The sequence below is a fragment of the Schistocerca gregaria genome, chromosome 8, assembly GCF_023897955.1.
Source record: "Schistocerca gregaria isolate iqSchGreg1 chromosome 8, iqSchGreg1.2, whole genome shotgun sequence".
Lineage (NCBI taxonomy): Eukaryota > Metazoa > Arthropoda > Insecta > Orthoptera > Acrididae > Schistocerca > Schistocerca gregaria.
In genome coordinates this window covers 85,821,965-85,894,053 of record NC_064927.1, presented here as the reverse complement: position 1 = coordinate 85,894,053, position 72,089 = coordinate 85,821,965, and positions in this window count along the sequence as shown.

Genomic DNA, 72,089 nt, shown 5'->3' with positions numbered 1-72,089 from the left:
AACACGTGGGGCGTGAGGTACATCGATGTTGTCGCCAGTGGTCGGCGGAAGGTGCACGTGCCCGTCGACCTGGGACCGGACCGCAGCGACGCACGGATGCACGCCAAGACCGTTGGATCCTACGCAGTGCCGTAGGGGACCGCACCGCCACTTCCCAGCAAATTAGGGACACTGTTGCTCCTGGGGTATCGGTGAGGACCATTCGGTACCGTCTGGGCTACGGTCCCGCACACCGTTAAGCCGTCTTCCGCTCACGCCCCAACATCGTGCAGCCCGCCTCCAGTGGTGTCGCGACAGGCGTGAATGGAGGGACGAATGGAGACGTGTCGTCTTCAGCGATGAGAGTCGCTTCTGCCTTGGTGCCAATGATGGTCGTGTGCGTGTTTGGCGCCGTGCAGGTGAGCGCCACAATCAGGACTGCATACGACCGAGGCACACAGTGCCAACACCCGGCATCATGGTGTGGGGAGCGATCTCCTACACTGGCCGTACACCTCTGGTGATCGTCGAGGGGACACTGAATAGTGCACGGTACATCCAAACCGTCATCGAACCCATCGTTCTACCATTCCTAGACCGGCAAGGGAACTTGCTGTTCCAACAGAACAATGCACGTCCACATGTATCCCGTGACACCCAACGTGCTCTAGAAGGTGTAAGTCAACTACCCTGGCCAGCAAGATCTCCGGATCTGTCCCCCGTTGAGCACGTTTGGGACTGGATGAAGCGTCGTCTCACGCGGTCTGCACGTCCAGCACGAACGCTGGTCCAACTGAGGCGCCAGGTGGAAATGGCATGCAAGCCGTTCCACAGGACTACATCCAGCATCTCTACGATCGTCTCCATGGGAGAATAGCAGCCTGCATTGCTGCGAAAGGTGGATATACACTGTACTAGTGCCGACATTGTGCATGCTCTGTTGCCTGTGTCTATGTGCCTGTGGTTCTGTCAGTGTGATCATGTGATGTATCTGACTCCAGGAATGTGTCAATAAAGTTTCCCCTTCCTGGGACAATGAATTCACGGTTTTCTCATTTCAATTTCCAGGAGTATATATGGGTAGGTTAATGGCATTCTAAGACTTCAGTTAGTTTTTGACTGCTCAGTAATATAGAAAATTACGAGAATGGGACTGCAGCTCATATAGTCTTCCCCTCCAGTGTAGAGTCAGACTTCTGGTTAATATTTTCATGTGTCCAATGGGGCACTAATACGATATATCATAGAACGAGTCACTTTCAAACTAATTAAATTGAGTAACATTTAAATGAAGCTGTCTCTTGACCAGTTGAAAACTATAAAGCAGGAATAAAATATTAAAGCTATTAACAGAAGTTTGTTCAGTATGTAATCTTCAGAGTAATTCTCTGATAAGCAGTTTGCAGGTAATGTATTTTCGGATGGGATTCAGATTTAGTTTCATTATTCGTCAGCTTTTTAATCTTTTACGTGATCAAACACTTTCATATTGCCAATGTGAATGAACGTTACATTTAATGCAGTATAATAAAATTAATTAATATTCTATTAATACTGTAATACAGGAGTCATTATTCCTCATGAAACGTAACAGAGTTTGTACAATGAATTACGTGAGAGAATGTAAGGTGAAGCGGCATTTGAAATGTATAGCTCCTTGTACAAGGTGGTTGTTAATAATATAATTCGAATAGGACTGCCTTGTACAAATAGAAACATACACTATCTTGCTGGGTGTTGTGAAATTAGTTACTAAAGCAATGTGCTTTTATTAAGCTTGTGATTTTAATGTGTGCACTGACATGTAACTAACCAGAAGCCTAAATATTTTCTTTGTCAAACGGAAACCACGGCCGTTAAGTTACTGCATCTGAGGAAGCAATACAACAACTGTGTTTTACTGTCACCAATAAAGTAATACAGTCAAAAAGGGAAACTGGATAACATTTCCTCAAGCATTGTACAGAAAAATTGGCATATTTAGCAGGTTTTATTTTGAATGGGCTTCCAGTAGAACTGAAAAAGTGTGACTGACGCAAAGTCTTCGAATTTCTAATGAACTGCATCTACATGTGCATCTACGTCTATATGGATACTCTGCATATCATGCCTGGCAGAGTCGCCATTGAACCACCTTCACAATTCTCTACTGTCGCTATCTCCTACAGCGCGCGGAAAGAACTAACACCTATATCTTCCCGTACGAGCTCCGGTTTCCCTTATTTTCTCATGGTGATAGCTTCTCTCTATGTAGGTCGGTGTCAACAAAGTATTTTTGTAATTGGAGGAGAATGTTGGTGATTTTAGTTTCGTGAGAAGATTCCACCGCAACGAAAAACGCCTTTCTTTAAATGATGTCCATCCCAAATTCTGTTGCATTTCACATTTCAGTGACACTCTCTCCCCTATTTCGCGATAATTCAAAACGCGTTGCCCTTCTTTGAACTTTTTCGATGTATTCTGTCAATCCCATCTGGATCCGACACCGCGCGGCAGTATTCTAAAAGAGGACTGACAAGCGTAGTAAAGGCAGTCTCTTCAGTAGATGTTTTACATTTTCCAAGTATCCTGCCAATAAAACGCAGTCTTTGCTTAGCTTTCCCCACAAAATTTTCTGTGTATTCCATCCATTTTAAGTTGTTCGTAATTGTAATTCCTAGGTATTTACTTGAATTTCCGGCCTTTAGATTTGACTGACTTATCGTGTAACCGAATTTTAACAAACATCTTTTAGAGCTCATGTGGATGACCTCACTTTTCGTTATTTACAGTCAGGTGCCTATTTTGACACCAAACAGATATGTGTTCTAAATCGTTTTGCAATTTGTTTTGATCTTCTGATACCGATTGTCTTCTAAATCGTTTGCATAGATGAGGTACAGCAAAGGGCCTATAACACTACCTTGGGGAACGCCAGCTGCGAAACCTGGCATTGTCTGGCTATTTGTTTGTAGCTGATCTGTTCCCAAGACTTCATACATGTGAAATTTATCTTCGACTTATAAAGCCTCTTTCTGCATAACGTTTGAAGTAGCGTCATTAGGGACATGAATGAAGAGCCTGATTGCTTCACTATCATGAGAGGCAGCCACAGTGTTGGACTTGCGAAAAACAACTGCCAGTAAAATATGCGCTCGCAGCACACGGTGTGGTGGAGTGTAGTGGGCTCTGGTTACTTCACTCTGCAGAAACACCAAATGCAACAGCGAGTTAACTGATGCCCTACTCCCCCCCCCCCCCCTTACAACCACATCACAATGCCTGGGTTTGGGACTGGTGTGTCGTGGGTGAGTACTCACTTGTATATTCACCGCAACCACCCACAAGCAGAATTTCCTCTCATCGCTGAAGACTTCAGAGGCACTCAACTGTGCAGTTGACTCATTCACGACACCTGAGTAGCCGTGTTTGCTGGTGTAATGGTGTGAGTGGTAGCCATGGTAGCGCGACCAGAGACACACGAGGGCATGTCTGCCACAAGCAAATGACACTACAGATGCAACATAAACCGGGATTTCGCCACTAAATGTTGTTCGGTGCATCTATCTTGACATGCGTTTTTACTTCGAGAAAGTCCAGAATCACTACTGAAAGCAGTGACACACGTGCAGTACGTTATATACCCAATACAGAGTAATCCGTCCATACGTCCACGCCCCCTTCCATCAGACCCACAATGGGACCCCATTTAAATGGCTGAAGCACATACTCATCGGTGGGTTGTGGTTATATCCTAGAACGAATGAGGCGCAGTCTGAGAAAGCACAGTTATTGCCTGCAAAATCAAACCAGAGGCCAAACATACAGGACAAACCTGTAGAACGCAATCTAATCGCTGATGACTGCGAGAAATTTAATATGATGACTTCAACTTCTGAATATGCACATATTGTAGATTGATGCCACCGAACACAGCCCTTGAAGGTGTTCCATTTTTTCCGGCAATGTGTATAAAAATCAACGGAGGTCGAAGTTCTCATTCACACATATTATTCACGATTGGAAGAGGGAAGACTGAGAACTTAGGTGGACCACGAAGTAGACTCCGTCACATATTGTGAGGTGGCTTGCAGGGTAGAACTGTAGGCGTAGACATAGAAGTAGCTGTAGATCTACCACTAAAACACGGAGACAGTGGTATAGTGTTAGCAGCTTAAAACACTCCTCTCGCTTTAGATCAGTCTCTGTACTAGACCAACTGAACACGGCGACGTCATCTTTAGAGATATAAAAGTCCGTCAGATCTCGACGTTTTTGACGAGAAATCTACTAACCTGCTTCTTGCACCTGATTTCCCTTTTGTTGCAGTGGAAACGCTGGTCATGTGCTCGTCCGGTCTCGATGCAGAGGTACGCCTGCAGTGGTGCCCACATCTCGTGGTCGTGCGGTAGCGTTCTCGCTTCCCACGCCCGGGTTCCCGGGTTCGATTCCCGGCGGGGTCAGGGATTTTCTCTGCATCGTGATGGCTGGGTGTTGTGTGATGTCCTTAGGTTAGTTAGGTTTAAGTAGTTGTAAGTTCTAGGGGACTGTGTGGTGGTGGTGGTGGTTAGTGTTTAACGTCCCGTCGACAACGACGTCATTAGAAACGGAGCGCAAGCTCGGGTTAGGGAAAGATTGGGAAGGAAATCGGCCGTGCCCTTTCAAAGGAACCATCCCGGCATTTTCCTGAAACGATTTAGGGAAATCACGGAAAAGGATGGCCGGAGACGGGATTGAACCATCGTCCTCCCGAATGCGAGTCGATTGTGCTAACTACTGCGCCAACTCGCTCGGTAGAGGGGACTGATGACCATAGATGTTAAGTCCCATAGTGGTCAGAGCCATTTGAACCATTTGAACCTGCAGTGGTGAACTGTGAAGGGAATCCTCAACTACTGCTTTTGGCAGTGAAGAGGGTACAACAATTTAAAAAGGAGGGACATATAATTATGACGTCACATACACTGCACTTCACACTTTATTCGTTACATATTAGTGTCCCGTTTAGCAACTGTAGATAGTTTACACAGAAGACACTTTACATATATGTGATCTCACGACTAATAACCACAGCAGTTGAGTCCCATAGTGCTCAGAGCCATTTGTGATCTCACAATAGCAGACTGCGAATATACAAATATAAGCACTAAGATTAACTGCACTTAACGAATGCCACTTCCAATCTGTGACTAAGCAAAACCACTAGTACCAATTCTACTTTTCATGCAAGAAATTCGAAAATTAATGTGATAAACAGAAGGTACAACAGACATATGTCTGCTCCTAACGGCCCTCTCTTCTGTAACTTTGTTGCCAGCACTGGCATTCAAGCTGCGACACGACGTAGGAATCTGCTGCCATGTTCTTCAGACAATCAGCGCCCCTGTAATTTTATTTCATTTTATACAGGGTGATTGTAATTAAAGTTAAACTTTCGAACCGCTGTATAAATAACACCCATGGTCAGAATGACGTCAAATTGCAAAGGAATGTTATCGGAGAAGGGGGAAAACGTAGGGCAGGAGGAAAATAAATATTTACAAAATGTAGCAATAGATCGCGCTATAAGAACCATAATTTGATACTGGTCGACTATAAAACTACAAATGAATCACACAACAATTCCTAAGGTGTACATTTGACGTTAAACAAACTGTACTACTCACTGTGCATGGGTGTACAGGTGTGATACTGTTAGCTACGTAAGCCCATCCACCACGACAAGGTCACATCACATCGGATGGAAAAATAGGTTTTTAATCATCCTGAGACCGAAAACCGCATAAAAAGCATCACTCACGTCGGTTTTTAACTGCCATGAGGCCAAAAAGCGCATAAAAAGCATAAGTCACATCGGGTTTTAATTGTCCTGAGGCCAAAAATCGCATAAAATCCATTAATCAAAATGAAATCGGATTTTTAATTTCATTGTGACTGGCACAAAATATGTTCAATATGCTGTCCTCCGTTTTCTGCAACAAGTTGAAATCGAGAAACAGCATGTTCCACAACTGATCGAAGTGTTACCAGTGTCACATTTAGAATGTGTTACCCAATGTGTGTCTTAAATGTAGCTAAGTTTGCAATCAGAGCACTAAATACAACATCTTTCAGATAGCCCCACAGTCAGAAGTCACAGTGATTGTGCTCAGGTGATCGGGATGGCTAGGCTGTAGGAAAATGGCCGCTGATAATTCTAGTGTTTCCGAAATGGCATTTCAGAAGCTGCTTAACTGGATTTGCAATGTGCGGAGGTGCGCCATTTTGCGTAACAATGATTCCATCCACACATTCACGCTGTTGGAGAGTTGGAATGACGTAGTTGCGCAAAAGACACTCATAGTACTTACCAGTGACGGTACAGGTAACAGGACAGAAGACATCTGTCTCTTCGAAAACATATGGTCCTGTGATAAATGATGCCGTTAACCCGCACCACACAGTGACCTTTTCAGGATGAAGTAGTGCTGGTTGATTTTCGTGTGGATTTTCCGTTGCCTGTATTCGACAATTTTGTGTATTGGCATATCCTGTCAGATGGAAGTGGGCTTCGTCTGTCGACAATATCTTCCACGGCCAATCATTGTTCACTTCCATGCCAGCAAGAAATTCTAAAGGAAAGTTATCTCTTGCTGGCAGGTCAACAGGAAGCAACTCGTACAAATAAGTAATTTTGAATGGATAGCAAAGAAGGATGTTTCACGCTCCGTGCTCACGGGTATGTCCAATGTACGGCAATTCCCCGTGCACTACACGTTTCCACACCACCACACGTCTCTTCCTGCACTGCTGTGACCACTGCGTGCACTGACATCGAATCAATTCGTGACCTCCCTCTGCCAGGTCGCACACCAAAAAAACCCGGATCATTTTCTCCAGACCCACGGCAGTCATCGGACCAACGCATTTTGTCAAACCCTTCAGCGCCTAGAACGTCTGCAGAGCGGCCAGTACACAGTCACAATTCTTCTAATACAGCTTTACAAGCACAGCGCGATCCTCCATTGAGAGAACCACAGCGAACGTCGCAGACGCGAAAGCAGGAAGAGCCATGTACCCGGCTTGTTTACACCAAGTTCAATGGGCTGTGCTAATGACAGGTGTTTTCACTTACGTATTCTGACACATACAGCGCCATCTATTCATCAATTTTCACTTTTTTTTCTTTTGCGATATGTTTTCCCCCTTCTCCGATAATGTTCCGTTGCAAATTGACGTCATTCTCACAAGTGGTATTATTTATACAGCGTTTTGAAAGTTTAAATTTATTATAATCACCCTGCATATATTGCTGCCTCGCTCACCCAATAACGTTCTCGTACGTGGCTGACGACAAGCCACGTGACCCAGGTGCCAAGCTGGAAATGCCACATCATCCAGCGCCATCTTCCCACTGTTTCACGCAGTAGGCTGGTGCCGTATTGCAAGACATTACAAAATAGTAGGCACCCATTATCTGACGTCGGTGTCTCCGTCAGATGAGTGCGGGCTGCGTCAGAACAGGTGGGCGAGGCGGTAGCAGAGCGGCGGCTGCACAGGGAGACGCCAGGCGGCGTGCAGAGTCGCGACGCATTGTGTGGGCGTCGCTGCCTGCGCCTGATAAGGACCGACGCCCCGACGGCACGTCGTACCTCCCTGGCGTCGAAGTAGGCCGCCGCCAGCCCTCTGATAGCCAGCGTCACCAGCAAGATGACATTCGTAATATTGAGCGTTTTTGAGTGGTGGTCAGCTGACACCAAAGAAAGTCGAGAAAATGACGAAAAGTATGAGGCCGTCCTGTAGGGGGGGGGGGGGGGGGGGGAGGGCTGTAAGCCCAGAGAACCCTCAACAGAAATTCCCAGGTGCCACAAGCTGCAACCTGGGGCGCCAAGCTCAGAGAGGCATGTAGACACACAAGTGAATAATACGAAGAGATGCCTGTGTGAGAAATTTATACATACTGTGCCAGCGTAAGCTGTCGCCAGCACCCACGTCGGCCAAGATGTAGCGCGAACGTCGAAGGTAGGCGCTGGATCAGGGGCACCTATCACGAGAGTGGCCAGAGACACACCGACAAGCGACATGCCGCCAACGCCCTCTCGACAGCGTGTATTTAGGCCGTCCCGGCTTACCGGAGGGCCTCACTGACTCATACTCCAGTGTGTCATCGGTCACTTCAATCGCAGAGTGGGCTCAGTTCATGTCACAGGCTACAGTAGTACACAGCGGCCATATTAGTGACTATAGTGGGACTAAAGTTTCTAATAGCAAGATTACTGACATTGTCTGCAAAAGGACTATTACTGATGAGCTTGTACTACAGCACGTGGACTCTATTCAAGATAAGTAAATATACATGCAAATAAAGAACCTTATTAACTCACATGTGCATTTTGTTGTAGAAAGAGGATACCGACATCCTGTAACAACACATATCCCTTGCTTCCTATGGTACAAGACTACAGTGGCGACATGGAAACTAAACATACAGTATATCATAATTAGCAAAAAGACAATTGTGAAATTACAATGTAATAAGAGCTTAAAACTACTGTAAGCTACCATATACTGACATAAGTATGGGTAGACTAAAGATGTTTTCGTTGTGGTGTTCAAATAGTTCAAATGGCTCTGAGCACTATGGGGCTTAACATTTGAGGTCAGCAGTCCCCTAGATCTTAGAACTACTTACACCTAACTAGCCTAAGTACATCACAAACATCCATGCCCGAGGCAGCATTCGCAACCGTAGCAATGGCGCGGTTCCGGACTGAAGCGTCTAGAACCGCGATGTCACACCGGCCGGCTCGTTGTGGTGTTGGTCAGTTAAGACGAAAACCGCTTTATCTCTACATTAGATTTGTAGCATATCTGTCGCGTATTATCTTACTTCGATTCTTTAATTTTTGTGTGAAGTCACTGCCTTACCAGACTGGCCTAGAAACCGAAATTGGTGAATCATCTCCAAACTGAGTGAGAATATATGAAGGGCCATGTAACCTATGGAACATTTTTGTTCTATGTATTTAGCCTCCTGTCTGTTACTTAAAATAAATAGCATTTATAGCAAAATTGAAACTGTCAAGTTTGAGTTAAAGTTTTATTCGAAAATTATTGATCTGGAAGGTGAAACAGAGGGGTGTCTTAGCAAAATATAAAAAAAATAAAAATCACAGATTTACCACATAGTGCTACAAATCTCTGAGAGAGGCAAAATAAAAAAGGCGAAACACGTAAAACATCTTTATGTTATTCATAAACAACGTTCACTTTTATTAATAATAACATAGTGCACAGAGACATTTTATTAATAATAACAGAAAGGTCATGCGTGTGAGCATTATGAAGTATGTTCCAAATGTTATACACAATTTAACCTAAACTATCTTAAGGACGAACACACACACCCATGCCCGAGGGAGGACTCGAACCTCCGCCAGAACCAGCCGCACTGCAGCGAAAAATAATGGTTCAAATGGCTCTGAGCACTATGGTCATCACTCCCCTAGAACTTAGAACTACTTAAACCTAACTAACCTAAGGACATCACACAACACCCAGCCATCACGAGGCAGAGAAAATCCCTGACCCCGCCGGGAATCGAACCCGGGAACCCGGGCGTGGGAAGCAAGATCGCTACCGCACGACCACGAGATGAGGGCGAGTGCAACGCCCGACACCGCTCGGCTAAACCCGCGCGGCGAAGTATGTTCCACTGGGTATATATTAAAATGGCTCTGAGCACTATGGCACTACATCTGAGGTCACTAGTCCCCTAGAATTAGAACTACTTACACCTAACTAACCTAAGGACATCACACACATCCATGCACGAGACAGGATTCGAACCAGCGACCGTAGCAGCAGCAGCGCGGTTCCTGACTAATGTGCCTAGAACCGCTCGGCCACAACGGCCGGCAAATATAGGTCTTAAATGTTTGTGCATGTATACTTTACTTGTGTCAAAAGTAATTCTTTTGGTCACATAAAAGTGCAAAAGTTATGTGGTCAACTAATTTTTATTGCTTACAGAATACAATAACATTTTGCAAGGATGTAAAATACACACTGAGAAATGTGTGGTTCTCATTATGTGCAGAACAAACAAATAGAGAACAAAGAAGTCGCTGGCTCGGTGTTCCACTCACATATTCCTTTATATTTCATTTCGTACCCGGGCTACCTATACTATCGGCAATTCTGTCACTTACTACATAATTTGTTTACTGTGTCAAAACTGCGGAATCGTGGTTTAGGTAGAGTGAAACAGTAATTACAACAGAAGCATAAACGTTTCGGAAAGCATGGCATCGGAAAGGAGCCGTTTGCGAGATAACTGCTCATGCGTCATTACCCTCAGTATACACTGTCCTATTTCCCTGGTTAGTGTAAATATATTTGAACTCTTAGATTAGTGATTATCTAGTTAGGTTGAAATTCCTCCCAAGGTTTATCTTAACAGTAAATACAATGCTACAGAGGTGTGCAAAACTTAAGCATGAAAGTAACTTTCACATGACGTGTCACTGCCGAGCAAATCTCGATGAAACTTGGACCATACGGTGGAAAAAAGAACTGCTACAGTGTAGAACACAAGGTAATTGAAAGAAAATACTTAAAGAGATAAGGAGAAATGACATTTTCGTTCAAAGACAGTAATTGCACTGAAATCACATCGAACTCTATGATACCGCTGGCCGAGCGGTTATAGGCGCTACAGTCTGGAACCGCGCGACCGTTATGGTCGCAGGTTCGAATTCTGCCTCGGGCTTGGATGTGTGTGATGTCCTTAGGTTAGTTAGGTTTAAGTAGTTCTAAGTTCTAGGGGACTGATGACCTCAGAAGTTGAGTCCCATGGTGCTCAGAGCCGTTTGAACCATTTATGATACCGCTCTCGACAATACACGAATCAAGACATGGTTCTTAATAGGGTGTGTAATAACACGAACAGCAATGCAAGCTCTGCAACTTGCTCCCATGCTGCCTTCAATGGTGGTAAGAAGTTCTTGTGTCAGGGCTTTTGATTTCTCCACCAGCGCAAACGCCGACTGGTAGATAGTCGTTGGTGCGCGCGAACGTGTAATATATCTCCCAAACGCATTCTTCACACACTCGATGGGAATGGGCAGGCGAGTCCAGTCGTAGAGTAGCCTGTCTTTCGTAGGTCTCCTCCGCCTGCGCTGTTCGATAAGGTCACGTATTGTCATCCATAAAATGGAGTTGAGGACGAATGAATGCATCTGTCAAAAGACGCAGATCTGGAACGAGTAAATTCTCACAAGAACATCCACTGGTGAGTGTACTGCGTGCAAAGATTTGGAGGTTTGCTTTGAACTTTCTGTTCCCATACCACGAAAACGATCCTGTTAGACGTTGTTTCTGGGTGCACAACCTGTTCACATCTCTCGCCTCATCAGAGTACGTCCAGAATCACAACTCAGACTGAGTCCAGTCCTTAGGCTCTTGGTACCATCCCCAACGGTGCTATCTGCGTGCGGACGTCTACGGAAGTATCTGTTCGTGCGATCGAAATACATCGCCAGTTCTACGTTTGTGAGATTTCTTGCGAAAGTCCTTGGAGAATATCATTACGGTACTCAAGTATTAGTGACGCCACGACCTTCTTTTTAGCGTCGAAAGCACATACTTTTGTGTAAACCAGTAGCGGATGAAGTGACGCTGACCTCCTCTTAGAACCTGCAGGGGGGTTCTCACTCCAGTGTATCTCATGGTCCAGAATTACTCCCAAATTCTCTGTAGAAGAAGAATAGGTTATTTCTTTGTCGTTAAGGATTAATGGTGGGAGAGACACTCTGAACTGCGTGGTAATAAGTCTATTGTGAGTGACTGCTTGCCTTTTAGATGGGTTAAGTTTCGAACCTATGCTCTGTACCCTCTCAGATAGGGCAAGTAAATCAACATTCACATGCCGGATGGCTGTGCGCAGGTTTTATACTTTCACTTAGATATAACTGAAGGTCGCGCGCGTATAGGTGATATTTGTAGCGGGAGAGAATGGCTGACCAATGATTAACATATAATGAAAAAGTAATGTGGCCAGTGCTGATCCCTGTGGGACACCTGATACTACGTCTCTCTATTATGACCCTTTAGTTCCAAACATTACACACAGTTGTAAGGTACGGGTTGGACCACTGTGCAGCGCAAGAAGAAAAATTTTGTCTCGTGAGTTTAGCAAGTTCTAATGACACTCCCTTGGCCACTAGAAAAATTATTAAGTATTCCTAATAAGAGCAAAAAACAAGAAACAGGCAGACAGCCTGGAAACTTCCCGTTGCAGAATTGATTGTACCTGCTGTTCTCTACTCTCATCAGGTCCTCTGTCCTTTGATGTTACTTTTGAATATGAAAATGGAAATTGACTTTTCATCAAAATTGAAATATTTAGTGTTGTGAATCTTAATTACAGTCTTCTTGGCTGGAAAAGAGTAAATAATTGATTTTGCAGTAATGCGTGGCTTCTCCGGAGTGCAATCGAACGCACCCAATGTTAAAGTTCTTCTTAGTAGCCAGTGTAAGAGTCAGCTTTTCAAGATCTGCGTAGTACTGTAGCTCTGAAAAATTATTTACTGTTATTGAAGAGCAATTCCGACGGATACGATTCTTAACAACTATAATAGTTTGTGTCGGTAGAGCAAGTTTCACAATTTTTCGCTTTTCACAAAAGAGAATCTGCTCATTCCAAAAGACCGTGTTACTAAACAGAAATCGCACAGTACTACCTAGCATTCAAAATCTGAGGTGTTTTGCTTGCTTGCACTTTGTATCGTAATTACTAGGAGAGGAAAGATGAGCATAATATTGACTTCAGAAATGAGAAAAATTTTACCTTTTAAGATAACGATTATTATTTCATCAAAACGTTCTTCTCAGTGCTCAACGATTACAGTATATATTCAGTTTCTTACAAGAGCGCATGTTGACAAAAATTAATATTATAGTCGCCTGCTCTTTGGCCATAGCTCGTTTCGCTTCGCCAGTCTCTTTAGTAAGAGCGGTTGTCGTGCTGCGATTTTACTGGAAACCCGTCTAGTATTCATCTAAAAGGATGTTTGACGTTAAATAATTGGTACGTCGCTCGTCGAATATTTATTCTAATGCCTTGAATAACGCTGGAATTATGATAATGGGTGTGCAGTCGGAAGGCTGTTTCCTTCTCGCGTAACGCTTTTATGACTCCCTACTTCCAGGCTGCTGGGAAGATGCTGGAGATCAGAGAACGGCTGAAAATGCCCATACATGTTCCTATTACTTGTCATCTTCCATAAGTAAATAACGAAAGATTTATTGCAATCTTTATAGATAAACGAATAATAAATGTCTAGTAGCTCGCGCCTTGGAGCACGTATTTTGATGTGTGCCGCGGACTTCAGCTTCACCCATTAGCATGAACGACCAGCGCTATGCAGCAAGAACGTAACCTCACAAGAACCATTCAAGGTATCAGTGGAGTACTGCCCTCTATAAGCTTCCGATAGAACTGACATTGCTTGCGCATGTTGTTCGTAACAGGCTGAAGAACTTGCTGTTCGACGAATATGCATTTTCCGAAGTATGTATGTGGTGAGTGCTTATTGAAGAATCTTCTTGCACGATTACATCTCCTCAACTTCTACTGAAGGAACAATTATTTCTCTGGGTCCTTAGTAAGCTTTCTGTTTGTAGTGTGCTACCATATACGGTGGGATATTTCTTCCAATTAAGATAACGCCTGTTCCGAAACATTCCCCTGTATCCTACGCCATGCGACACAGAACACCTGTGCTTAGAGGACAGAATGATATGCTATTCAGGCCATCCCTGTTTGTCAGAATGTGTCCAGCCGATATCACTGTTACCCTAACGGAGCAACATCCTGGCTAAAAAGCGGATGTAGAAAATGCCCAGGAGGCAACTGGTGCTACTCACCGACAAACTAGAGAGTGGATGGCTGGTAGAGTCAGTGCGACTACAATGTGAACTTTAGGGAAACGTTCAAAATGATCTTTGTCAATCCATGTAGAAGCATGGTGTATCTTTCGACAGGGAGTGGTCTTTTATCATTCATCTTCAACGACTAGAACTCAAGTAAAGCGGCGTCGCGAGACTTCAAGTCAAAAAGTTCTGTTTCAACCTGTGTTTTACACTGTTATAAGAGACAACATAGGACGGTGTTCGATTAGTGACCTATTGAAAATCTCTCGGGCAAGGTGCTAGTAGACTACGGGCATATGAGTCACCGCCGACTGTGCAGTCTGCCAGAGGTGTAAAACAGGCACTACAGTGAGTACAAATTGGTTGTATATCTATCTGTCCTAAACTTGTGATATACACTGACGCTCCAAAGAAACTGGTACACATGCCTAGTGTCGTGTAGAGCCCCAACGAGCACGCAGAAGTGACGGAATACGAAGTGGCATCGATTCGACTAATGTCTGAAGTAGTGCTGGAGGAAACTGGCACCATGAATCCTGAAGAGTACGAGGAGGATGATATCTGTTCTGAACAGCACGGTGAAAGGCATCCCAGATATGCTCAATAATGTTCATATCTGGGGAGTTTGGAAGTGTTAAACTCAGAAGAGTGTTCCTGGAGCCACTCTGTAGCAATTATGGACGTGTGGGGCGTCGAATTGTCCTGCTGAAATCGCCCAAGTCCGTCGGAGTGCACAATGGACATGGATGGAGGTGGGTGATCAGACAGGATGCTTTCGTACGTGTCACCGGTCGCATCTAGCCGTATCAGTGGTCCCATATCACTCCAACTGCACTCGACCCATACCATTACAGAACCTCCACCAGCCTTGAACAGTCCCCTGCTGGCATGCAGGGTCCATGGATTCGTGAAGTTGTCTCCATACCAGTACACGTTCATCCTCTCGATAAAAATTTTTTGAAGCTAATCTCTTCCGACCAGGCAACAAGTTTCCACTTGTCGACAGTCCAACGTCGGTATTGACTGGCCCACGCGAGGAGTAAATCTTTGTGTCGTGCAGTCATCCAGGATACACTAGTGGGCATTCGGCTCCGAAACTCCATATCGATAATGGTTCGCACGCTGACATTTGTTGATGGCCCAGCCTTGAGATATGCAGCAATTTGCGGAAGATTCTCTGCAGTCGTCGTTGGCCCAGCTCTTGCAGGATCTTTTTCCGGCCACAGCGATGTCGGAGATCTAATGTTTTACCGGATTCCTAATATCCACGGTACACTCGTGAAATGGTCGTACGGCAAAATCGTCACTCAATCGCTACCTCTGAGATGCTGCGTCCCATCTGTCGTGCGCCGACTGTAACACACGTTCAAACTCACTTAAATGTTGATAACCTGCCATTGTAGCAGCAGTAAGCGATGCAAAAACTGCGCCAGACTCTTCTTGTCTTACATAGGCTTTGCCGATCGCAGCGCCGTATTCTGCATGTTTACAAGTCTCTTTATTTGAATACACATGCCTATACCAGTTTCTTTGCCGCTTCAATGTAATTATCGCACGTTACTTATAATTTAGGTAGAATAATAAGCAGGGTTGTCAGGTAATTGTGGCTCTTACAAATTCTTCGAAGACCTTGTTTCGGAACCTCATTCAATATTCAATCGATACAGTTTGTATGGTTTTCTCTTCAGCTGAGACGTAGGGCACGTAGACACTGTCCATAGTCCAGTAAGTTTTAATGGACAGAGAAGAAATTTGTCATCCAACACGAGTTACGAGGCACTCTAGGAACTCTCCAGGGGCTTTGCTGGTGTGGGTGCCGATACAGGTGCCGCACGTAGGGGGGCAGGCCTCAGTCACGTTCTCCCGTAAACGTAAAATATTAAGTGATGAGTGATGAAGCCGACAGATGAGTCGATGAGAATTTGAACGTATCAGACAGGATCAGAAAGACACATGAAGCAGCACAGCTACTCCTTTTTTGTTTAAAGAAAGCTCTGTCATTTGACTGTAAACTACTATTTATTACTTCATACAATCAAGTCCACTTGAAAATGGTTATAAAGCCTAAACATTTACTGTGTGAAGTAGTCAATCGTAATTTACAATGGAATGGTGAACATTTTTTTTAAAGAGTTCTACATGACTGTGCTTCCTCACGAATGGAAAATGATTAACGGATGCAGCAGTTGCTGAGGATTGTCGTGTGGAGATGAGAAGCGGCAGCGACGGAATGCCGAGGAAAACTGACTGGCCACTGACAGAGTTTTCGACTCATCTGCTAAGTAAACAGTAGTTGCTATAGCAGGAACAAACAGGCAGTATGTATGTCTGCTGTTCTAAATGTAAAAGTATTATGCTATACACCTTCTCAGCACAAATGTAAATTCTTATTGATAACTGTTGTGTATTATCTCTACGTTCTTTATTGACATCGTTTCAAGTTTAAGTTCCTCCCACTAGTCACAAACCTTGGACTTTATCACTGTCAATATTTAAATGAATCACCTTCGCTATACAGGATGAAAAGTATTTAAACCGACAAAATCACGGAGGTTGTATGGGACATCAAAACAAATATTTTTCCCTAATGTCATTTTTCCCTATGAGGATTATTTAAGCCAGTGGAGGCCATATTAAGCTCTTCAGTTGTTATAGGCCGTATTACGATCTTCAGTTGTTAGAGGGGGTATTACGCTCTACAGTTGTAGGCAACTGCTGTACACCAGTGTATTACTGCATTGTCTCTGTTTACTGATAGATCCCTACACCTGGAGTAAGTACACTGATATGGTTGTTTGCGTACTACATAGCACACCACAACGGTCGGGCTGCACAGCGGGTTTATCGACAACAATATCCTAATCGCCGTATCCTGCATCATACGACGTTTGCTGCTGTGTAACAACGTCTGCGTGAGACCGGGTCATTTAGCAGATTACCTGGACAGGGACGCCGTCGCACTGTAAGAACGCTGCAATTTGAGGAAGCTGTCTTGCAGCATGTGGAGCGGGATCCTTCAATCAGCAATTGTGCAATTGCACATAACATGGGGAAGAACCAGACGAATGTAAGAACAGTCCTTCGACAACAATTGTTATGTCAATTTCACTCACAGCCTGTCCACAACCAGTTGATTATCCACCAAGAGCACAGTTTTCGCAGTGTTACCTGGAACAGTGTGAAATGCATCATAAATTTCTATCCTCTATGTTGTTTACCGATGAATCAACGTCCGGGCGTGATGGAGTCTTCAACATGCACAATTCGCATGTTTGGAGTGAGGGTAACCCACATGCCACCGTTACCAGCGCTCATCAAGTGCGGTTCTTCGTTAATATGTGGGTCGGTGTTGTTGGGGACTGTTTAATTGGGCCGTATCTACTACCTAGGCTATTAAATGGCAGGCACTATTACAATTTTCTCACCAGAGCATTGCCAGAATCGCTGGAAGACGTCCCGCTCCCTACAAGACAACGCATGTGGTTCCAACATGACGGGGCGCCGGCACATTTCAGTCGTCGTGTGCGTCGATTCCTGGACCGACGGTTCCCAGAAACGTGGATTGGCAGAGGTGGTCCTGTACCATGGCCTGCTCGATCCGGAAATGTATCCCCTCTGTACTTTTTTGTGTGGAGAGAGATGCGTAACCTTGTTTACGCAACTCCTGTTGCATCAAAAGAGGATCTGGTTGCACGGATGGTAGCAGCAGCAGGAACAATTCAGGATACTCCTCTGGTTTTTGCCCGTGTCAGACAGAACGTGATCCGACGGTGTCTCCTTGTCTACGTGTCAATGAAGGCATTTTTGAAAATCTACTGTAATTGAAATTGGGTTACGTCTTGGTCATAAAAAAAGGGAAAAGTGATTGTTGGTTTAATTAATTAGCCGCCAGATAAATCTTACACTACCGGTTTAAATACTCCTCGTAGGCAAAACGGACACTATGGAAAATATATGTTTTGATGTCTCCTACAACCTCCCAGAGTTTGTCGGTTTAAATACTTTTCACCCTGTACTCAGTGTGGTAAAATACCGTGCTTTCCAAGTCCTGATTGCAAATGGCATGGCAGGTAGCGAAACGTCCAACAAACAGCAGATCAGAGCGGGTGCAACCTTAGAGCATTCACGCTGAGCCCAACAGAAGCATCTGCGGGATACGGCAAGTGAAGAGGGGGCGTCGGGCAGTGAACGTGAAGTAATCAGTGGCGACATAAAGCAAGTTCTGTTCGTACCTCTCAACGTGTACAGTCACTCTTACAGCGCTACCTAACAGCAGAAACAAGTACTGCTTCCAAAACAATGGTTCAAATGGCTCTGAGCACTGTGGAACTTAACATCTATGGTCATCAGTCCCCTAGAACTTAGAACTACTTAAACCTAACTAACCTAAGGACATTACACAACACCCAGTCATCACGAGGCAGAGAAAATACCTGACCCCGCCGGGAATCGAACCTGGGAACCCGGGCGCGGGAAGCGAGAACGCTACCGTACGACCACGAGCTGCGGACTGCTGCTTCCACATCTGGTGACAATCAAACATGTTTCTTCTGAAAGCAGCTGATATTAAATAGGCCACCGGCTTTTGGCGCAGTGGTAACACCGAAACGCATCAGATAGCGGAGATTAAGCGCTGTCAAGCCTGGCAATAAATTTGATGAGAGACCATTCGATTTTCCGAGAGTTCTTGGCAAGCGAGGTCCACTCAGCCCTGCCACTACGGTGGCAACTGCCGAGCTGCTTGATTGAGAACTAGCGGCTTCGGTCACGAAGACTGACAACTGGCTGGAGAGGGATGTGCTGACCACAGGCTTCTCCATATCTCCAGCCAGTGGTACCCATGGCTGAAGACGACACGACGGTCGGACTGTACCGATAGGCCTTAATGTCTGTTCGGATGGAGCCCGCATCTCGTGGTCGTACGGTAGTGTTCTCGCTTCCCACACCAGGGTTCCCGGGTTCTATTCCCGGCGGGGTCAGGTATTTTCTCTGCCTCGTGATGACTGGGTGTTGTGCGATGTCCTTAGGTTAGTTAGGTTTAAGTAGTTCTAAGTTCTAGGGGACTGATGACCATAGATGTTTAGTCCCATAGTGCTCACAGCCATTTGAACCATTTGATCTGTTCGGATGGAGATTGTTTCGATATGAAACTGGCAACTTCACATTGCTCTTCAGTTGTTAAATATTCATGGGGATTGAATATACATATTGACACCAGTGTGTCAGACCCACCATACTTGCTCCGGACACTGCGAGAGGGCTGTACAAGCAATGATCACACGCACGGCACAGCGGACACACCAGGAACCGCGGTGTTGGCCGTCGAATGGCGCTAGCTGCGCAGCATTTGTGCACCGCCGCCGTCAGTGTCAGCCAGTTTGCCGTGGCATACGGAGCTCCATCGCAGTCTTTAACACTGGTAGCATGCCGCGACAGCGTGGACGTGAACCGTATGTGCAGTTGACGGACTTTGAGCGAGGGCGTATAGTGGGCATGCGGGAGGCCGGGTTGACGTGCCGCCGAATTGCTCAACATGTGGGGCCTGAGGTCTCCACAGTACATCAATGTTGTCGCCAGTGGTCGGCGGAAGGTGCACGTGCCCGTCGACCTGGGACCGGACCGCAGCGACACACGGATGCACTCAAGACCGTAGGATCCTACGCAGTGCCGTAGGGGACCCCACCGCCACTTCCCAGCAAATTAGGGACACTGTTGCTCCTGGGGTATCGGCGAGGACCATTCGCAACCGTCTCCATGAAGCTTAGCTACGGTCCCGCACACCGTTAGGCCGTCTTCCGCTCACGCCCCAACATCGTGCAGCCCGCCTACAGTGGTATCGCGACAGGCGTGAATGGAGGGACGAATGGAGACGTGTCGTCTTCAGCGATGAGAGTCGCTTCTGCCTTGGTGCCAATGATGGTCGTATGCGTGTTTGGCGCCGTGCAGGTGAGTGCCACAATCAGGACTGCATACGACCGAGGCACACAGGGCCAACACCCGGCATCATGGTGTGGGGAGCGATCTCCTACACTGGCCGTACACCACTGGTGATCGTCGAGGGGACACTGAATAGTGCACGGTACATCCAAACCGTCATCGAACCCATCGTTCTACCATTCCTAGACCGGCAAGGGAACTTGCTGTTCCAACAGGACAATGCACGTCCGCATGTATCCCGTGCCACCCAACGTGCTCTAGAAGGTGTAAGTCAACTACCCTGGCCAGCAAGATCTCCGGATCTGTCCCCCATTGAGCATGTTTGGGACTGGATGAAGCGTCGTCTCACGCGGTCTGCACGTCCAGCACGAACGCTGGTCCAACTGAGGCGCCAGGTGGAAATGGCATGGCAAGCCGTTCCACAGGACTACATCCAGCATCTCTACGATCGTCTCCATGGGAGAATAGCAGCCTGCATTGCTGCGAAAGGTGGATATACACTGTACTAGTGCCTACATTGTGCATGCTCTCTTGCGTGTGTTTATGTGCCTGTGGTTCTGTCAGTGTGATCATGTGATGTATCTGACCCCAGGAATGTGTCAATAAAGTTTCCCCTTCCTTGGACAATGAATTCACGGTGTTCTTATTTCAATTTCCAGGAGTGTATAATGATCCCCTAACGACTTTATTAGTCGATAAACGACAGCGTCCTCCGCAAACAACTTAAGACGGCTGCTCGGATCGTCTCCCAAATCGTTTATATGGATAAGGAACAGCAAGGGACGTATAGCACTACCTTGTGGAACGACAGATTTTACTTCTGTTTTAGTCGATGACTTTCCGTCAATTACTACGGACCATAACCTCTGTGACAGGAAATTAAGAATCCAGTCATACAGCTGAGACGATATTCCATAAGCACGTAATTTCACTAGAAGCCTCTTATCTGGCACAGTGCCATTTGAAGTAAATTGCTCAAGAACATATCGAGATATTTGCTAATTACGTTTCCATGTTATGTGATACAGATATATTTATTTATTAAAAGGTAGATAGTCTGTGTGAACGCAAATTATTGTTAGATTATCATGTATAAATTTGAAGTAATTCGCTCAATAATCTTGCAAGAATTTTGACGATAATCTCAAATTGCGACTTGTCTTTAGAACTGCAGATGAGTGTTATAACCAGCAAAGGTAGGTTAGAATGATAGTAGTAGAGGTAGAATAAATGGAAATCAAGGGGACGGAGAAGATTAAAAACCAATGAGAGTGGATAGGGCCAATCACCTCCGACAACAAGCCTTTACACCATGGACCACAAAACTGCAAACAGCATATCAACTAGTAAGTATTCACAAGAAGAAATCAATACGATTTAGTGCCAAGAGATGCCACAGGACGCCTTGTCATAAATGTAGTGAACCAGATCGATATATTAGAAGTAAGAGAAAGGCAGATCTCATAAAACCCTAGGTTAAACCAAAGAAATTGGTACATCCATGAGACGATCCAACCCTGAAATCTACACATATGAAGAAAGATGACAAACACCAATACTGAAAGAAGTAGTAGCAATAGAATATCTCCGATGAAAAATATTATCGTAAAAGCGGCGCTGTAATTAGACAACGGCTGTAGATAATCACAGCCTGGGCCATATTTGCATGATAGCATACGAGTTTTTTGGTGTCACCTACGGATGCATCGTACCTTTCTCGGACATTGAAAACAGTCTAATTCCCTACGAGGCAATTAAGCTAAGTGCACCGGCGGAAAACCACACACAGACACACACACAGACACACACACACACACACACACACACACACACACAGAGAGAGAGAGAGAGAGAGAGAGAGAGAGAGAGAGAGAGAGAGTGCACTTGCCTCACGACAGGAGGGATTTATGGTGTCGCTTAGCGGGAGAGGATGAGCTTACCCCGCTAGCCGCAAGGGAGGAAGAACATTCCCTGCTCCAGGGAATCGGAAAGAACAGCGGCGTGGAAAAAACCCGCGGCTGCCTGTCTGCCGTTGCCGAGCAGTCGCGCCAAATGTGAAAGGGGGAAAGGGGGGGGGGGGGGGACCGTGTCAGAGTTTGGCCCCTGAGCGCCCGGTAACAGTTGCATTACGCGAGCGCTCGTTTTAAAGTTTCATGAGGCAGCGCGACGTCACCTCAGCCACCACTTCCATTTGCGCCGCACCCCTGGTGACACTTCACCCACCATTCCCGTTAACCCCCCTTCCCCGCCAACTTTCCGGTCACCAGTCTGTGCATTTAGCCGCCTTATTTGGACGGAGACGTCAGGATATCGCCACAACCGAGCCGCAACACTGGCTCGGTGTCCTACCTGGCCCTACCTCTGCACAGGGCCCGGCCGATTGTGGACGCGAGAGCGGCTTCCCGGTAGCTGGTGGAGAGACGCGGCCCACACTGCACACAGCGGTGGGGGGGTGGGGGGGGGACACGTGGTGCACCGGACACCTGCACAGTGAAGGCACAGTAGCGCCACAGGCCAGCACGCTATTTCGTATCCTCCACAAACCTCTCGATGAATATGAATGTCCTTCGGAACTCACAAATGTGTTTTTGTTCAGTGAGAGGTGGATGTGGAATAGCAACAGAGAAAAGCACACGTTAAATATGTGCCCCCGGTCAAGTATTCGGGAAAAGCTTTCGTTCAAACTGAGACCACTTACAAGGGAACCTCCCCATCGCACCCCACTCAGATTTAGTTATACGTTGGCACAGTGGATAGGACTTGAAAAACTGAACACGGATCAATCAAGAAAACAGGAAGAAGTTGTGTGGAACTATGAAAAAATTAAGCAAAATATACAAACTGAGTAGTCCATGCGCAAGATAGGCAACATCAAAGACAATGTGAGCTCAGGAGCGCCGTGGTCCCGTGGTTAGCGTGAGCAGCTGCGGAACGAGAGGTCCTTCGTTCAAGTCTTTCCTCGAGTGAAAAGTTACGTTCTTTATTTTCGCAAAGTCCGCTCGTTCATTGATGTCTCTGTTCACTGTAATAAGTTTAGCGTCCGTGTTTTGCGACCGCACCGCAAAACCGTGCTATTAGTAGACGAAAGGACGTGCCTCTGGTTCCAATGGGAACCGAAAACATTTGATGGCAAGGTTATAGGTCAAGTCTTACCTCGAGTGAAAAGTTACGTTCTTTATTTTCGCAAAGTCCGCTCGTTCATTGACGTCTCTGTTCACTGTAATAAGTTTAGCGTCTGTGTTTTGCGACCGCACCGCAAAACCGTGCTATTAGTAGACGAAAGGACGTTCCTCTGGTTCCAATGGGAACCGAAAACATTTGATTGCAAGGTTATAGGTCAACCGATTCCTCCACAGGCAAACACGTCTGATATATTCCATAGGACACTGGTGATGGCATGTGCGTCACATGACAGTAATATGTTGTCGACCCTCCTAACTCGTACACTTGGCGAGAGGGTAAAAAGACTCTTCTAACTTGCCCGATTTAGGTTTTCTTGTGGATGTGATAATCACTCCCAAAAAAGTGATGAAAACATAAGAATTTGCCACATAAACTGCAACAAATGAATGCAACAGTTTCACAGTCGCACAGTGTTCCCTGTGCTCCGCCAAAACATTTGTTTTCAACGTTTTCAAATTTTTCCCTGTGTAGACCGTAAAATCCTGCATATGTCCAAGGAGATCTTAACATGTCTTGGAATTCTGGAGAGCGAAGTTGATTATGTGTGAGTGCCCGAACTTTGATAATTGTCTGAAAATAAAAAATAAAACTTGTCACTGGAAGGAAGACTTGAGCCAAGCACCTCTCGTTCCGCTGCTGCTCACGCTAACCACGGGACCACGGCGCTCCTGAGCTTACACTATCCTTGATGTTGCCTATCTTGTGCATGGACTACTAAGTTTGTATATTTTGCTTATTTTTTTCATAGTTCCACACAACTTATACTTGTTTCCTCGATTGATCTATGTTCAGTTTTTCAAGGCCTATCCACTGTGCCAACTTATAACTAAATCTGAGAGGGGTGCGATGGGGAGGTTCCCTTGTTAGGGGAGGTTCACACTGGTGGAGGAAGACAGTAATACCTTACCATCATTTCTCTTTTCCTGTACAAAATTTTGTGTCTGCTTCTGTAAAGCAACTCACACCGATAAGCCGAAACATTATTACCACTGCCCATCGCATCGTTGGATGCCGCTTGGTGGCGCAGCTGGCACGTGGCGCGGTAACAAATGTATGTAAGTAGACCAGACACGGTCGAAGGATCACCTGGACTGCAAATGGGAAAATCCATTGAGATAAGCGACTTTGACAAAGGGCAGATTATTATTGCGCAGAGCTTGTGAAGGAGTACCTGGGAAACGACTAAGCTAGTCCAGTGTCGACATGCTACGGTTGTGAGCATCTACAGAAAGAGGTAGAAACACAGCGACACTACCTCTAGGCACTAAATGGTTGGCGTCCACGACTCTTCACAGAACGTGCGGTTCGGAGGCTTGTCTGCTCTGTAATGTAGGATACACGATTGTATGTGACGAAAGAACACACTGCTGGTGCGCGCACAAGTGTTTCGGATAACATCGTCCATCGCACATTGTAGAAGGTGAAGCTCAGCAGCAGACCACCCCTACATGTTCACATGTTGACCCAACGAAATCGTCAGTTAAAATTGCAGTGACCACGTGACCATCGGGGATCGAACATCGATCAATGGAAACCTGTCTTCTTTTCGAGTGAATTACAGTGTTGCTAAACTAGTTCGTCTACAGAAACGTCGTCACAGGGGCGAACGACGATTCGAAACGTGCTGCGCGCCTCGGAAGCACAATGACCGTAGCACCATCATACTGTGGAAGGCATTCTGAAGTACTTGTGTGGGTTCTGTGGTAGTAAACGAAGGCACGCCGACAGCTGCGCACCACCTGCAACCCTTCATGCTTGACGTCTTTCCGGATGGCGATGCCATCTTTCAGTCCATGTCTCGGAGCCAGAATATGTCCTCACTGATTTGAGGAGCATTATGGTGAACTCATGTTGATATTTCTGCTACCAAATTCGCCTGATGTAAATCCTGTGGGACCCATTTGGGTTGCTATAGGGCGGCATCATTTCCTAAGCAAATCAGCGTCTGGTTATTTACTCGTATTACGCAACCTGTACGTAGACATCCAATTCTAGATACCTGAAAAACCTACCAACGAACAGTCGGATACGTGATACGCAGACTCAGTGATGTACTTCGTTCCAAAGCAGGTGGTCATAATGTTTTGGCTCATCAGTGGATAATTGACGTATCGATTAAGGAGCCTAACGTCCATATGGCGATATTTATTCTACCTGCACAAGTAAACGAGAACGCAGGCTCCAGTTTCTTATTCGAGGGCATCTAGTAGATGTCTGGCTGTTCGTTTTTGTCATTTTACCATCCTCGTCATACAAGCATCGTTTCCAGTTGCTCTGGATAACTCCTGATACAATGAGCTAACTTGCATTCAAAATATATGTGAATATTATGTTTCAATGCCAGTCCACAAATTTATGTTAATAATCATTGTGCTTCTACTTCCACTTTAAGCTTTTTTGTGTTAGAAACGCAACACTTCGACGTAGTACCGATCCGCCATCAGCGTATATTCGTTACTACTTTTAAGTCTCCTTGTTTCTCTTATCGTACAACCTGAACCTGCAGATATTCGAGGAACAAGTTCGAGTATTTTAACTAACCGCACAGTATGGAGCGATTATCAGAACTTGATACGCAATTTGCATTTTCAGGAATTCCGTCGGTCCACATCTTTAGTTCGGCTGCTCCCAAATCCAGTGTGGGAAAATACATCATGAATTCTTTTAATGCTTCTGTATCCATGTATTGGACGGAGGAGAAACCAAGCTCACAAGACAAGAAAATAAACGAAAGTAGCACGAAAGAGCCCATAGGTATTATAAAATGTGCTATATTTTTAAGTTGTAAAAGTTAAAAGTAATATGTCTCTCTTACGTCCATATACAGGATGACAAAAAATTGCATCAACACGTCAAAATTCAGTACTTCAGAGAATAATGTAGGTCGAGAGGTAAAAATTGACACAGGTGTTTAAAGTAACAGTGAGTTTTGTTTGCAAGGAAAAAAGTGCACAGTGACCAAGAAGTAGTACTTCATATGATACAAAGGTAGTAATTACACTAACAACTGTTGTTTAGCAACGGTAATGTTCCAAATCACAAACGCTCAACATGTCGGCCGTCATACATGAGCGATACTTGTAGTGGAGGGACAATGTTGCGAACAGCACCAAACAGCGTATCAGTAGGTATGGTGACACATTGCCGTCGGATGTTTTTTAGCGTCCCTAATGACGTCAGATGATCGCGGTAGACTTACGACTTCAATTAACCCCACAATCAAGAATCACACTGATTGAGGGCTGGCAAACTGAGAGGACAAGCATGACGGTCGCGGTGGCTCAGCACGCACTGCTCACAAGACGATGTCCACAAGAGATCTTTCACACGTGCAGTCACATGCAGTGGAGCGCCATCCTGCACAAAAGGCGTATCTTCCAACAAATATTTATCAGTTCGTCGGTGACGTATTGCTGTTCAACGCCATCTGTTTACCGGTATTAGAATTGGTTTACGGTTTCAATAAAACGCCATGTCATTTTAGGCATTTGTGACACCTTTTACCTCTCTACCTACATTATTCCGTGAATTAGAGCATTTTCAAATATTATCGGACTATTGGGTCACCCTGTATGCTCATATATATGACTACCCTACAACCAAATACGTGCTGCAGATTGCCTATCTTTTGGCTTTGAGGGGCAACAATTTTTTTTTTTAATTTGGCGTCATTATTGACCAAATTTAAAAACTTAAAATGCTATCGTAATCTACCCTTAAGAGGTATAAGCCTATATTAAAACTATTGTAGCTAGAACCTATCTGTTTTTCTTGAGACGGGGTGCAAATACCCGGACTTTATTCGTCCGCTGTTTGAGAGTGAGAGCATTAGAGACTTCCAGAAAACTTAACACATAATAGGAGACCTTCAAGAAACATTTTCTCGCTGACTCCTGCCACAAAATAGAAACGTAAAACTCTTTGTTCCTTACTACATTTTCGTTCTTCGTGTAGCCAATTTTAGCATCTAGCGTGACGTTTTAATTTACTATTATGTGTATTCGCTATATAGTTTCCAGAAAGTATCCACACATACCACTGAACGTACCCTCATAATTACATCGTAATATGACCCACCGTTCAGGAGATATGTCAGGAACATTGAGATATTCGTCTAGTAGTTCGTGATGAGGGCATTTAGCGACATGCAAAAAGCTTAAAGTACAATTTCATAATATTCCTAAGAACTTTCTCCATTAGACGCTTAAAATCAAATATTTAGCGCAATAACTCATTTGTAATCATACGTTTTACGCTCTTTCATACACGCAGCTTCGTTTCTTGAAGGACTCGGAAGTTTAGGCTATTGGTTTAATACAATTCTGTGAAACGAATTCCCTATGTAAGAAAGAGAACTCGAACAAACCATATACATTCTATTAATCTGACCGCGAATCTGGTGAAAATGGTTAAAATGCGTATCACTAAAATAAGATTCCGAAATTAGTGTAGTAGACATTAGACATTCTGGCCTTTTCTGCGTCTCGTAACAGAGTGGTGATGCTGATGACTGTTATGGTATCATTGATCCAAATGAGCAGAAACACTGGTCTTTACTGATACTAGGGAGGCTTCTGTCGTTAGTAGTAAGATAGACGCTCCTGTAAAATTTATGTTAAGCATCGTTCACTCGTTTCACTGAATTCTCTTTCATGTATCCATATCTCTGCAGCTCTCTACGCTATCGAGTATTATCGTAGCTGTGTCTTCCTCTGCCTTGTACATCGGCTAATCAAAACATTATGACCACTGCCTACTGCCAGGATGAATGTTCCCTTGTGATGTTGCGGACACGTGGCATAATAAGGAAAGAATATAAGCGGAAGAGACACGAAGGGGCAGCCATTACAGCGAAGATATGGGCCGCAAAGGCAGAGACCTAGTGATGCAAGCGGTTTTGATGATGGGCACATTGTTGTGGCGCTGCGGCTGGAAGCGAGAATCTATGAAACTGCAAAAATGGTCAGCTGTCGGCGTACTATTGTCGTGAGCACCTGTGGAAAGTGGCTGAAGGACGATGAAGTAGCGAACAGACCGTATCGCATCGGACGACTCCGTCCCATCACAAAACGTGCGGGTCGGAGGATCACCCACTCGGTAATCCAGGATAGGGAGCGATCTGTAGCAGGTCTGACAACATACTACAATGCTGGTGCAGGTGCAATTGTTTCGGAGCACACAGTTTAAAGGCCATTGTTGAACATGGATGATGTTTGGTTTGTGGGGCGCTCAACTGCGCGGTTATCAGCGCCCATACACATCCCCAACTGATGCTCAGTCCAGTCTCCCCACTTTCATGAATGATGATGACATGACGAGCACAGCGCCAACACCCAGACATCTCGAGGTAAGTGAAAGTCCCTGACCCCGCAGGAAATCGAACCCGGGACCCCGTGCTCTGGAAGCGAGAGCGCGACCGCGAGACCACTAGCTGCGGGCTCGAACATGGAGCTCCACGTCACAGGAGACCTACGTCTTTCTGCATTGACCTAACGACATCCCCAGTTATGATCGTAGTGGCCACAGCATCTCCAAGTTTTCACCGTGGATCAATAGAAGCGTTTTGCTTGACGAATGAATTGCATTTATTTTTCCACTAGATCGATGGTTGCTTAGTTACGGCTTCCCGTAACACGCACCGCACCACAGATTCAGGCCAGTGAGAGCAGGGAGAACCTATGGAGTACATTGAGTTGAGCTTCTGTGGGATCTGTGGTGGTAACTGAAGGCATCATGACACCAGTGAAATGTTGTTGTTGTGGTCTTCAGTCCTGAGACTGGTTCGATACAGCTCTCCATGCTACTCTACCCTGTGCAAGCTGCTTCATCTCCCAGTACGTACTGCAGCCTACATTCTTCTAAATCTGCTTAGTGTATTCATTTCTTGGTCTCCCTCTATGATTTTTACCCTCCACACTGCCCTCCAATACTAAATTGGTTATCCCTTGATGCCTCAGAACGTGTCCTACCAACCGGTCCCTTCTTCTAGTCAAGTTGTGCCACAAACTCCTCCCCAATCCTGTTCAGTACCTCTTCATTAGTTATGTGATCTACCCATCTAATCTTCAGCATTCACCAGTGAATGACATGAACATTATTGTGCAAAACCTGCATCGCTTGATGCTTTAAGTATCCAGCAGGATAACTGTCCCTATTGCAAGGTCAGAATCGTGCTACAGTGGTTTGACAGGCATTATAGTGAACTCACACTGGTGGGCACACTACAAGGTGAACATATGCACATACGTTATTGGAAAGGGGAACAAAACCCGTTTCAAGCATACTCGGTTGAGCCCCATACATGGTGAGCGCCTCTGGTTTATTCAGTCTGGGTAGTGTACTAGGTCGAAGTGGTCTCTGCAGTGTGCATTGACCAGCCATTTCAAATAACATGAACAGCACCAGCGCAGTCAGTAGTCTCTGAGTTGCAAAATGCATCCTCAGTCCACCACGCTCCATCGCCATTGTTTATTGTGTACTGAACTGGAGACCTAGAAACGACGGAGAGGCTTCGACCCGCCGTAGCCCTCAGTGGTTCACAGCCCCACAACAGGCCACAGAAGTCCATCCACCCTACCGCCACCCCACAACGAACCCAGGCTTACTGTGCAACAACATTAGTTGCTGAAAAGTATTTCCCTTGCGCTCATTCACTATCACCTCCTTGCATTCCTCATGTAGGAAGCTATGCACGCAGTCCTCTGCTGTATGCTCAAAGGTAATACACTTACTAAACTCCTCTGTGTCCTACATCTCGTCAATTGAACACATTTCCCGCCAAAATAAATAAATATATAGATAAATATATAAACAAATACCTTACAGACTTCCTCTCCAGCCTTTTTAAGTAGCTGTGTCAATATCATGCAGGGAGGGCGTAGTGTAATTGCCAGTTAGATTTCCCTGGTGAAATTTAGGAAATATATGCAGCAGTATAATACATATTTAAATAAATAACATAGTTTCGGAGATAGTACCTTGTGTCTTTTCTCTCCAGCAGCTGAGCACAGTGTCTTTATTGCCAATTCACAAGTGGGAGAGGAGGGGAAGTGGTGTTGGGGAGAGAGGAAAGAGAGAAAGAGGCGAAGAGGGAGGGTTGTGACGTTAACAATGCGATGTTCTCAAATCCATCACCCAGGGAGGGGACGTGGGGTGGGTGGACCATCCAAGGAGAGCCGTCATCTTGAATAAATTAAAACTGTCTTAGCTCTCTTTATCCCTTGCTGTCGGTGTCCGCCAATAAAAATAGTGGTCCGCAGATAAAAGATTTCCATAAAATCTACGAATCAGTACGTCTCATAATTAGTCTGTCCGCTGAGTGCTCGGAGTTCAGGAATTCTGTGAGACTTCGAATGAAAACTTCGAGGCTGGACGGAACACACGTTTCAACCTCTCTTGGAAATTAGTATCTTCTAGTGAAGAAAGAACACGTATCAGAGGCTCGGTCGTGGGCTCAGTTTGTGGATAAGCTCCGAAAAAGCAGAAATATGATAACGGACGGAACGAAACTAGGCTGTAATAACAATATTTAAAGAGACTATAAAGAGACGGTACAAACAAACATCCACGAACTGCCAAAGAGTCATGTTTGTAGTCTTTGATCCCAAAGAAGACAGCGAACAACTACTTTTACTCACACGCCTGCCATGTTGACTTGTGGATGTGATGCAGTTACTTAGTTCTTCTCCGTTATTGTGACGTAAAAGTCTCAAATATTACACATCTTTCGATTATTAATATTTATTTTCGTGTGAACATTACACATTGCATCATGAATAGCACGTACAAAATATGTTGACAAACAATACTCGTAAAAAGGTGGTATAATATGCATTAAAAGATAAATTTAAAATTAAAAAGTAAATACAAATATCACTAACACAGGTTACAGTTTTTCATCCTATCTGGTGCAGAAGTTGTAGAGTAGTGACTTTCTTGCAGCAACTCTTCAAATCGAGTATTTGGGCATTCGAATGCCGTGTGGAAGATTGTTTGTTCATTGGCTTCACGCTTTCCGCATTAAAGATTTTCGACCATTCCCCACTGCGGCAGTCACTTAGTGCATCTTCTCTATCCAGTGCGAATTTTGTTGAGATTGCACTATTCCCTCCTAACGTGGTCAAAACCGGCGACTTTTACTGTCGGGTCTTTTTTGATGTTCCTAATTTCTTGTCTCCATTGTGATCAACTGTGTTTGATTTTCATAAAGTCCCAAATTTGTCAATTGGGTATTTCTACATTTCAGCCTTAATTACATTTATTGGTTAGCAAGTAGGAGAGAATCCGCTTGAGAGATTTTGGAGCAGCCAGACGTGTTGTCTGAGGCATTTGTATGTTGATCAGTAAGGGTATCCACTGAATGGGAGTTGTTTTTAAATAAAAAAGTGGTTACGTGCTAGACTACAGGTCCAGATCTTAGCTGCTCCGTCTTCAGGGGGTCTTGAAGACGGCGCCGATTCACTTCGCCGTGTTCAGGAGTATGTAGCATACACGAGGCAGCAACACAACAACTGTGCAGGCTAAAACGCATTCTCATTTCATACAATGGAGAGTACTTAACCTAAAGTAAACAATAACTAGAGCTCTTTATAGCCAAAGTGTACTATTAATCCCTCAGCCGATTCACTTAAAAAATAGTGTCATTCGTAACGTTTGAATAACTTGCGAGATCCTTGGACAATTGAAAATTCGTGATAAGTTCTTATGGGACCAAACTGCTGAGGTCATCGGTCCCTAGGCTTACACACTACTAAATCTAAGTTAAACTGCCCTACGCTAACGACACACCTATGCCTGAGGGAAGATTCGAACCTCCGCCGGGAGAGGAGGGGGGGGGGGGGGGTAAAGGCGCGTGAACCGTGACAAGCCTAATTTCTTATTTGAAGGTCATCTTTCTTCAGAGATTTATGTGCATTTCAGTTTCCATATTTTGAAAGCTAAGCACTCCGCAAGTGGTAAGTCAATTTTCCAACCAATACAGGCAGCCAGCACAGTAGTGAGTGACTACGTTGCGGTAGCTCACCCGCAGCACTGTGAGTTCTTAATTTGATGCCACCATTGCAGGACGATGGATGTCTTCTTTATGACCAGTTTTATGGCTACCATATGTTTCCGCACTTCGATCGCCAACACTTCCGTCAGACGCCACGTGGATAAACAGTGCCAGTTCTGTGAAGGCGACTGAAACCGGCTGAATACACAGGGTTGGCAGTCGTCCTTTCTCGGTAGCTTGTGTAAGGATATTCGCAATCGATTACCTTCAGTGGTCGAGCAGCTGAGTAGACACGGTCAAGTGTCGGTCGCCAATCAAAATGCGAACAAATACAGCTCGACATAGCATACAGCGAACTGTTGACAATCTTACTCTCACTATGTGTCCACCTCCTACAACGATCTTAGCAGCGAAAGACTGTTTCCTGGTTACGAAAATTCATATTTTTCGACGCACGCCCGTTTTAGAACAATGCACTCAGCCTAAAAAGTCGTGTCTACTTCGAAAAAGTTTTGTACATCCTTCTTGCTGATGATCAGCTGCAAGCTAGGACGGCGATAGCTACGTACATACAGCGAAAGCTGAAGCAAGAACGCGAGGCTCCGACCATTAGCACTCAGAAAACTGAATGTTTAGTAGTAGGAAACAGAAATACAGACATCCTAGACCACTCACTTTACTATCTCAGGTAGAAGAAACATTTTCTAACCATTCACCTACTCCACAGTAATGGTGACTTACAAAATGGGGAGGCAGCTTTACTGTATGAAATTAATAAAACAGAGATACAGTAAGTTAAACTTTATTATAATTATTTACCGCATACTTCGTCAAAATTTTACAAAATATACCGAATCTTACTTCAAAATCCTTAGGTCTAACGCCTGCCATGTAAAAAGCTGGAACACAGACTAGGGGGCGGTGTGGAACGGGTTGACTATCACTGAACTGGACATCGAATCGTCAAACGTCAACTATTGTTTCGCTCCTATAGCTGTCCTCCGACAGTAGAGGCGTTGGTGATACAAATAATTGCACATGCCAGAGAGAAATTGTAAGCCACCGGCTCTCTCTTCATCAGGCAAGGAATGGTAATTCAAATACTTAGAACAACGAAATTAGAAGACGCAATCTCGAGAGGAGGAGAAGAGGCGTCATGTACACACACATCAAAAAAAGGTTTGCATCGCCTCGGTTCTGAAGGTTCCGGAACCTGTACAGAAAATTGGAATAGAGATCAAAATAAAAATCGTTTCCGCCCTTTTTATTCCTCATGAAAACCACACATTGCATGCTGTAGCACCGTACAGCGAGATCTTCAGAGCTGGTGGTCCAGATTGCTGTACACACCGGTAGCTTTAATAGCATGTAGCATGTCATCTTGCACTGATGCATGCCTCTATTCATCGTGGCATATTATCCGTAAGTTCCTTAAGGCACTGTTGGTGCAGATTGTCCCACTCCTCAACGACGATTCGGCGTAGATCCCTGAGAGTGGTTGATGGATCCTGTTCTCCATAAGCAGGCATATTCGATAGGTTTCATGTGTGGAGAACATGCTAGTCACTCTAGTCGAGCGATGTCGTTATCCTGAAGGAAGTCATTCACAAGATGTGCACGATGGGGCGTGAATTGTCGTCCATAAAGACGAATGCCTCGCCAGTATGTTATCAATATGGTTGCAGTATCGGTCGGAGGATGGCATTCATGTATCGTACAGCCGCTACGGCCTCTTCCCTAACTACCAGCGGCGTACGTCGGCCCCACGTAGTGCCACCGCAAAACAGCAAGGAACCTCCACCTTGCTTCACGCATTGGACAGTGTACCTAATGCGTTCAGACTGACGGGGTTGCCTCCAAATACATCTCCGACGATTGTCTGGTTTAAAGCAAATGCGACACTCACTGGTTAGGAGAACGTGTTACCAATCCTGAGCAGTTGACTCTGCATGTTGTTGGCGCCATCTGTACCGCGCTGCTTGGTGTCTTTGTTGCAAAGATAAACCGCGCCATGGACGTCTGGAGTGAAGTTGCGGATCATGCAGCCTATTGTGCACAGTTTGGGTCATAACACGACGCCCTGTGGCTGCACGAAAAGCATCATTCACTATGGTGGCGTTGCTGTCAGGGTTCCTCCGAGCCATAATCCGTAGGTAACGGTGATCCACTGCAGGAGTAACCCTTGGGCGGCGTGAGCGAGGCATGTCTTTGACAGTTTCTGTCTCACTGTAGCTCCTCCATGTCCGAACAACATCGCTTTGGTTCACTCCGAGACGCCCGCTGAGAATCCTTCCTAGCACAGTGCAATCGACCCGCGGTATTGACCGTCTAGGCATGGGTTAACTACAGACAACACGAGACGTGTACCTCCTTCCTGGTGGAATGACTGGAACTGATTAGCTGTCGGGCCCCTTCCGTCTAATAGGCGCTGCTCATGCAAGGTCGCCTACGTCTTTGGGTTGATTTAGTGAAATCTCTGGTGAAAAGGATTGTGTCTGTGATACAATATTCTCTCTTCGGGAGTTCTGGGAACCAGGGTGATGTAAAATTTTTTGATGTGCATATGTAATATATACATGCTCCACGCCGGCAGCGATGGCCGTGCGGTTCTAGGCGCTTCAGTCCGGAACTACGCGGCTGATACGGTCGCAGGTTCGAATCCTGCCTCAGGCATGGATGTGAGTTATGTCCTTAAGTTAGTTACGCTTAAGTAGTTGTACGTTTAGGGGACTGATGACCTCAGATGTTAAATCCCATAGTGCTTAGAGCCATTTGAACCATGCCGCACGTTCGTCATAAAAACGTTTTCGTCGACCGAAGCATGTAGCATATGGGAAATGTAATTTTATACAACTGAAATATGTAAATTACTTTCACATGATGTCTCACTACCAAGCAACATACCCCAATGAACTTTGCACCGTGCATAAGAAGTATTGCTACAGTGTCGTACAGAACGTAAGTGAAAGAAATACACGATGAGGTGAACCGAAATAACACTTTTATTCAAAAACAATATTGACATGAAATTCAGAGCCATTTTTGATAGTCCTCTGGACGTTAGAAGAGGCGGGACAGTGCTCTTAACAGGGTGTGTGATCAGCAGTCTACTTCCTCTTGCACATTGTCCCAAATAATCGCCTGCAGTACCTAACCTACACGTTCTGAAAATGTGCCTCTTCTTAAGAATGAAACGTATTAATAATGATAATGTCTTAAGGAAAAGATATAGTAATTTTCGGAAAATTTATAAAACCTCGAAAACAATGAACATGTTCTCAGGATAGTTGTCCCACAACAAACATTTCTTGAAAACCGAATAAATCTCTCATTAAAACGCAGTAAAATTCATCTTGAACAATAATAAAATACTATGGAAACAATAAAAACTCCTTTTAGAGCCTTATCCGCTGAGAGTTGTAGAATTTTGATTTGTACTTATCATCTCATGTTTCTGGCGGTAACAGTATCGTTAACAGTAACTTATCGGCATCCAGAGTAACATAAATGACACCATTTCTCCCGTTAGGCAGAAAAGCTATAGTTCGATGTTGCGTAAAAAGACCAATTCCGCATTAAAAGATTCTACACCATACTATAGTCGAAAGCTGACCTGCCTATATATGTCAATTTTGTCCGCGCCTGACATATTTGCTGCTGATTCCTGCAAGTGAAGATGGATTTGACACGAGTCACGATAAGACGAGATGGTAAAGTTTAGACGTAAAGCCTTTTCTTTTGTTATTATGGAGTCGGCAACCAGAGTATACCAGTCGCTAGGTACGTTGGAAGGAAGTGTGAGAATGTGCATATTCTTCCAGGTTCTTTCATAGTTTCGTGGTAGTTAATTAGGGGGAGTAGCGGCTGAGATTTCTCAGTATTCGGTAAATCTTTGCCGTCCTGTCTTCAGTGGTTTCTGACAGTAAGTACCTCCTGTAAGGCTACGGGTCATGGATGATAAGTGATGCTATGGAAACAAAGCACAGCCACTGCTGAGAGTTAGTGTTTTATTAGTCTGCATCTTGAGTGTGGACCATGATATTTTTGCATTTTCCTTTGGGTATTACGATGTTTGGCGTATATTTACACCAATATAACTTAATATAGCTGATCTACACTCATTCACATTTCTCAAAAGGCAGATACAAGGTTATTTCCTGGAAAGTGCATCACACAATTGGCTTGCATCATCAGTGATTCTTTGCTCTCAATTATTTCCTGAAGAATGGACTCTGTCTCTACCCAGATTGCCGCTTCCAACTCGTCAGTACTATAGAGTCGCCATGAAACATTGCTCTTCGGATGATACCAGAAAAACAATACGGGACAGACTTTTTTTAATATATTGTGTGGGGCCATCTGAAGAATAATGGTTTTGCATGGTGACTCCACAATAACGCTGAGTTCGTCCGCGAAGAGGTAGACCATTCATCACGGAACGATTGAGAATGTAATGCTGTGCTCCAGCAATTATCTTCAGCAATGAATCGCAGATGTTGCAAGCTCTTTGTGTGATGCTGTTTCTAAGAAATAAACTTATTTGCCTTTCAGCAATTTCATCAAGTGTAGAACAGATATCTAGAAGTTATACTCTCGTCAATATACGCTAATCCTCATAATAACCAATTGAAAATTTGGTGATTTCCGTGGGACCCCTGTAGTTCTGACCTCAAGGTCATCATCTGCCAGAACTTTTAAAATATTATTCGTGGTCACTCACACATGTCTAAAGTTTTAAAAATGTTATATGTAATTATTTATTATATCGCGTGCACGTGGTCCTAGCGTATGGTTGGACATCGTCAAGTATCTAGGAGCAATAATTAACAATAAATGAAAATCTGAATTGGTCTGAACACGTAACTACAATGTGCAAGAAGGCATTAGCATCTCTCCATGTCCTACAAAAGTATAAAAAGCTGTTCCATTATGACCTGAAAGAGAATCTTCTACAATCCCTTTAGCTTCCGGTTATTGATTACAGTGATGTCATCCTGCAAGGCGTTTCTCAGGAAAGCTAACGGTGCATGGAACTGGTTAGGAATGCTTATGTTCGTTATATTTATGATATTTGACTCTTTGACCATGTCACCTACATATGCACAGCTACGGTGTCTGAGATTACCATACTTTCTGTCCTCCACTGACTTAACAACTTGCGCTGTCCCCCACACCTCTCCTCCACCGCAACGCTCTTCTCTGAACAACATGACAGAAACACGTCACCCCTCCTCCCCCCGACCGTCCACCAGTACCCATCAGAGCATAATCATTGCGGTCCCACTGTATCATTCAGCCACTTCCTCGAAGCCCACCTCAGTAGCGGCAATCCGACTTTGTAATAACCTCTCACATTGTATTAGGCGACTGAATAACATCTCCACCTTCAGAAGTCAGTTAATGAGATACTTATGAAAGCAAACAATAAGCCTTGCCATTGCCCCAGTAAACACTCGTTATCCTTGTGTATACCGGTATCCACCCTGAGCTTCCTCGTTTCACAGCATTCTTAGACGATGTAGTTTCCTTAAATTTCTTGTCACCGGCACTTGCTATATCAGAATACATCTATTTTGTACATTTAAGTCTTGTTCTATCTGCCACTATAATTATTATTATTACACACATCAAAAGAAGTTTTCCATCACCTCGGTTCGGAGAGTTCTGGAACCTGTACAGAAAATTGGAATAGAGATTAATATTAACATAAACATCAAGTCCTCCCTTTATATTGCTCATGAAAATTACAAAATGGTTCAAATGGATCTGAGCGCTGTGGGACTTAATTTCTGAGGTCATGTCCCGTATAACTTGAAACTACTTGAACCTAACTAATCTAAGTACGTCACACACATCCATGCCCGAGACAGGAATCGAACTTGCGACCGTAGTGGTCACCCGGTTCCAGATTGTAGCGCGTAGAACCGCTCGGCCACCCCGGCCTGCATGAAAACTACACATTGCGTGTTGTACCACCATACAACGAGACTTTCAGAGGTGGTGGTCCAGATTGCTGCATACACCGGGGTACCTCTAATACCCAGTAGCACGTCCTCTTACTTTGATGCATGCCTGTATTTGTCGTGGTATACTATCCACAAGTTCATCAAGGAACTGTTAGTCCAGATTGTCCCACTCCTCAACGGTGATTGAGCGGTTGGTGGGCCACGTCGTTCAGTAACAGCCCGTTTCAATCTATCCCAGACATATTCGATAGGGTTCATGTCTGGAGAACATGCTGACCACTATAGTCGAGCAATGTCGTTACCCTGAAGGAAGTCCTTCACTAAATGTGCACGACGGGGAAGCGAAATGTCGTCCATGAAGACGAATGCCTCGGCAGTATGCTGCCGACATGGTTGCACTGTCGGTCGGGGGATGGCATTCACGTATCTTACAGCCGTTACAGCGCCTTCCATGACCACCAGCGGCGTACGTCGGCCTCACATAATGCCACCCGAAAACAGCAGGGAACCTCCACGTTGCTGCACTCACTGGACACTGCATCTAATGCGTTCAGCCTGACCGGGTTGCCTCCAAACACAAATCTGACGACTGTCTGGTTGAAATCATAAGCGACACTTATCGGTGAAGAGAACGTGATGCCAGTCCTTCTCAAGGAGGAGGTCGATTCGGCATGTTGTTGGGACCATCTGTAACGCGCTGCATGGTGTCGTGGTTGCAAAAATGGACCTCGCCATGGACGTCGGGAGTGAAGTTGTTCATCATGCAGCCTGTTGCGCACAGTTTGAGTCGTAACACGACGTGGCTGCACGAAAAGCGTTATTCAACGTGGTGGCGTTGCCGTCAGGGTTCCTCCGAGCCATAATCCGTAGGTAGCGGTCGTCCACTGCATTAGTAGGCCATGGGCGGCCCGAATGAGGCATGTCATCGACAGTTCTTGTCTCTGTGTATCTTTTCCATGCCCGAACAACATCGCTTCGGTTTTTTCCGAGACACCTTGACATTTCCCTTGTTGGGAGTCCTCCCTGGTACAAAGAACAATGCGGACGCGATCGAACCGCGGTATTGGCGTCTAGGCATGGTTGAACTACAGACAACACCAGCCGTGTTCCTTCCTCCTAGTGAAGTGACAAACTGATCGGTTGTCGGACCTCCTCCGTCTAATAGGCGCTGCTCTTGCATGGTTGTTTACATCTTTGGGTGGGTTTAGTGACATCTTTGTACAGTCAAAGCGACTGTGTCTGTGACACAATGTCCACAGTCAACGTCTGTCTTCAGGACTTCTGGGAATGGGGTGATGTAAAACTATTTTGATGCGTGTATTGCTATTATTATTGTACATTACGCAGTTTGTGCAAACTCTGAAGTAGTTTGCGGAGCCATAGACTTCGCCACGCCCCTTAAGGGGGTTAGGACGTCAAACGGGCCTTTTGGAGCAGGAGAGGAACCACAGATTTTAATTCCTACTGTCTATACTTTTACAAATAATTTCATAAAACTTTGTAAGCATGACCAGAATTCACACGCGTACCAGTGGGAGTTCAAAAACATAAAAAAATAATTTTTTACATGTCAAATTTCATCACTTTTTCACTTACTATTGCCAGCATGTGTTGCTATGGTACAGTTTTCTTCATAAGTAAGAGAGATTCTTCGATTAATTTTGCACAGCACACAAACCATACTCACAGGTGTATAAAACTTTAGAATTTTCCTAATCTATTGGAAAGTGCGGTAAAAATTCAGATAATAAACTGTAGAATTTGAGTTTTTTCTAAACACGAAGTTTAAAATATAACAGCTCATTCATTTTTTTGTAAACTAAAGAAATTATAGAGTTTCATACCCCTGTAAGTATGGTTCGTATGCTGTGCAAAATTCGTCGAATAATCTCTTCTATTTATGAAGGAAAATGTACCTATAGTAACAAATAGAGCCAATAGTAAGTGAAAAATTGATGAAATTTCAAACATAGAAAAACCAAAATTGTTACGTTTTTTAATTTCCACTGCCAAGAGTGTGAATCCAGAATCCTTTCTTTTCATGCTGACAAAGTTCTATGAATTTGTTTGTAAAGTATACAGTGGAAGTTGAAATGTCCTGTGGTGCCTCTCCTGCTGCATGTTGCCCCGTTTGACGTCCTACCCCCCTTAACATTCAATGTTGTTCACTTAAAACAATGGAACTACTTTCTTTCAAATTTGGCCGTAATATTAGATCCTAAAGAGGGGAATTGCGGTAAAATCAATTAATAACTGAATTTTTAAAAACAACTGATAGTGAAAATGAGAGGAGCGGAACACTACTTACTTTAAATGAAATTCAAATAAAAAAAACAGGCAACCATGGAGCCTTCCAACCGTTCACGGTATTTTCTTCAGTTTCGCTTTCGCGTCACGATCGATCCGACTTTCTTTCATCGTTTCTACATTGAGGTGACAAAAGACATAGGGCAGCGGTTCCAAGTAAACAGATAGGAGTAGCAACGCATACACATGGTATAGAAGGCCAGTACAGTGGCAGGGCTGGCGTTTTTTACTCATGTGATTCATTTGAAAATGCATCCCACGTGATTACGGCCGCACGAAGACTTTGAACGAAAAAATGGCAGTTAGAGATCGACGAATGGGACATTCAGTATCGGAAATAGTTAAAGAATTCGGTATTCCGAGAGCCATAGTGTCAAGAACGTGCCGTGAATTCCGAATGTCAGGCATTACCTCTCGCTACGTGCAACGCAGTGGCCGACAGCCGTCATTTAACGGCCGAGAGCAACGGTGTTTCAGTTATCAGCGCTAACAGACAAGCGACACTGCGTGTAATAATCGCAGAAATCATTGGGGAACGTACGACGAACGTATCCGTTAGGACAGTGCCGCGAAATTTGTCGTCAATGGCCTACGGTAACAGACGACGTCGCGAGTTCCTTCGATAACAGCACATCACCTGCAGCGCCTCTGGTGGGCTCCTGACCATATCGGTTGGACACCATGCGACCTCGTCAGATAAGTCGTATTGCAGTTCTTAAGAGATGAGGATAGGGTTCGAGTGTGGTGAAGATCCCACGAAGACGTGGTCCGAAGTTCTCAACAAGGCACCGTGCAAACTGGTGGTACCTCCATAATGATCTGGGTTGTATTTACAATGGAATGAACTAAGCCCTCTGGTCCAGTTCAACCTATCACTGACTAGAAATGGTTAGGTTCGTCTACTTGGAGACCATTTGTGCCATTCAAGGAGTTCATGTCCCAAAACGTTTCACTGGGCCAAAATCGTTCGCGATTGGTTCATATGGCTCTGAGCACTATGGGACTTAACTTCTGAAGTCATCAGTCCCCCAGAACTTAGAACTACTTAAACCTAACTAACCTAAGGACATTACACACATCCATGCCCAAGGCAGGATTCGAACCTGCGAACCGTAGCGGTCGCGCAGTTCCAGACTGTAGCGCCTAGAACCGCTCGGCCACCCCGGCCGGCGTTCGCGATTGGTTTGAAGAACACTCCGCACAGCCCGAGCGAATGATTTGGCCACCCAGATCGTCCAGCATGAATCATTAAGTTCTGACCATCCTGGTATTGTTTATCACACTACTCCACTGTGTTCATCACAAGAATAAACCTGATATAAACAACACGCGGTGACTGTCCAAATACAGTAGCAAACGTACACTGGTGTTGCTACGCTCTTGGAAATAGGTATTAGGTATCTCAATACCAAGTTACAGACTTTACTTTAGAAACATTAAGTTCTAATGTATTAAGAGCCATCAAAGTTTTTCTTAATCAATCACCATGTATGCACCATTTCTGTACAATCACCATTTCTGAACTATTGTGCTGTGATTGTCGGGCTGTTAATACGAAGTATAAAAACGTCTGACGCTGTTTCCTGTTCCGTAGTGAACATATGTGTGGAACACGGTTAAAGAGTGACGAGAAATAGACTGTTCTTAATACTTTTCATAAATTTACAGAAAAAAAACTGGATTTGAAGTTTTCCGAGGGACGTGTTTGATAAAGTTGAGAATCAAATACACTCAGAACGTAGAACGGAATCGATACCGTACTAGAGTGATAATCTGATGCAGTTCATGGACCGCTGGTTCAAGTCTCTCCTTTGTCATCCATTTCCTTTTCGTTCAATCTGAAATATCTACATCTCGTAATCTTCATTTTTAATGGATAATGCACGCCATCTTGTTTCTAATTACATATTGTTCTTGACATTTCTGTTTCATTTCAAATATAATATCCTAATTACCGATATTTTTTGAAATATTCTTTGTAAAGATTGCTTAAATTAAGAAAACATAACAATTAAATTTTTAGTGAAAAAGTGGAAAACCAAATAATCTTTATTTGGACTATGTCCATTGTTTTATACGTCAGATGTAGGCACACGAACCAGGGTGATAAGGTTTGTAGAAACATGAAAAACCATCATTTTCACAGCATCGAGTGCACCACACAAAAGCTACATTTCTACATTTGTGGCCACGTTACAATAACAACCCAACAGAACTGATCTGGAGCCAAGTTCAGGGATTTGTCACGAGAAGTAACAAGACAGTTAAGCTGCCAGAAATACTGAAAATAACGCACGCAGCTTTGTCACATGTCACTACCGAACACTGGCGGGATATAGAACGGCAAGGAATGAAAGAAGAGGAGAAAACGCAGCTCCTCGGTGGTTTCGTGGATTCTGTTGTTGATCGACTCTCCATCAACGTAGCAAATGACACTTCAGGAACTGAAATCTGTTTCTCGGATTCGGATAAAGAAGGAGCTAAGATGTTACCAGGCGACTGTCTGTACATAATACCTTCAGTGACTTCAGTATTCAACAGTACGGCGAAATACCTGCAGTATGCTTTTGCTTCACACATAGCTAGCTCAGAAAAATTACCTTGTGTTTAAGTTAGGAATTTTCATCAATCTTGTTTGTAGTTAGAAAAGTATATGAAATGAGAACGAGAGCATATTATGCTTCACGTCTGGTTACCTACGAAACGTGCGGTTTTTGACGGGGTATAGCCGAATACACTACTGACCATTAAAATTGCTACACCAAGAAGGAATGCAAATGATAAACGTGTATTCATTGGACAAATATATTATACTAGAACTGACATGTGATTACATTTTCACGTAATGTGGGTGCATACATAGTGAGAAATAAGTACCCAGAACAACCACCACTGGCGGTAATAACGGCCATGATACGCCTGGGCATTGAGTCAAAAAGAGCTTGGGTGTCGTGTACAGGTACGACTTCCCATGCAGCTTCAACATGATACCACAGTTCATCAAGAGTAGTGACTGACGTATTGTGATGAGCCAGTTGCTCGGCCGCCATTGACCAGACGTTTTCAATTGGTGAGAGATCTGGAGGATGTGCCGGCCAGGGCAGCAGTCGAACATTTTCCGTATCCAGAAAGGCCCGTACAGGACCTGCAACATGCGGTCGTGAATTATTCTGCTGAAATGTATGGTTTTGCAGGGATCGAATCAAAGGTAAAGTCACGGGTCGTAACACACATGAAATGTAACGTCAGCTGTTCAAAGTGCCGTCAATGCGAACAAGAGGTGACCGAGACGTGTAACCAATGCACGTCACCGCATATCATCACGCCGGGTGATACGCCAGTATGGCGATGACGAGTATACGCTTCCAATGTGCGTTCACCGCGATGCCGCCAAACACGGGTGCGACCATCATGATTCTGTAAACAGAACCTGGGTTCATCCGAAAAAAAAAGACGTTTTCCCATTCGTGCACCCAGGTTCCTCGTTGGGTACACCATCGCAGGCGCTCCTGACTATGTTGCAGCGTCAAGGGTAATCTCCGAGCTGATAGTCCATGCTGCTGCAAACGTCGTCGAACTGTTTGTGCAGATGGTTGTTTCTTGCAAACGTCCCCATTTGTTGACTCATGGGTCGAGATGTGGCTGCACGATCCATTACAACGATGCGGATAAGATGCTTGTCATCTCGACTGCTAGTGATACAAGGCCGTTGGGATCCAGCACGGCGTTACGTATTATCCTCCTGAACTCACCGATTCCATACTCTGCTATCAGTCATTGGATCTCGACCAAGGCGAGCAGCAATGTCGCGATACGATAATCCGCAATCGCGATAGGCTGCAATCCGACCTTTATGAAAGTCGGATCGTGATGGTACGCATTTCTCTTCCTTACAGGAGGCATCACAACAACGTTTCACCAGGAAACGCTGGTCAACTGCTGTTTGTTTATGAGAAATCGATTGGAAACTTTCCTCATGTCAGCACGTTGTAGTTGTCGCCACCAGTTCCAACCTTGTGTGAATGCTCTGAAAAGCTAATCATTTCCATATCATAACATCTTCTTCCTGTCGGTTAAATTTCGCGTCTGTAGCACGTCATCTCCGTGGTGTAGCAATTTTAATAGCCAATAGTGTATACTCTATAAAAATTAAATGACATTTGAAGCCATATTGTTTCTCTCCTCACCTCTTTTTCCGTTCGAACTGCAAGTGCTCACATCATTGCAAGTTAGTTGGGCCTGTTAGCTGGCCAGTGCTGTCCAAGTTGAATGTGAAAGTGAGGCTGTTGTCCCGCTTTATCGCTCAGTCTACGTGGGTGTAACACAGCATAAAACGTATCATTATGGTCGCACTAGACTGTACTGCACCCAGTTTGGCATCTGCTCTATGTGAAATGAAATCTAATGAGATTCAAGCAAACCCGGATGATTACGTGTCGTAATGTTTACATCAGGACTATTCGTATAATGAACACAGTGCAGTGAGACCGGGTGACTTGAGTCCCGAAGCGCGTTAACAGTAGTAATTACACGATTGGCACCTGTGTTGGCGCTGTGTGACACTCCGCACACAACATCGTTATACTTCGTACTTTCATCTAACTTTTGTAACTAATGATCCACTGCTCTGCAGATGAGTGAAGTTCATTGTCGGTTTGAAAGAATTTGATTCCGTTTTTTTCTTTCCAAGGCGATACTCATAAGCGTTTAAACTCACTGCCCCTTTTTTAATTCTCTTGCCCACTAAACTGACCGTTTCCCTTCACTCTCCTTTTATAAAATTTTCCTGACTACTGTCCAGTAAAATGATAAGCGCCCTTTTCCTGCTTATCTGTCTTAATCGGCTTAATTTGACAGTATTTTCTGTGGTCCACTAAATAATTAATTAAGTAAAATATTGGTGAAATAGTTTTATGGAGTGCCGTCCATGTGTAACATGGACATCGCGGCCAACGGGGGAGCAATGCTTAGAGGCTTTTGAGGTATGGAAGGCACAAAACTGACAGATAAAGTAAGGTATGTGTTTCTGTTAGACAGATTCAGTTCAGAAAAGCCAAACACTACAAACATTTCAGGTTAGAAATAGAAACTGACTATGACGCTGGATGAGGAGAGATTGCATAATAAACGATGGTGGTGACTGGAAAGAGGACCACAGGTAGCAGAAGATACCAAATAGCTGAGTACAATGAAGTAAATGCTACACACGAAGCTATGGGTGATGAAAAACCAAGAGTGTAGAACGTTGGACTTCCAGTAATTGACCTGCCTAATCGGCACAGCACCATCATCATCATCATCATCATGTATCATCGATAGTCTGTTTCATACATTAAGTTACTTTTCATCACCGTTCTACGGCGATTAACTTACCATAGTGATGAGACTCCATTTTGAATACCGTTTTATGATTAAAGAGCTGTGGGTTGTTTGGGGGAAGAGACCAAACAGCGAGGTCATCGGTCTCATCGGATTAGGGAAGGACGGGGATGAAAGTCGGCCGTGCCCTTTCAGAGGAACCTCCCGGCATTTGCCTGGAGCGATATAGGGACATCACGGAAAACCGAAATTAGGATGGCCGGACGCGGGATTGATCCATCGTCCTCCCGAATGCGATTCCAGTGTGCTAACCACTGTGCCACTTTGCTCGGTTAAAGAGCTGTGTTTCCGATAAAGAATGACATTCTGTGTGTCCCTTACAGTTACTGGTGAGCTCTTCAGACACCCAATCTCTGCAATTACGGGTGAAAGCGCCGCTACTAACTATTATTGCGATACAAAACGACAAAGAGCTGTCACTAGATATTTTGACGGCTGCCTGTATTACTGTTACGAGTTCTGCTACCGAGCGATCAATAGCCACTGGATATTAAAGTTATTACGTATTCCGTCTGCAGCGCGAGACGGCAGTCTAGTGAATTGATGCTCGTCGTTGCTTTGGCAACTCTATAAAGACCGTGCCCTTAATCGCTTATTTGCCAGCTGCACAGCGGTGCACTGTTCTTCGATCTGCTTTAACGTAGTACGTTCACATACATCAGAATAATAAATAATATCGCGTATCCAGCTAATTAGCATGTTAGGAAAGCATCATGTCCCGTAGCCTGAAATACATCTTGAAGGACGTCATCGTCATGAACATAGTATAGCAACTCGAAAGTTAACCTTATCAACAACTGACAATGTTCAGTTACAAACCCTTTACCTATGCAGACAAAACTGCGCCGCAATTCGTCAGATAATTATCAGTTTACATACTTTATTCGATTTTAATTTACGTAACACATGTAACATTCCCACTCTCCGATGGGTTAAACAACATGATACTCTGATCACGTGCCTGTGAATTTCGTAAGCCAGACTGTCGGTTTGGAATACAGTCGAATCGAAGTGGGGAAAGCACACACGACTCAGCGCTGAGAATGGCAATGACAATCCACTTCAGTTCAATATTTTAGATGTGGAATTATTAATAAGTAAAATGATTAAATACAGTTGTATTCTTTCACAGAATTAACCTGCCTGAATAGGTCACTTGCTTAAAATGAATGATTTTGACTCTTTACAGTCGGGAGTCCAGCTGGAAAATCTTCGCTGCAAAATCAACTGTATACAGCAGTGGCGTATAATCCAAAAGTGTATGTACAATTCAATTACTTTGTTATATATTACGCATGCTGACGCATATATTACACGAGCTTACTGAATTTATCATGTCCGAATCACTGCACTCAGCTATTTTCAAAGAACATTAATAATACATCAACTGTATGTAACTGAAATAACCTAGACAGTACACAGAAGTTGCAGCTCATACACTTGATTTCCATGACGAATTTTTGTTGTTGATCAAAGTAGAACTGAAAATTAAACATTTTAAAGGACACACTAAGTGATCGAAATACAAAAATATCATATAGAAGACAAGTTTCTTTCAGTATGAAACTTGCTTAGTAGCATCATTGAAATTTAATTAAATAAATACTTTCATAATATTATGATAAAGACACATTACATTGTTAACTGGTTGTTAATTTAGATTTACTCATGAATCAATAATATTGAAAACATTTGTCCTGGAGACACAGCGCTCTGGCTAAAACTACTTTCAAAATTGATACAAACAGTCTTGCCGACAAAAACCTTTATTTCGATGGTAAACGGATTCGGTGAATACTTGTCCAACGTCAGACCCTCATACATAAACGTGAACATTGCATTGAGTTAGAGGGACGCCTGGTGATAGCAGTAACTCATGAAATACACCATATACAACAAATATTAAAACAAGAAATATACCTTCGATGGTAGGCGGTGGCAGTGAATGGAGCGGGTGTCGTATTCCACGAACGTTACCTGCTAAGGTGAGCAACGCAGCCGGTGCTTAAATACACTATGCTCCGCCCATTGTATAGCGAATTACGTCGCCGACAGCCAGTCAGGCACACAGGAGGTAAAACAGTTGTTACAACAGAGTATATACATAATAGTTACACGAAAGCTGATAACAAATGAAGAAATAGTACACTGCATTACATAAAGTAATTGCTATAAACAGCATTTCGTCAATATGTAATAAAAACATGTATAAAAGAATGAACCAATCGTAATCAGTTGTGAGAACACCGATAGACATCTGTGAGAATTTATCGCATACTCGAAGACTATATACCAGCAAAGAAGTGATTAAGCGACTCCTATAGTTCCAATGGAGACGGCGTTGTATCGATAGTCACCATACATCAGAAGAAGTTGTCAGAGATGTGAGAGCGACTGGTTGTTAAGTATGAACTGGAGTGCAGGTCTAAATGTAGAAATGCATTCCAGTTACTGCAGATTGCTCCTAGACCGCAGTACCAGTGAAAATACTACTTGAGCGATACAGTTATTTACCATGGAAGTGGCGTGGATGTGTCTATGTGCACTTTTCAAGAGAAGACGAATTTACAGTTGCGACAGCGGCTAGCTGTTTCAAAATAACGGCATGCAAGTAAGACGAATGTCGTAGTATGAGTCATATCTTCCAAATGACATTGATCAAGCAACCGACAAGATCGCAAGTAAAGGAGGGCACGTAGTACTTAAAGCATGGGAAAATAAGTAAGGTCGAAAGAGCGACCGCACAAAATGTCATTGACCCATCGAGGTAATGAAAGACCTAAAACAACGAGCATAAGAAATAGAAGTTTAAAAGAACTTTGAACATAGTTGTTTACAGTAATAAATATTCCATAAATGCCATGAAACAGCCGTACGTAATGTCAGATGCATGTTAACTCTGTCACAGTATCAAGTACGTCAAGAACGATTTTCAGCAGTTGCCCGCTTTGCGTCAGGAGAGGAGACAACGTCTTTGGCACCCTCCAAAAGGTATGAATGCATTCATCCAGACGATAGGGGTGGAACACTGTACAGATAAGTAGGTTTATAGTGGCAAGATCTTAGTGAATTTAACTCGATATTGGAAACACTGAAACTTCACGAAGTCTCTCAAAAACTGAAGTTCCATTTCGTTTTCACCTCCCCTTGTAGGTGCCGAACATATTCTCTCGGATGTATTTCATTTTCAGATTAATAATTACAGACATTAGAGGTAGCGTTTTTTCCAGGTTGGTCAGTATCTCCAAGTACGTGTGCCAAGAGCAATCCATTAATGCTTATATTCCGCTGCACCGCGGGTCAGGTGTTGAAGTGTGGCCGAGTGGACATAAAACAGTAGGTCTATACTGACATGCATTGTCCGCCTAATCGTGCAGTAACGAGCGTGCAGAAAATATGAGGAAGGAAATTACAGTGATGAGTGAGAATATTATCACCACCCACCTAACAGCCGGTTTCTGTACCTTTGGTAGGAACAGCACCGGCGACGCATATTGGCATGGAAGCAATGAGACCATGTTAGGCCGCAGCAGGGTGTTGGCGTCATATCTCCACACACAACTCACCTTGTTTCAGTAGCTTCTGGGCAGGGGCGCGATGAGCTCTGACGCTACGTTCAGTCACATCCAAGATGTGTTCAATCGGGTACAGATCTGACGAGTTGGTGGGAAAGCGCATTAGTTGGAACTCTCCACCGTGTTGCTGTAACTACTCAAACACGGTCCTGGTCTTATGACATGGCGAACTACCTCGTCGAAAATTTCCGCTGCCCTCGGGAGACATGGTGGTGGTGAAGGGGCGCTCGTGGACTGCAACCAGCGTGCAGCACTGCTTGACCGTCACGGTGCCTTGCACGGACTGCACTGACCCGTGTCTGACCACGTGAATGTTCCCCAGAGCACATCTTGTCTTCGTCCTGCAGTACAGATGGAAGGCGACAGATTCGTGTCCTCCCATCGGCAAGGTGGAAAATATGTCGGGGTTCATCAGACCATCCAAAGATCTGCCACTGCTCCTACTTCACCAGTCTCCCCAGCCTACGGCGTCCGACATCCATAAGAAAGGGTGACCGCGCGTCCCCACGGCGGCTCGACGTGTTTTCACCGTGGTTGCGCCACGTGCTGAAGACACGTCTGGCACTCATCGAACACCGAACAAGTCGTGCAGTTTCCGAAACTCTCGTAACGAGCGTCCGGGCCATCACAATCTGCCCTCGATCAGACTCAGGTACATGCGCGCCTTCACCACTCTATGGACCCGAACAGCACGATCAATGACACTACGTCCACCGCTCGTGTGTGTGACTGGCGGCCATTACTCGCCAGGTTACGCTATTATTGCCTGGGCGGGTTTATATCGACAGTACGTTGCTGGTCATAACGTTCTGGCTGATCAGTGTCTGAAAATTCTGGCTGGTCAGCGTATGTACCTAACACACACAGTGGTTACGGTTACCACAAGCCACACCACAAGGTGGGAAACGGGGCCAAATTTCCAGTAGTTTACTGTCCAGTTGAAATTTTCACACATGTTTTATTCGTATCTTACAGAAACTAGCAGTACGGCAATAAACTACCTTTTAAAACACGCCGCTAACGCCAATCAAAGTAATTTGTAGCAAAACAACAATTTAAAAAATTTAAAGAACATTAGTAAACAGGCTACTAAAGTAAATAAAGAACTTTGTTAATAAAGTACGCTGCGTTAGTGAAGCTACCAACACCGCCATTAAAAAATTAAACAGGTCTCAGCAAACAAAGTATTAATGGCAATAAAAGGAATTTATAAACTTGGAGGAATTTAAAAAAATTTAAACAAAAGTGTCCTGGAATATCATTAAAACATAAGATATGACGGACCCGTGTAAGGCAGCCACAAATCACCCACTCAGGGATGCTCAGGCTAGACAGAATACAGACCAATTTTAATACGAGCGTAAACACAATTGACAATCTCAGGGTGGTCGCTGCACCGCCTTTTAGCCAGCGAAAACTTGTTATAAGATGGCTTAACTTGCTGACAGAATTAGAGCTAACCTCGTGCAAGGAAACATTACACCACAGAGTCCTGAATTAGCGACCACATGATCAACCAACAAGAAGCATAAATTTACTCATAACACACGACAGAATAGGGAAACAATTAAACTGCCAAAACAACACCTCCCATCGAGCAGTAACGAAAGGAGGAGAAAAGATCACTGTCTTCAATTACACCGGTGCCGGGGACAGGAAACCCGGTCGCCGGAGGCCACAACGCAGAATAGACGATGGTTACACATGATTATTACTTAATGATTAAACCTTACACGAACTTAACTTGAAATTATGCTCGAACAGGCGGTAAACGACCTCCGATGTCAAGGATCCACACATCCGACCGCTCACGCGTAGCCAATGTACCCAACACGCCACAGTCACGCGACAACGCACTCTGTCACCGGAGTTCACGTCTTCCCTGCAACGTTGACGGGTAGTGACCTCTCCTTCTTGTTAGGTGTCTCCTTTTAAACTCCAGTGTCGAAACGGAGGATTTAAAGAAGGTTGTTAACGTCCCACCAAGGCGAAATGAACAGCAACTACTCGTGGGGCGATTCTGTATACTACTGCGCGGAGCTCTTCCGTCAACTCGACCCGCTCGTTGCACACAGCCGACATACAACTCATGGCGGTGCGGTACAACAGACTACGGCTGCTTCGCGCTGGCGAGCCACACTGCCGTCCCGTGTCCACCATACTCTCTCTGCGCATAACGCCCCTGCTTGCGAGCCACCACACGAGGTTACAACACGTCAAAGATCTCACTTCCTCCATAGCAGTTTCCTGGAAGTAAAAACGCATATATCGATAGCAGAGGGAAAAGACAATCAAGCAGCCACTTAATGACAGACAACATATCAAACAAACATGTCAGGGGAAGAAAAGGAAAAACAATGCAATCTAAACACAAGGTGTAGCGCAAGTCGATACACGGCTCAGTACCGCCTTTGCCGGAAGACAGACGCAGACAAAAAAAGGACTAACACACAAAGTTTGGTGCACATTACGGGACCAATGATCACAATATCTGCACTTACACTTCTGACACCCTGTATTGCGTTAGCAAGACAGGCACACATCTACGTTTTTGGCATGGGACGCAGGAGCCGTGAGGTACTCTCCGCTTCTCTGTGCGCAGCACACATCGTGCACCCGCCTCCATACTCGCACACCTCTACAGCGTCGAGAATTCCCGGTCCCAGCCCGCTCGCGTCTTACGCAACATAGCCAGTTCGGCCAGAAAGCAGATACAAAGCGAAACGCCGCGCAGCCATTAATCAGCCGATCTCACAGCCCGGGCTGGACTCGTCCGCAACGTGAGGCAGAGCGCCCGCGCCGAGTGCGTCGATTAATCGCGCCCGCGTGATTTATCACCCCAGTAACAATGCGTGGGTGTCTGAGCGGCCATCCCCCAACTCAGGCCCGCACCTCAACCCCCGGTAGAGACTGGGCTGTGATAAACACGGACACCGGGCGCTGCCGTCTCATCCACAGGTCTCCGCTGCTGTGCAAACACTCCATTTGACGCGTGCGAAATTCTGGCCGAAGTGGAAAAATATCTCTAGTCAGTCTGTACTGCTTGCAATAATTGTCATAATGTCTATTTCAGGCAGAGTCCACAAGGAACTGTCGCACGACACACTTTGGTGTCGATCTAATTTGCATAAATATTTGAAATTCTGACGTCGTCTGTTTCATCAAACTCAATCTTCAGAACTAAATATGTCAGTTACAAGAGTAACCCACACCGATTGTATTGCGTCTAGGATTCTTGTATACTCGATTCTCCAAACAAACAACCAAACGACTCGTGTTAATGAGTTTTATTACAATAAGACAAATATAATACTTGATAGATGTATCCCAAGCAAAGGGCGACATACAAAATAATGAATCTTCTTCAGAATAGACTGCAGTCATGGACTGTGCGGCTGGTCCCGGCGGAGGTTCGAGGCCTCCCTCGGGCATGGGTGTGTGTGTGTTTGTCCTTAGGGTAAATTAGATTAAGTAGTGTGTAAGCTTAGGGACTGATGACCTCAGCAGTTAAGTCCCATAAGATTTCACACACAGTTGGACATTTTTTCAGAATAGACAACCAGAAATCTGTGCTACGTAGAGATAAGTAATGCTAGAGGCTACGATGAGTCGGCTAACGAAGTGGCTAACATTGAAGTTTGTATAGAAGTGGGCTGCCACCAGTTGGGCGCGACGCTAATGTCCTCTTCACGTAGGGGAGGCAGCTGTCGCGTTGTCGTCCTGGAGGGAGGTCGGTCTGCCTACGATCCCTTCTCATATTCTCATATATTCTATAACCTGATATTCCCGACTGGCGTGCCGGCGCTGACTTAGCACGGCAACGGACTGTTATGCTACTTAAAAAAAGAGAGAAAACTGCTCTGTATCCTGATTAACAACGCACTCACTTCAGTAAGACCATCAAACTGAAGACAATCCCAAGTAACAAATAAAAGTATGGTATGGTCTAGGGATCAGGGTGCCACACCAAAGCTGGCAGAGCGAATCGGTGCCACAGAGGGCTTGCTGCAATCCACATCGTCGAGTGGCAGACATTCCAGACGACACGCCTCCCCTATAAGAATAGCAGTGCCACCACGCTGAGGTCAATATAGTGTAGATCATGGAAGAGAGCAACTCAGTTTGCGATGCCACCTATTGGAGTTAGTTCCATACTGTAGGCCTAACAACTTGTTCTAGGCGCTACATTCTGGAACCGTGCGACCGCTACGGTCGCAGGTTCGAATCCTACCTCGGGCATGGATGTGTGTGTTGTCTTTAGGTTAGTTAGGTTTAAGTATTTCTAGGGGACTGATGACCTCAGAAGTTAAGTCCCATAGAGCTCAGAGCCAAACAACTTGTTCAGTTCGGCTTGTACTGCTGCAAATGTCGAACGTTGTACTGCAAGAGAACAGTTCTGTCAGTCAGTGTATCAAGTTATGCGTTATTATCAGTGACAATTGTGTATTACACAATACGCCTGTGGCAAAGAAGTGTGACGAATTTAAGTAAATATTTTATTTGTTTATGAAACAAAATGAACTACTCGTAATATTTCGCGCGTTGTAGCTAAAAATGAACCATCTCCCAGAGCATTCAAAAGAACCCACGGTTGGGAACAGGTGATTGTAGATCCGTTTGATCACAACTGAAAGTATGCAAGTAAAGCTAATACCTGTGGTTGCAAAAACAACAAATACTTCTTATTTTTGTAAGGGTAGATTCGATTGTTTTTTCAAAATAAGGAAAGAATGGGAGATCAAGAACGATATGTGCCTGCAAGTAGTTTCCGGGGTGGAGTGACGAGAAGGGGCAAGCAGTAGGAATAATTTCTTTGCCGCTTCTCTGCCCCAATAGTCAACTGGTTAACGATAAATAAATTGTCTGTTCAAGGGGGTGGGGGGTGCTGGCTCACTTGGTTAGAGTCAATTCTTTGACACTTGCAAAATCTGCTGTCATTAGGTATAGTGGGGAAAACCAGGAGGAAAGATATGTGTTAGACAGCGGTGGCGAGACAAAGGATTCTCAGCTAACAGATCAGTTATTCCCTGCCTCTTATCATGCAACGAATGATAATCATGTACATCATTGTAAGCGGTTGTGAAGTGCTTTGGACCGAGTTCGTTTTTAATATTCTAAACTCATTAATACCCTTAGAAAATTCAACTCTCTTGTAGACTTGGGAAGTGATGCATGTATGATCCTTCATTCTTGTAGTCAATTCGGCAATCACTGGTGGTTTATAATCACATACTTAATTTCTTTCCTTATCACTTCCATTCCGAGATCGTCCTTCGCCAAGGTGTCATTATGTACGACTACGTTGATAATAATTCATTTGTAACCTTACGAACATAACAGGTCGTTGTTTTACCTATTCTTTGTCCGAAAGCAAAGACGATGGATTTCAGTAATAAACAAGTCTTTACTGGAACCTCTTGTTTCATTCTATAGCTGGATAAAACCATACTCATTACATCTTTGTGAGTCATGATGACCATATTCCGTGTCGTCTGGTCCACCCCTCTTTAACGTCAGTTGTTATTAGTTGCTCAACTGCTGTTCAATAATTCATTTGGTGTTATAGGGAGCTATCTCTTCATCGAAGAGGTCATCACGTTTAGGTCCTATAGTATTACAAAGGAATGCTTAGAACTCAACTGAAACTCCACAATTTATCAGAAAATTTACATGCTGTGTCACAGGACAATATCATTACATTTTCGTGTATCATCTAAATTTATTGATTAATATCATTGCTCTGTGGCGTAACATGTAGATTCGAGACGCAGCGACCCACTTACGTCCCAGATATACGGGGATGACGACACAGCCGAGCTGCAAATTATCCCATAAGTTCCGTCATTTTATGGGAAGACTTTAGTAATGACGCGCCGATGCACAATTGCGACTGTTGTCTGGACGTGCAATCGTTAAGAGACAGCAAAGCAGCTAGGTGCGAAAACGCTACGAACAGTCGTGTCCGATGATCTTACCAGCAGCGAAGGGCTCAGCAGAGCGCTGACGGACAGAACGCAGCGGACCTGTGTGCAGCGTCGAACGGCATCCTCCAGCTAACCGCCCGCCACGTTCCTCGGGGTCCGAGGTAGGGTCACTTATGGCTATACGTGGAATTTAGTGTAGCCTTCGCCTAGAACATTCGTTCCGGCTCGTAGGAATGTTGCGCTGACTGCATCTGGCATTCATAGGAAAACGATATTCTTCAGAAAATGCGGAAACTACATAACAGGTGACGTAGTGTGTAAATCTGATGATGAATGTGACAGGTTAATGTTGTAATAATGTGAAATGGTTTCGCATTTCGCTAGCTGGAGTTACTGCAGGTGTTCGCGACACATGACAATTTGTGCCGGACTGCGGCTCAGCCCAGATTTCCTGTTACGGGCCATTGCCTTAAGCAGTCGGTCCTGGAGGCTTTCTCGGATACCTCACATAGTTAACGTGATCGCTCACAATAAGTGTGAATCAGGGTTAGAGTCCAGTCCGCCACAAGTTTTCATGTGTTGGTTGGTTGGTTGTTTCGGGGAAGGAGACCAGACAGCGAGGTCATCGGTCTCATCGGATTAGGGAAGGACGGGGAGGGAAGTCGGCCGTGCCCTTTGAAAGGAACCATCCCGGCATTTACCTGGAGCGATGTAGGGAAATCACAGAAAACCTAAATCAGGATGGCCGGACGCGGGATTGAACCGTCGTCCTCCCGAATGCGAGTCCAGTGTCTAACCACTGCGCCACCTCGCTCGGTAGTTTTCATGTATCACAAACAGCTGATGTCAATCAGGATTCACGAAATGTGAATTCACTTCGTAATGTTTACCGCAGCTGCAGTCGACCTTCAGGTATATCGATATTTCCGTCAAAATATATCGATACCTGGCGGCTACATCTTTTTAGCCGATATAATGATATTGAAACGGCGATATCGAGTGCCGATATTTTTATGCTGTATCATGTTTTTTCGCGTCTTCGGTAAATGTTTGAAAGTGTTCTTTTGAAATTGTAGTGGAACATAATTTTACTTTTACTGTGTGGAGGAGTCGAGTGTGGGGGGGGGGGGGGGGGGGGAGGAGGTCGGGTGAATATGGTGAATGGAATAACAAGACTTCCGAAGTGTAGAAACAGCACATCAGTTGCGTTAGAAAACGACTTTTAGTGCAACTAGTGTGCAATTTCTTCACACTGTCATTCTTGCTGAAAATGGTAACAAAAATCTTTTGAGTGGTCAGACACTTGTGGTGGGAAGTGCTGACGTAATTGGCGCTCGGTCGGCACGGTAAACAGAAACTGCATCGTTTAACTTCTCCACGAAGTTTTGAGGCTACAACTGCTAAGTCGCTGGTGTTTGCAGAACTTAAAAAAAAGGGATGTGGATATGAAGTGTTCCAGACAAATGAGATATGTGACGAAACCGAACGATGACCATTGGACACATTTTATTGTCCCACTAACATGCAGTTATCGTTGTTAGCAAAGTATCTATCTCCAGCTCTAAAATCGGCAGTGTATTTCCAATGTGCAGGCGATATATTTATTGGCCGGTATGTCGATATTTATTAAAAATATTAATCGGCCTACTTCAACACGCATGCATGTATATTTGAAGGCACTGCAATGTGAAGAGAGACACTGTGTAAACACATATATTATAACCATCCATGACCGATGTAGTTGTTGTTACGACCTGCTTGTTCCGCATAACATGGAACACGATAGCTCGCAAGAAAGAGGGGTGACGCTGCCCCGTATCAAATGCGTCCGGTGACGTGACGACCTTGGGCTCGTACAACAGTTTGCCTAACTATAGTTTTCAGTCCGTTTCCAGCGCTCGCTAAGGCAAATGCTGGACTGGTCTCAAAATCCAGCCTCAGGGAATATGATACACATCTTAAATAGCCTACGACAAAGCACAGAAGAAAGTTCAAAAATGTCTCTAAGCACCATGGGGTTCAATATCTGAGGTCATCAACCCCCTAGACTTAAGAACGGCTTATAACTAACTAACCTAAGGACATCACACACATCTATGCCCGAGGCTGGATTAGAACCTGAGACCGTAGCACCTGCGGATTCCGGGCTGAAGCGCCTAGAACTGCTCGGCCACAGCGGCCGGCAGAAGAAAGTTCATACGATTCACAGACAGCTGGCGCACAAGACTTCCCTCCCCTAGGATACCTCGACGATTGCGTTGTCACGAGAAACGTCTCACTACGAAGTTAAAGAGTAGAAACATAATTTGTTAACTTCTGGTAAATTTGACACCATGCTAGACGGAATAAATTATAGGCAAAAGAAGGAAATAAACTTTTGTTACCGATAGACTCGCTTAACTAGACGATCCGTGTGCAACTGAATCTGGTGGCAGTATTTTAAAATGGAAGTCAAATAGACGGACGATAAAATTTATTGTGTATTCGCACTAAACTGTTGCTTAACAGCTAGTGGGTTAATTGTGAGTCTACTGTCCTGTCAGTATTTCTGTGATGCAATATAACTTACCTTTCTGATAATATCATTCGTCCATTTGTTGTGACAGACTGATGTTATTTAGGTGTTTGTTTCCTTCTAGTGCTCCATTTACCTCGTAATTCGCTCAGTGTGTTTGTTTACGTTCTGTCCTGTAGCTTCTATTGTGGTTTGTCAAAATTGTGTTGTGAACACTGGAAAAACGACGTAATATCCTTGGAGAAAATCGGCAACCACTGGTTATAAAACAGATTTTTCCCCTTCCATCATGACTGATTTAATTTTTGTAAAATGACTGGTTTCACTTCAACGTGAACTATCTTCAGATCTGCTTGTATCAGCTACTTGCCCAGATCGTCCAATTTAGAGGCAAAATTTACGAAAATGTTGCTGGGACGCAGCTTGTAAATTTTGCTCATACGTCGGCCAGGCTACTCTTATAAATGATACAGGTTATTTTAAAAATTTTAAGCGATCAAGGAAGGCAGTTCATATCTGTTGGATTTTAATTATTTCTGTCTTAAATGACGTCTTAGAGATCGAAAATTTCTTTTAAGGCCTTCACTTCTGATAGCCTTTACATTTGTTGTTTTGTCTATCCGTATATAGCAATGTTTAGTTGGCATCCGTTCTCAATAAGTAACTACAAAATAGCTGTCTCAAGTTTTTAGGGATATTTATGACCTCGTTATTCAAGCATTTGCGATAAAGTTGACGATTCACATTTTTTGGGGGGGAGTGGGGGAGGAGGCTGGTGGCAGCCGAATCGTCTTTTTATCATAACCGCATATTGACAACTTGCCATTTCTCTTGATGAGATGATGGTTGCGCGAAAACTTCACTGTAATCAGTAGGCAGGTCGGCAGCGTCTGACATCGGACTCCTAGTAATCTGGCTGGCATTTGGCTCGACGGGATTGTCTGACGCAACACACAGGCCCATTGCACTCTCTCGACGAACTCTTCACTGATGTCTTCACTGCCGGCAGGTATCGGGCCGGAAACTGTGGAGATGCTGCTTCGGTGTATTGTTACCGGCGTCGCAGCACATCCTGAAGCAAAGTTTGGGGCAGGTTCCAAGTTGGCCGTTTTTCCAGACACGTGCCTTCCGAATGGTATATGGATCACTGTGTCGTGAAGTTCCGTGGCGTCGTAGTATTCCACTCGCACCGCAAGCCACTGAACTGCGTCATGTGTAATAAAGCGTGTTCTTGATGAATTCTGTACAAGCAGAGACGGAAAATAAGTGCATACTGCAACGAGACCCGGCGGAATGATGCTATTGGGTGGGGCGTCACGTGGTACAGTGCTGCTTGCACTCCGCATCGTCCCAACACACGCCTTCTTACGTGCAAACCACTACAACACCATCAACGTCCTCCGACCCACACTGCGGCGCTACCTGGTGTACAGAGTTTGCCGAGCATGACGTCTCGTCTCCAAATGGCTGAAAGCGATTCCGGTAATGTTGCACCCCTTCTCCGTCGTGGTTTTGTCTCTAGCTACCTCAACATCTGTTGTTTCTACTTTTCCTTGATTGGCACCTGGGCCGATCAGGTACTGGGTTATCCCATAATTGTACTAAATCAGAGAATGTTTAAAATTGTGAGTAGATAAAACATTCAAAATCTATCAAGACAATGAGTCCGACTATTTACGTGACACAATGAGCAACACCATTCGCTGACGATGTTTTTTTGTACAGGATCGCCGTTGGGCGATTGTAATAAATCGCGGAAAGACTTGGGCAAATTTTCCACTGTTTGTAATGAATGGCCGATTTCTTCGATTCTGGGTAAATGTAACATATTATTATCAACGAAGAGAGAGAACCAGAAAGTACGTTTTTACCGCATTATCACTGAACATCTTGAGCACATCAGATCGTATGAGTTTGTAGGGCTAACGCTAAGAAACGATATGTAATGGGATAACATGTGCTAGGGAAGGTGAATGGAAAGTATAGATTTGATGCAAGGGTCCTCGAAAAATGCATCTTTAAAGCAAATCGCATTCAAGACGCTTGTGTCGCCGTTCTAGAATACTGTTCCAGTATTTAAATCCATTATGAGGTAGGCACCACGACACACACAGGAGCCGGCCGCGGTGGCCGTGCGGTTCTAGCGCTGCAGTCCGGAACCGCGGGACTGCTACGGTCACAGGTTCGAATCCTGCCTCGGGCATGGATGTGTGTGATGTCCTTAGGTTAGTTAGGTTTAAGTAGTTCTAAGTTCTAGGGGACTGATGACCTAAGATGTTAAGTCCCATAGTGCTCAGAACCATTTGAACCATTTGAACACACAGGACAGATTCAGAGATGGGTCGCTAGGATTGTTTCAGGTCGGTCCAGCGTAACAGAAGTGATAGGGAAACTGAAATGGCAATCTGTAGAGCGTCTCTTGCGTCATTTAGAAAAGCTGTGCTCGAAGAAGATTCTGTAAGCACAGCTGCAGAGGTGCACAAGCAGTCGTCTTTCCCATCACTCACGACACGAATCGTATAGAAAATGAAATCGATGATATCGGTACAATCCGCCAAGCACTGTACACTAGTTTGCACAGTGCATTTCTGTATGTAGGTGTAGACGTGAGATAGCATGTATTTATCACCTTGCAATATCGTTCGCTATGCAGTATTATTTGCTGCAGTATTTACTCGTTAAATACAGGTATTGGACAAAAATATGGATACAATAAGAGAAATATATGCTTGACCATAAATGCGGATGCCATACGAGGCTGCAGGTTGCGCTGCTGTAACTCATCACGAACGACATCTCTGCAATGTCCTCAAGTGTGAGTCGCGCCCAGAATTGTGTTGTGTGTGCATTGTGTCGGTGTTCAGCGAGTGCTGGTGGCCGTATCATGGATACTTTCCTAACCAAGGTAGCCTAGGTGTTAGGTATCGAAGATTTAAACCACACTCAGGGAAAGCGAGATACATCATCCGCCAAGTCGCAACGTAGACGAAAGTGTCTGCGCGGTGATCGTGACACATGGTTATTGGACTTTCACGAAAAACAAGAACAAGATGGCTGCAGAACTGAATGCACCTCTCGCGAACACTGTCAACTCCGAAACAATACGAAGGAAGATCCATAAGCAGGGCGAAATTAAATTCCAAAACCATTGAACAACGATGTAAATCCCTGTAAATTGAGAAGGTAGTGCCGAAGCCCTAATCCTGGTCTATGGAGCAATGGAAAAATGTCATTTGGTCGGATGAATATTGTTTCAAACTGTTTTCAACTTCTGGCTAGGGGTACGTCCTAAGATTAAATCACGGCGGCTATTCGGTTTTAAAAGGTTAGTAAGCTACAGGAGTATCCATGTGATCCCAATATTAGTATCCTTAATTGAAGATTGTAATACCCAGATAGTATGAAGAACAGAAAGTTGGTTGAAACAAGAAGTGAATAGCAATGGAAACCTAAATTCAGATTCCAATATTTATCGTAAGAATAGTTTACTCGCAATTGGAGGCTGCGTATTTGTTGCTGTAAAGAGTTCGATAATATCTAGCAATGTTATGACGGATTCAGAATGTGAATCAATCTTGGTGAAGTATGCTTTTATATAACTCCTGGTTCAGGAACTCAGTGGTAGAGCGCTTCAGAGAGAACTTGCAGAATATCGTTAGTGATTTTCCTTACAATGCCGTTGTAATAGGGATAACTTTAGCTTGTCAGAGTCGTTCCATCAGTACTGGGATAACTACGGCTTGTCAGAGTCATCCCATCAATACTGCTGCCACAGACAGGGATTTGTGAGACAATTCTCCTAAATGTCTTGTCCGAAAATTACATGGAGCAGCAAATTAGAGAACCAACTAGTGACGATAATGTCTTAGACCTCCTAGCAACAAACAGAGCAGAACTTTCCGAGTCAGCTAACGCAGAGGAAATTGTAAGGTTGTGATAAAAACTATGAACACGAGTTTTGCGAGAAATGTTAATAAAGTTAGAAACATAGTTTTGCTTATCGATAGTGGCAGGAAACAAACTGCAGAGTACCTCTGCACTCACGAACAAGTACTCGGGGCTGAGGCCCAATAACTGGAGAACAAACGGAAAAAAGTTCAAAATCATCGCTCAGTATGCCTTAGGTAAGTATGTTCCAAGCAAGGTGATAAAGGATGGGAAAGACCCACCGTGGTTTAACAGACGTGTTTGAAAACTGCTGCTTAAACAAAGTGTGTCTCAACACAGATTCAAGAAAAGTCGAAACCTTGCTGGGGTGTGGGGGGGGGGGGGGGGGGGGCGAAAGCAGTGAAGAGAAAATGGGAGTAAGGAGAGCAATGAGAGAAGCGTTCAATGAATTTATAAGTAAAATTTAGTTAACCAAGCTGAGTAAAAGTCTTAAGAGGTTTTGGTCTTCCGTACAGTCAGCCAGCCGTTCGAAATCATCTATCCATTCACTTAATAGCCATACTGTCATACCGAAATGAGATTGGCTAAATACTGAATTCAGTCTCCCGAAATTGTTTCACCGCGGAAGATTGCAACTCGTTGGATTCTTTCAATCATCGTATGAACTTCAAAATAGCAGTGAAAACTGATTGCGGAATAGGAAAGCGACGATACTTGCTTACACGTCTTAGTGGTAGAAATACTTAAGGACCAGATGAGGTAGCTATAAGATTCTGCTGCATAGATTACGCGAATGAACTTGTTCCCCTCCTAGCAGCTGTTTATCGTAGGTCGCCACAGCAGTGAAGTGTAACTAGCGACTGGGAAAAAGAGCGGTTTACTCCAGTTTTCAAGAATGGTCGTAAGACAGATGCCTATAATTATAGGCCTTGATCGTTGGTGTCAATCTGTTGCAGAATTATGGAATATGTTTTATGTTCAAGAATTGTGGCTGTTTTCGACAACGAAAATCTCCACCACAAAAATCGTCTTAGATTCTGCAAACTACGATATGGAGAAACTCAGCTCTCCATGACCCTTCATGAGATCCGTGGCGCTGTTAACAACGGCGCTTAGGTCGTTGCCTTGTTCCTTCACTTCAGGAAGGCATTTCACAGGAGCCAGCGCTGCAACTTAGTGAAAAAATATGGGCTTACCGAGTATCGAGCCAAATTGGCAATTAGGTTCGAGGTTTCCTTGAAGATGGAACTCAACAAATGCATTTTAAAATAACAAAGTCGACGAATGTAAAGATAATTTCCGGAGTATCATAAGGCAGTGTGATAGGACCGTTACTGTACACAGTGTATACAAATGATCAAGTAGAAAGCGTTGGAAGCTCTTTAAGTCAGTTGATACGGTTGTGTATAGGAAAGAAGCATCAGCTCGCAAAATAACCACGACAAGATAATTCCCGCAATTGAGGCTTACCGGCAATCATTTCTCCCAGGAACCGTTCGCGAGTGGAACACGGTAGGGGGGTCTGTTAATGGTACCAGAAGTAACCTCCACTACGAACTGTTAAGTGGCTCGCGGAGAATGATGTAAATGTAATTTGGGCAACCATAAAGTGATATTCCGTAAGTCCCATGGTTACTCTGCAAGGTCATATTACTGTCACGGATTCTGTTACCATTTTGGGTGATCAGGTCCATCCCTAATGGTGACGCTGGGTTCAAAGCCTTGTACATACGACTTGCCCCGTCTAGGAGTGGTTTTATGAGCACGAGTATCAACTGACGTACCTCCCCTCGGCGCCTGAATGACCGTATGTCAGTGGTACTTGAGTCTTTGAGGTATAATACGAAGCGAAAGAAGAGTGATGGCTACCATTGTTACCTGAAGTTACTACTACTTTTCAGGAAGAACTGTGTACGATTGGCTTCAAAACCTTACCGTATGACTCTTTACCCCTTCAGAGACAACTGGAAGCTATTTGGAAAGCTACTGTTTCCCTGCGGCGTAACATGCATGATAATTTGTTGTGATTTTGGTGTTTCGAAATTTTTGACCACGTCCGATATGTTCTTCTTGTGTACGCAACTGTTGATAGGCGATACCGAGACGTGTCGTAAGCTGACTTGTAAAATGAAACACTAGCGATTTTGAGAAAAATAAAATTGTGTATGTGATACTTACACAGACTTTGTCATAAATGCTGCGGAAACAGTAGCGACACACCATTTGATGATCACGAACCGGACGATGACGCCTCTGCTTCCATTGGCATGCCATTCCTTGCAGTGGAAATCTCGTCTGCTGCCAGGACTGTGGATCACCTGCACTACCTTGAGTCCTAAATGTTTCCCCTGCTGGGGATGGGAGACAACACACGCGGATTTTATTTCCCACGTTGTTGTATTTTTTTTTTCTCTTGCATTTCGTCTGCCTTAGATGGGGAGCTTGCGGTGTTCGGAGCTTAGCCTCTCACGCACTACCCTGGGCTTCAGAGTACAAATTCTGGTTGCCAGAGTTATTTGCCCCGCGAGCTCGTCACAGCAGCGCTTTTTCAGAGCGCGCAAATGTTTGCGAATCTATCTCTGTGGATTTTCCGTCTCTGTTTACCGAGTTCGGTGTAACGCCCTCACTTTCCTGCCGTATGCGAACAACACTAGACGCCACGAACATGTATTCGACACGGAAAATGTAGTGAATTATACATTAAGAGAGAATGAAAAATATTTTCGGATACGCCGTCGATATGCATATTTGCATGTGTAAATCTATCATTATTTCCATTCCCCAATTATAATGAAAGTCGGACGCTAATCATAGCCTTGAAATTTAAATATGAATGTTTGATTAAAATTCTCAACACATTTCTTACAGTTTTTTTGTCAATTTTAAGGGAAGCCCGCGTGAAATTGCAGTCTGGGCAAAAAATTCTCGGTGAAACGGTCGAGCTTTCTCAAACGCAGCTCGTATTGGTTCACGTGCTATGGAACGGAACTGGTTAGTTGACACTAGCAAAGGATATCTGCAAATACAACAGATTCCTAGTGTTTAAAAGGTTTGTTTTATGCAAACACTGGTGCAGTGAACATATGTAACGTACTTCTAATATGTGACTTAGCACAAATTTCAGATTCTCTAGTTATTTTTGACGGACTGTATGAGACCTGATTTCCGGAAGAAAGATCTGGAGGCGGAACTGCATCCGTCAACGACTTGGACTATAAATGTGTACCTATAGAGTGAGATGTTACGTGAAACTAGAGAACAATGCATGGCGTTAGGAATCGAGCCCATAGCTTGTTTAGCCCTGATGCAGGGCTTGAGTTTCACAGATGGTTCGTCCTTAAGGCACTGTTACTTCAAAACAAAAATGATGAAATCTTAGGTTGAGGCAGGAACCACTGCGGCTCAAAGGGTTAAGCAAAGTCGTTGAATAGGACAAGATCTGGCGATATCACCATTGTTGGTCTTGAATAGCAAACCACGTGGTTACTATAAGTCAAATTGAGCTTCTACATAGTAAAGTGATGAACACTGCAGAAGCGATTTAATGTTCACTATTTTACATATGGAACAAGTAACTTTACACAGACGATAGCAAGCCCTTCTTAGGTATTACACAAAGGGGCAATAACTGAATGCCACGAATGCTCACAGCTGAATTCTGTACAACTCGAGACCATTATCGACGTTGACATCTCATTCAGAATTGATCACAAACAAATATCAGGTTTCATTTCATGTAAAACATTCTCGGTTTCCTTGCCACGTCAGTTCGGAATAAAATCTCAAGAAGAAGAAGAAGAAGAAGAAGAAGAAGGAGGAGGAGGAGGAGGAGGGTGTCATCTATCTTCAAGAGTGTGGCATTTAAGACTTGTGCTTCCCCTTAGGTTGTCTGTACTATGTCCCCTCTCACTGTTATTTTCTACAGGTCCCTCAAACTAGAGCGATATTCTAGAATGGGTCACAGGAGTGCCTTGCAGACAGGACTGCCTTACATACGAGTATGTGTAGCCATTCCATTTCGTATTCCTACAAATTTTTCACGCCAATGTATTGCTCGGTTCTAATTGTGAATCATTTATCTGTAGCCTTAGGACATAACGTTGCTTAGTCCAGTGAAGAGCATTCTACAACATTTCAGTACATTTATAGTTGTTTGCCAATCTTTGCATTCCTTCGAAAAATTCTCAGGACGTACCTGGATAATTATGCAGTTTTCAGGAAGTATTTCACTGTAGACAATGGAAGAACGAAACATTTGGGGGTAACTATCATCTACCACGCTATTAATGAACAAGATGAAGCATAATGGTCCCAACGCGCTTCACTGGGTCATTCCTCGAACTACTGCGCCCATGTTAATGACTGTCTCGTTAAGAAATCCCCAAACACAGTCGCAAAAATATATTGATGCTCCGAATAAAGTTCTTATTTTAACAAACGGTTGTGCTACCGCGTCAAATGCATTTCGGAGGTAGGGCAGAACTGCTTCTAGCTGATTTCCTGGATCCGTGGCTTTCTGGACGTCGCACGGCAAAAGTGCGAGTTGGTTTCACATGATCGATGTTTCCGGACTCTGTGGTGATTCGTATGGAGAACGTCGTTCTATTCGAAGTACCTCATTAAGCCTGAACTCGTAATGTGTTCAAAGATTGTACGACATATGGACACCAGTGAGATCTCAGGTAGTTTTGTGGATCAATTCGCTAACCTTCCGGCAGACATGTGTGACCTGCGCTGTTTTCTAATCATTGGGCTCAGTTTTATTCTCAAGGGCTCTACGGAACATTATGAATGAAAAAGGGAACGAACTGAGTTACAAACTCTGTACAGAACTGGAACTTTTTAGTCTGGCGGCAGCTCGTAACGCGCCTCTGAACGAATGGTTCACACAAACATTCGCATAGGTGGGGGGTAGGCGTGTTAACACGCGCTTTATGCGAGCACGAAAATCGGCTCCGGCCTCTGCCACGCTACCTTGTTTGCACGCATCGGAGCGAGGTATAACGTCACGGCCCGTGCAAACACGAGGCATTCAGCGCAGAACGGACTTCATGTGTCGGTTGCGCATTGCAGTGCGGAATGGCGTAATCGTCTCATCCGTGGAAGCTGTTCCCTCTCTAAATGTGTGACGTCATATATGTTTCACTCAATCCAAAGACATGGCTATACCAGATGAGTTAGGACACTCCAGTCTACGGGGAGATTTTTCCAATCACTGTTCTGACTAATTCTTCTCCACTTCATGTTACTGGAGCGTTTGCACCCACCATTTTCAATTATTTGTTAGATGTACTTGAATCTGCCTTACCCTCGACATCTCCCTCAAGTAGCATGGAAGCTATTCCTCGATGTCCCGGCGTCTTGCCCTTTCTTCTTGTCGTTGTCGTCTCCTCATGTCCTTACTGGTTCAATACACTTACATCAAACATTTCGAGTATCATCGTTTCTGGTATCCGCTTAATCCCCAACTCTCTTCCATACAATGTTGTGCTCCAAACGTACACTCCGACAATTACTTCACATATATTTTCCTACAGGTAGACTTCTTTTCCCCAGGAATGTCCTGTTTACCTGTGCCAGTCAGCTTTTAGTATCACCTTTCCTTCGTCTGTAGAGCGTTAGTTCGCCGGCAGTAGAAATCCGTGTATAGACTGAAAAGTTGGAAACTAGACTCCAGTCTTACACCCTTTCTAATCCGAGCATTTCGTTATTGGTCTGCTATTCTTATTTTTCCCCACTTCTGGTTTTCAGAATTTTCAGATGTGTGTGAATTTCTAAGGGACCAAACTGCTGAGGTCATCGGTCCCTAGACTTTCACACTACTTAAATTAAATTAAACTAACTTTTGCTAAGAACAACACACACACCCCTCAAACAGGAGAGGCTGCGCAGACTGTGACATGACACCTCTAACCGCGAGGTACTCCTGGTTTTGTTCACATTGTGTATTACCCTTCTTTCTCTATACCTTACACCTCTTTTCCTGATAATTTCGAACGTCTTGCAACGTTTCTCTGTGTTGACAAATATTATGAAAAGCCTAGATTTTTTGTAAGTTTTTCTACCATTATTAATCACAGCGTGAGAATTGCATTTCTCGTGTCTTTACTTTTCCTAAACTCACGTAAGTATCTTGAATTTCCTTTTCCATTGTATTGTATTGTATGTTAACCGGGGACCTAGAAACGACGGGGAGGCTCCGTCCCCGCTGCAGCCGCAGTGGTCCACAACCCCACGACGACTATCGCAGTCCACTTCACCCCTCCGCCGCCCCAAACCGAACCCAAGGTAATTGTGCGGTGTGTCCCCCGATGGACCCCCCAGGTAACGTCTCACACCAGACGAGTGTAATCCCTATGTTTGCGTGGTAGACTAGTGGTGGTGTACGCGTACGTGGAGAACATGTTTGCGCAGCAATCGCCGACATAATGTAACTGAGGCGGAATAAGGGGAACCAGCCCGCATTCGCCGAGGCATATGGAAAACCGGCTAAAAACCATGCACAGACTGGCCGGTTCACCGGACCTCGACACAAATCCTCCGGGCGGATTTGTGCCGGGGACTAGGCGCTGCTTCCCGGCCGGAAAGCCGTGCGTTAGACCGCACGGCTAGCCGGGCGGGCTGATCTGCACATTACTTTTGTCAGGATGACAATGTGTTTGTGTGATATTTCCCGCACTTCACTGCACATAAAGTCATGTGGTTTGCGTGCATGGCATTTTACCCAAAGTCTGGTGGTATGTTTCCATTCTCTCATATCCTAAGGGAGTAGAAAAAAAATCTATGTGGTCACACTCTCTAAAGCCCGAGCCAAGTAATAATATAAATAAGCAGCATTGCAAAATGTGGCGGGTTTCTGTAATCCTCTGTGTAAGAGTCAACCTTTATTTTGTACACAGCCAAGAGCTCAAGGTGTCAGTTTTTGACAAAATAGCAGTAGCATACTCTGTGCAGCCACATTATTGTGTTAACCTGTCAAGAGGCAGGATAACCAACTTCTGGGGCAATAGAGACAGGGATTTGGAGCCATGCCAACTAATGCGCCGTGGCCAGGGGCCCTGGAAACTGTAGTAAATGCCACATTGTGCCATTTTATTCTCATTCACATTCTCGTATTGTTTTGGATTTTACGTTTAGGAGTATGAGTTACGAATGGAATGTAGTACCGCACTGTACAAATTCATCAATAGAAACACCCGAAAAAATTGTCATCTTCTCTGTTTTCCGTCGTTTCTTAGTTGCTTCAAAATTCATGGACGTACGTTGCATCTATGCAACTAATTGAAGGCAGTTTGTTTATTGCCATACGCGTTTCGCTTCCGTTATTCGTAGTGATACTTCACACATAAAAGAAGCGAAAGGCGTATGCGAATAAACTGCCAACTGTTAGTTGCATAGAGGGCACAAATCTCCAAGAACCCGAAAAATTGTTTGAGTGTGTGTCAAAGAATAAGAAGACGTATAGAATGTGGTTGTAGATAGCTCCTAGAGATCCGAATGATGAAGTGGCCTACTTCGCTATATGATACATCAAAGATTTGGTTCATAAAAACAAAATTTAAAAAATCGCCTTGTGGAGACCGTATATGCGAGTGCAGATGTAGAAGTTAGTTGAGTTTATAACATGCATCAAATGAATCAAAATGTTTCGTAGATGGTGGTACAGCCTGAATATATTGCTGCGGGAACTTTTCAGCACTGTCTACTGTTGTTAATGATTCGATTGCAGATAAATACTTGTGACAAGCTAAAGTATAAAGACGATTGATGCTAGTCTCACACTCTGGTTGCAGATTCGCATCCTGCCTCGGACATGGATGTATGTGATGTCCTTAGCTCAGTTAGGTTGAGTAGTTATACGTTCTAGGAGACGGAGGACCTCAGAAGTTAAGTCCCATAGTGCTCAAAGCTATTTGAACCATTTTTTTCGTCAGTTTCATTCGTAGTAATTTACGTTGTTCCTGTATGACCACATTCTCAGAAATCACTTCTTATTCCAAAAAAAAAATGGTGATCTATTTGTGACAAGAAGTAGTATAAATGTCACTGTCAGTAGTTTCACGTACAGTAATTTCATCTTTCCTTTATCGAACATAAGGAAGTCACAAAACCGGAGATACTCGTTACTGAGAAAGCGCGCTCTTACGTGTAAATTACATCGAATATTTCAGAAAAATGCTTAACTTTGCCTATTAAGGAATTCTCAGAATGTGTTGCAAAATCTAAGAGGAAAATAATGTATTCATATCCAGCAGTATACGACCCTACGTCCTTCGGCACTCCGTTATTACAGCTTACGTGCTACTACTGCTTTATGTTATGTAATTTCTGTGGAGAGAGACGCAGGCTGACGCCGAATGATGCGAGCGTAAGCCGCAAACGCATGAAATTTTGGAGGGTTTTCTCTATCAGGCTATACTACATTCTTTTGAATTGTTACTTAAAAGTTTTAAACGCGTTTCGATAGTTCATATATAAACCATTTGCGGAAAAGATTACGCAAAGTCAATAGTAATATCAGAAACACTCTTGTAATAGACGTAAGCACAGCTGATGTCTTGATATTTAATTATCTTCAAACTCTTGATTGCATAAAATAACAGGTATTTTGAGAGAATATTGACGAAAACTTTTTGGATGTTGTAATCATTCACAGTAACATCCTAACCTAACCCTAATTCTAACAAAGGAAAATAGTCTATTATGAACTCACTTTGTGACTGGAAACATCCTGTGGTGATTCTTTAGTAACACAATCACTAAATCCAAAGCTACGACCTTTCAATATGTTTAAAATAACAAATTGTAGGTGTGAATAAACCACAGCTAACCGAACGACAGGGCTGTACCGAAATCGACAGTTGTCGAAAAATCGGCAGGAGGACCGTTCGGTAACAGGTCTCAGAAGCTCACTGAATAGGAAATTCGGATAAAGAACTGAAAATGACGTCACTACTGAGACTAACCTACTGCACCGATTGGTATGAACGATATGGAATAGTGCTTCAGCTGTGCTAAGTTTCTTGGTTGAGAACCTGTGGAGCGAACAGCCCGAAGGTGGTGGTCCCACAGATTCTCGGTTGGGTTTAAATTCGCGGATTTGCCTTTCACAATGACGAGGTAACCCAGCCAATGCCACGAAAACATTCCCCAGAACTTGTCGTTTCTTCCTGTATGGAGGGTGATGGCTTTCAGACGTTTCACGCCGTACACGCTAATGACCATCTGTTCGATGGTGCATAAATTTTGATTCATCTGAAGCGGCCCTCTGTCGCCACTCACAAGCGAACATTCCCAAATCTCAATAAACGATCTTGATGAAACTTTGCTTGTGTGTAGAAGGAGCTAAGTAGTACAACACGTAAATTTTTGTTTGTCGCTGATTTCATATTTAAAGGATAAAACACACTACGAAAGATAATATGGTGTTTTAGTTTTAGAGGGAATATCTTCGAAACGATGATATATAGAAAGGTTTTTCATACAAGAGTTGATATGTAATAGTCTTTTTTTAATTGTATAATCAACTTCAGTACTAATTTGAAATTTTGCAAAGTACCTCACTACCATAAATTAGAAAAATGAAACCTTTTGTAATAGCATAAATTAAAGAAGCTTTCAAGACATATACATTACTGCGTAATAAAACTGGATCGTAAAATACCAATTTTGGAAAATAAGCTGTACAGAATGTGCTATCAGCGTATTTTCAACATACATAACTAAGAGATCTAAACATCCATTCCTATTCTACTTATATATTTTGTATTGCATTTTGTTGTATGTTAACCTGGGACCTAGAAACGACGGGGAGGCTCCGTCCCCACGGCAGCCGCAGTGGTCCACAACCCCACGACGACTACCGCAGTCCACTTCACCCCTCCGCCGCCCCACACCGAACCCAGGGTTATTGTGCGGTTCGGCCCCCGGTGGACCCCCAGGGAACGTCTCACACCAGACGAGCGTAACCCCTATGTTTGCGTGGTAGAGTGATAGTGGTGTACGCGTAGGTGGAGAACTTGTTTGCTCAGCAATCGCCGACATAGTGTAACTGAGACGGAATAAGGGGAACACGCCCGTATTCGCCGAGGCAGATGGAAAACCGCCTAAAAACCATCCACAGACTGGCTCACCGGACCTCGACACAAATCCTCCGGCGGATTCGTGCCGGTGACCAGGCGCTCCTTCCCGCCCGGAAACCCATGCGTTAGACCGCACGGCCAACCGGGCGGGCACTTATTTATTTTACTTATATTTGTTTCAATATAATGAAAAGGATGGTTGCTACTCACCATATAGCGGAGATGCTGAGCCGCAGAAAGGCACAACCGAAAGATTTTTGGAAAGTTAGCTTTTGGCCAACAAGGCCCTTGTCAAAAATTAGCACACACACAAACACACACACACGCACGCAAACGCAACTCATACACTCATGCCCACAGTCTCTGCGAGAGACTGTGGTCTTGTGTGTGTGAGTTACGTTTGCGTGAGTGTGTGTGTGTGTTGTCTGTTTTTGACAAGGGCCTTGCTGGCCGAAAGCTAACTTTCCGA